Source organism: Bos indicus, chromosome 9 (assembly GCF_029378745.1).
Source record: "Bos indicus isolate NIAB-ARS_2022 breed Sahiwal x Tharparkar chromosome 9, NIAB-ARS_B.indTharparkar_mat_pri_1.0, whole genome shotgun sequence".
Lineage (NCBI taxonomy): Eukaryota > Metazoa > Chordata > Mammalia > Artiodactyla > Bovidae > Bos > Bos indicus.
The window spans coordinates 99,217,308-99,285,497 of NC_091768.1; the positions used below are offsets into that span (position 1 = coordinate 99,217,308).

The window sequence follows — 68,190 nt, forward strand, 5'->3', positions numbered from 1 at the left end:
GGCCGCAGTCACGGCCCTGCAGCGTCCCAGACCAGGAGGAAGGGCTGAAGCTCCGAAGTCAAAAGCGCAAACGCAGGGCCCGGGTGGCGGGGGGCCGCCAGCCCGCTCCGTGCCAGGAGCTTCTATTTCAAGGGCACCAGGTTCCATCTTATAAACAGCTTTCCTGGCGAGAACGTTCTTCCCCGCACTGCGCGACCCGCCGGGCTAGCCCGCCCGCGGGGCTCGTGAGTCAGGCTCCTCGTGAGTCACTTCTGCTCCGGAGCCGCGCAGGGCGGGGGACTGCGCTCCGGGGGCGGGGGGCTCGAAGCCGGGGGACCTGGGCCTCCCCCTCCCCCATTCCAGCTCCCCTCCTCCCTCCCCTCGCCCTCCCCCCGCTTTCCTCCCCCTCCCCCCACTTCTCTCCTCCCGCTCCCCCCACTTCTCTCCTCCCGCTCCCCCCTGGCCTCTCCCTCACCTCTGGCCCCCGCCCCCCCTCCCCGCTCCCCTTTCCCTCCCCGCTCCCATTTCTCTCCCCCTCCCCCCGTCCCCCGCACCCCACTTCTCTCCCCTCCCTCTCCGCCCTCTCCCCCCGCACCCCTCCCCCGTTTCTCTCTCCTCCCCCCTCCCCCTTGCCTCCCCTCAAACCCCTTCCCCTTCCTTCTCTCCCCTCCCCCATCCCCGCCCCCTTCCCCCCCGCCTCCCCCTTCTCTCCCCTCCCTTCCCCTCCCCCTTCTACCCTCCCCGTCTCCCCCTCCTTCTCCCGCTACCCGCCGCGGAGGCACCGAGAGGGGTGCTGAGCCAGCGGGTCCCGCGCCCTGGGAGGGCCGCCCACCGGCTGAGCGCGGCGTGTATTACTATAATGAGCCGCCTCCCCCCGACCCCGCTCCCTCTCCCTCGTCCCCTCCCCCTCCCCCTCTCGTCTCCCACCCCCGACCCCCTCCAGCACCGCCCCGGAGGCACCGGGAGGGGTGCTGAGCCAGCCGGTCCCGCCCCTGGAGGCCGCCCGCGGGCAGAGCGGGGTCTATTACTATAATGAGCCGCCTCGCCCTCCGTCACGCGGCCCGGAGGCCGGGCCCGAAACCCGAGCCGCGGGCGCGGCGGCTCCAAAACGCTCCGGGAATAACCAGGCCACGCTCCCCGCGCCCCGCGGAGGCCCTGGCCGCCGCTTCCGCCCAGGCTCCCCGGGATCGGGGCTTGGGGGGCTCACACGCTGAAATGCAATAAACGGGAACAATCGCAGGAAGTGTGGCGCTCTCTCCGCCTCGCGGGCGACACGGGACCCTGCTTATCACGGTGACAAGATTTATTCAGTTGCTGCAAACTTCCAAAGACTTCCTTTCCCAAAAGAAAGGCCGGGAGGAAGGTCATGTCCTTCGGCCACCTCCCCTGAGCCAGGCGTGCAGCTGCTTCAGTTCAAGCGGGTCCGTCAGGCGCCCCGCACCCCCAGCTCCCCCGTCCGGGCGCTGGAGACACCGATCCATCACTCGACGGGGCGGGCGAGGGAGGCGCAGGTCCCCGCGCCCGGGGACGCGCGTCCTGGTCACCTACCCCGCCCCACCCCCTGGGGAGGGAAGAGAGGGGTTGGGGGTCCCCCCAGCGCCCTCGGTGGGGACCCAAGCCTAACACCCTCCAATGGCACCCCCCGACCCTCCGCCCCCGGGCCCCTCTTTGCTCCCTCTTGCCCCCGCGACCACACAGGTCACCAATCTCACTTCCGTCCAGTCCCTTCCATGCTGGAAGGCCATCCTTGACACCCTCCGCCCCAGAGAAGAGCACACCCTGAGCTGCTCGTTGAGGCTCCTGGGCCCACGTCCTGTCCAGCTCCTTGTCTATGCCACCCCGCCAGGAGCCCCTGCCCTGTCCTTCCCTGGGTGACCAGGGGGAGCCCCTCAGAGCCTGCACCGCGCCCCCTGCGCGTGGACGGGGCTAACCTGGCACCGCTTACATTTCGATGGCGCCCGGGCGAGCAGAGGGCACGCCCTCAGCGCGCTGGGACTGAGGGAGACATGGCCAAACCAGAGTTGGGACTGAACATAGGCGCAGGCATCCCTTGGTCCTCCATCGGGCGACCCTGCCCTGGAGACTCACCAGACAGACGGGCCCTGGAGACGCACCAGGAGCCCCGGACAGCGGAGCGGCCGCGGGGAGAGCCCCGCACCAGTCCCAGCAAAGGCAGCTGGACGGGGCTTCCCCAGGCCGAGCGAGGGCTCTGAAGGGACCCAGCGGAGTCTGAGCACCGTGGTCTGAGTAGGGGGCTGTTACAGGAACTGACACCAGGGCTGGTGTATTGGTTTGGGCCTGAAAACAGCACCTCCGCCTGCGATCTGCAGGACAAGGGGTGGCTCAGAGTGGGATGGTTTGTGAAGAAAAACGTATATCTGAGGGATGAGGGCCTTCCCTGTTGGCTCAGCTGGTAAAGAATCTGCCTGCAGTGCAGGAGGCCCAGGTTCAACTCCTGGGTTGGGAAGATCCCCTGGAGAAAGGAAAGGCTACCCACTACAGTATTCCCGCCTGGAGAATTCCATGGACTGTATAGTCCATGGGTCACAAAGAGTCAGATACGACTGAGCAACTTGCACTTTTGAAAGGGATGAGGGCCTTCCTCGAGAGCTATGTGAACCCACTCTGGAGAGCCCTGCTTCCGGGGGGGCTCCCCAAATTTCCTGACCCCAAAGCAAGAACCAGACCCCGACAGATCAGATCAGATCAGTCACTCAGTCGTGTCCGACTCTTTGCGACCCCATGAATCACGGCACGCCAGGCCTCCCTGTCCATCACCAACTCCTGGAGTTCACTCAGACTCACGTCCATCGAGTCAGTGATGCCATCCAGCCATCTCATCCTCTGTCGTCCCCTTTTCCTCCTGCCCCCAATCCCTCCCAGCATCAGAGTCTTTTCCAATGAGTCACCTCTTCGCATGAGGTGGCCAAAGTACTGGAGTTTCAGCTTTAGCACCATTCCTTCCAAAGAAATCCCAGGGCTGATCTCCTTTAGAATGGACTGGTTGGATCTCCTTGCAGTCCAAGGGAATCTCAAGAGTCTTCTCCAACACCACAGTTCAAAAGCATCAATTCTTCGGGGCTCAGCCTTCTTCACAGTCCAACTCTCACATCCATACATGACCACAGGAAAAACCATAGCCTTGACTAGACGGACCTTTGTTGGCAAAGTAATGTCTCTGCTTTTGAATATGCTATCTAGGTTGGTCATAACTTTTCTTCCAAGGAGTAAGCGTCTTTTAATTTCATGGATGCAGTGACCAACTGTAGTGATTTTGGAGCCCAGAAAAATAAAGTCTGACACTGTTTCCACTGTTTCCCCATCTATTTCCCATGAAGCGATGGGACCGGATGCCATGATCTTCATTTTCTGAATGTTGAGCTTTAAGCCCACTCTTTCACTTTCCACTTTCACTTTCATGAAGAGGCTTTTTAGTTCCTCTTCACTTTCTGCCATAAGGGTAGTGTCATCTGCATATCTGAGGTTATTGATATTTCTCCCGGCAATCTTGATTCCAGCTTGTGTTTCTTCCAGTCCAGCGTTTCTCATGATGTACTCTGCATATAAGTTAAATAAACAGGGTGACAATATACAGCCTTGACGAACTCCTTTTCCTATTTGGAACCAGTCTGTTGTTCCATGTCCAGTTCTAACTGTTGCTTCCTGACCTGCATACAAATTTCTCAAGAGGCAGGTGGTCTGGTATTCCCATCTCTTGAAGAATTTTCCCACAGTTTATTGTGATCCACACAGTCTAAGGCTTTGGCATAGTCAATAAAGCAGAAATAGATGTTTTTCTGGAACTCTCTTGATTTTTCCATGATCCAGCAGATGTTGGCAATTTGATCTCTGGTTCCTCTGCCTTTTCTAAAACCAGCTTGAACATCAGGAAGTTCACGGTTCATGTATTGCTTAAGCCTGGCTTGGAGAATTTTGAGCATTACTTTACTAGCGTGTGAGATGAGTGCAATTGTGTGGTAGTTTGAGCATTCTTTGGCATTGCCTTTCTTTGGGATTGGAATGAAAACTGACCTTTTCCAGTCCTGTGGCCACTGCTGAGTTTTCCAAAATTGCTGGCGTATTGAGTGCAGCACTTTCACAGCATCATCTTTCAGGATTTGGAATAGCTCAACTGGAATTCCATCACCTCCACTAGCTCTGTTCACAGTGATGCTTTCTAAGGCCCACTCGACTTCACATTCCAGGATGTCTGGCTCTAGGTCAGTGATCACACCATCGTGATTATCTGGGTCATGAAGATCTTTTTTGTACAGTTCTTCTGTGTATTCTTGCCATCTCTTCTTAATACCTTCTGCTTCTGTTAGGTGCATACCATTTCTGTCCTTTTTCGAGCTCATCATTGCATGAAATGTTCCTTTGGTATCTCTGATTTTCTTGAAGAGATCCCTAGTCTTTCCCATTCTGTTGTTTTCCTCTATTTCTTTGCATTGATCGCTGAAGAAGGCTTTCTTATCTCTTCTTGCTATTCTTTGGAACTCTGCATTCAGATGTTTATATCTTTCCCTTTCTCCTTTGCTTTTCGCTTCTCTTCTCCAGACAGCCATTTTGGTTTTTTGCATTTCTTTTCTATGGGAATGGTCTTGATCCCTGTCTCCTGTACAATGTCACAAACCTCATTCCATCGTTCATCAGGCATTCTATCAATCAGATCTAGGCCCTTAAATCTATTTCTCACTTCCACTGTATAATCATAAGGGATTTGATTTAGGTCATACCTGAATGGTCTAGTGGTTTTCCCTACTTTCTTCAATTTAAGTCTGAATTTGGCAATAAGGAGTTCATGGTCTGAGCCACAGTCAGCTCCTGGTCTTGTTTTTGCTGACTGTATAGAGCTTCTCCATCTTTGGCTGCAAAGAATATAATCAATCTGATTTCAGTGTTGACCATCTGGTGATGTCCATGTGTAGAGTCTTCTCTGTTTGTTATGACCAGTGCATTTTCTTGGCAAAACTCTATCAGTCTTTGCCCTGCTTCATTCCGTATTTCAAGGCCAAATTTGCCTGTTACTCCAGGTGTTTCTTGACTTCCTACTTTTGCATTCCAGTCCCCTATAATGAAAAGAACATCTTTTTTGGGTGTTAGTTCTAAAAGGTCTTGTAGGTCTTCATAGAACCGTTCAACTTCAGCTTCTTCAGCATTACTGGTTGGGGCATAGACTTGGATTACTGTGATATTGAATGGTTTGTGTCACACGAGTGTATGTTCCTCGATTCTTTGTCTAGTCACAACAAAGATTTGGAGCAACGGACATTAAAGCCCTCGGCGCGTCACAGCTCTCAGGTCTTAGACAAATCGTGCTACAGCTCTTAGGCAAATCAGTGTTACAGCTCTATTTTATTTAGAAGATAGCAGGAGAGAGAGAGAGAGAGAGAGAGAAAGAAAGAAAAGAGCGCACGCACGCGGGAGAGAGAGTCCGAGAGAAAGCGCTTTGGCTCCTCCTTTTATATGTTTTTTTCCTCCACCTGGGCCTGCCCTATGCAAATTGGACTTAGCCAGGAGTGCTGTTTGTTCTGCCTGAAGTCTTCACTCTGGTCCTTGGACCTTCTTTGACCTTCCTTGTCTTCTAGTCACCGCCATTTTGGACTCCTTTTCCCTATTCTACCTACCTAACAGTTTGCCTTGGAAACGAACAGAGATCATTCTGTCGTTTTTGAGATTGCATTCAAGTACTGCATTTCGGACTTTTTTGTTGACCATGATGGCCACTCCATTTCTTCTGAGGGATTCCTGCCTGCAGTAGTAGATATAATGGTCATCTGAGTTAAATTCACCCATTCCAGTCCATTTCAGTTCGCTGATTCCTAGAATGTCAACATTCACTCTTGCCATCTCTTGTTTGACCACTTCCAATTTGCCTTGATTCATGGACCTGACATTCCAGGTTCCTATGCAATATTGCTCTTTACAGCATCCTACCTTGCTTCTATCACGCGAGTTTGTGTCACATCCACAGCTGGGTATTGTTTTTGCTTTGGCTCCATCCCTTCATTCTTTCTGGAGTTATTTCTCCACTGATCTCCAGTAGCATATTGGGCACCTACTGACCTGGGGAGTTTCTCTTTCAGTATCCTATCATTTTGCCTTTTCATACTGTTCATAGGGTTCTCAAGGCAAGAATAATGAAGTGGTTTGCCATTCCCTTCTCCAGGGGACCACATTCTGTCAAATCTCTCCACCATGACCTACCCGTCTTGGGTTGCCCCACGGGCATGGCTTAGTTTCATTGAGTTAGACAAGGCTGTGGTCCTAGTGTGATTAGATTGACTAGTTTTCTGTGAGTATGGTTTCAGTGTGTTTGCCCTCTGATGCCCTCTTGCAACACCTACTGTCTTACTTGGATTTCTCTTACCTTGGGCGTGGGGTATCTCTTCACGGCTGCTCCAGCAAAGTGCAGCCATTGCGCCTTACCTTGGACGAGGGGTATCTCCTCACTGCCGCCCTTCCTGACCTTCCTTGGACGTGGGGTTGGTCCTCCCGGCAACCGCCCCTGGCCTCGGGCGTGGGGTTGCTCCTCCTGGCCGCTGCCCCTGGCCTCAGGCATGGGGGCGTGGGGTATCTCCTCCCGGCCGCCGCCCCTGACCTTGGACGCGGGGTAACTCCTCTCATCACTGCCCCTGACCTCGGACGCTGGGTATCTCCTCTCGGCCGCCCCCCCTGACCTCGGATGCAGGGTCGCTCCTCTTGGCTGTTCCTGTGCCCGAGGACATAACTGCAGGACAGCACTGAACTGACTGCCTCTCTTCAGGTCCCTGGGAGACTTAAGGGATAGTGGAGGCTGAATTTGGACACAGCTTCAGAATCCTTCTCAACATCGCAGTTCAGCCAGGGGAGCCCAAGTTCAACCCAGTTTGTTCCACATGATCTCGGCAAGGGGCACCCAATGGTGTCCGGCCAGCAGCCCGCTGGGTCCTCCCTCTGGCACCCCTCAGGGCTACACCCCGACCCGTGGGCCTTCCACATTCTCTCTCCCACCACCGGGCAGTATGAGTGGCGGGCTTGTCCCTGGGAACTGCAAACAGGCCATCAGTACAGCCTCCTCCAAACTGGCCCCGGTGAATTTCCATGGCACCTGGGCTACTCAGAGGCATTTGAGTCTGTCCATCAATGAATCAGTCAACATCTGTGAGCACCTTCTACAGAGACCCTGAACCTCGGGAGAGGAAGGGAGAAATTCTTATCTTCATCTGATGAGAACTGCTGCATCCTGGCAGGGGTATCCGCTATAAAAAATTCAATTAAAAGCGCCTCAAGAAGTAGTCAGGCTTCCCTGGTGGCTCAGATGGTGCAGAGTCTGCCTGCAATGCAGGAGACCTGGGTTTGATCCCTGGGTGGGGAAGATCCCCTGGAGAAGAGAAGGGAAAACCACTCCAGTATCCTTGCCTGGGGATTTCCATGGACAGAGGAGCCCGGCAGGCTACAGTCCATGGGGTCGCAAAGAGTCGGACACGACTGAATGACTAACTCTTGCACTTTTAAGAATCAGACTTTTGGACTCTGTGGGAGAAGGCGAAGGTGGGATGATTTGAGAGAAGAGCATTGAAACATGTATATTACCATATGTGAAACAGATCACCAGTCTAAGTTCGATGCATGAAGCAGGGCACTCAAAGCTGGTGCTCTGGGACAACTCAGAGGGATGGGATGGGGAGGGAGGTGGGAGGGGAGTTCAGGATGGGGGACACATGTGCACCCATGGCTGATTCATGTCAATGTATGGCAAAAACCACTACAATACTGTAAAGTAATTAGCCTCCAACTAAAATAAATCAATTTTTTAAAAAAAGAGAACGCATATTGTCTCACGTCGCAAGTGCAGAGTCAACTCTTCAGGGCCAGTGAAAGCCGTGCTCAGTCACAGCTGCAGGCCCCAGGTGCCCCCAACTCCCTGAACTGCCTCCATCACATAAGCTGCATGGGGTCCCCAGAGGGCGGGGTCCGCTGCAGGCACGTGTGGATCCTGGGACGGCCCCCTCTCACCTCCTCACTAGTGAGGAAGCCCTTTTCCAGGGAGGCCCGGCCAGCTTCCCTGTGCGCCCCTCAGGCCGAGAGATTACCTGCTGGAGACTACTAACCCACCGCCTTTGAGGGGCGAGGGGCCTCTAGGACTGGCTGGAACCACGGGGGCCTTCAAGGGACAGAAGCAAGGGATCCATTTCGAGGCCTCCACCTGTCCGCCCTCCGATGTGCACTCCCACTGCCCATGATTTCGGGGACCTCCTAGACTCCACAAGTCTCCCCATAGACCTCACGTTAAGGTTCCCTAAGGGCCTGTGGGCCAGACACTCAGCCACCGTGAGATGGACACAGTTCAGTTAGGAGAGGACACACAGGCCCTGGCCACACGAAGATCACCAGAGTAAGTGTGTAAACCGCTGCCCCAAGCCCACGGGGAGGGGGGTGGTCTGACCATGAGGGACAGAAAGAGGATGGTGAAAACAGACGGGATTCCAGGGGCAGGACAGGCGGGCGGAAGGCGTGGCCCGCAGGCGCTCCAGACCCAGAAAAAGCCTGGAGTTCTCACATGACGAGGGGTTTGCAGCTGTGGTTACAGCTCAGCCACTGCAGACCTACTGCTGTATTTGTGTTGAGTCCTTTTGATGACAGCGTGAGTTCTGAGAACAAAGCTTCCAGCCTGTGTAATGAGAGCTCAGAGCCTGAAATAGCTGCTCTTCGCATGCAAACACAGGGCCTGAGCCGAAGCTTTGACAGCGTGTTTTTGTCATTTGTAAAACTCAGAGGGTTCCTCCAAGACCACAGAACAGGTGAATGACCGAACATTTCTATTTGGCTAGTTCCGGCATGTATAATATTCTTGTAGTTATTTGCTGCTTTTCCCAAGTGACTTTCCTAGTGATTATTGAAGCTGTTTTGAGGAGTAAGCGTAATAGAGAATGATTTAGCTGATTGAAGGGTCGGCGTTCTGGGACTTCCCCAGTGGTTTTGTTCAATGGTTAAGAACCCGCCTTCCAGGGCAGGTAATGTGGGTTCAATCTCTGGTTTTTTAACTAAGATCCCACATCCCTCGGGGCAATTAAACCCTTGTGCTTGCAACTAAATAAAGCCCAAATGTCACAACAAAGACCCAAGGCAGCCAACATAAGATAATAATGATAAATAAATAAATAAAAGTTTGGAGGTCTTATAGGAAAGAGAGTGTCGGGGAACCAAGTGTCACTCTTGAGGAGTAAAGTTTTCTTTAGAGAGACATGTACACATGCTCAGTCAATATTTCTCGACTGAGTCAGGAAATGCCCCAAAAGGACACAGCTTCTCTTAACTGAATCCCTGAATTGGGTTTTTATATCCTGATTATTGGTCAATACAAAATGAATCATGAGGAGTTATTGATTCATAACATGTAATGTGGAAAAATGAGGATAGTTATATATATTTCAATGCATTTACTAATAAAACAATATACAGAAAATTATATCCAAACACCTTTATCAATATAAAATGAATTGCATTTCTTATAGCTTCCTTTCATCTGCATCCATGTATATTTATATGCTATTTTCTAAATATTTGCAATTACCTCAATATATTGTCTCCTACTTTTGACTGCAGCCATGAAATTAAAAGATGCTTACTCCTTGGAAGGAAAGTTATGACCAACCTAGATAGCATATTCAAAAGCAGAGACATTACTTTGCCAACGAAGGTCCGTCTAGTGAAGGCTATGGTTTTTCCTGTGGTCATGTATGGATGTGAGAGTTGGACTGTGAAGAAGGCTGAGTGCCGAAGAATTGATGCTTTTGAACTGTGGTGTTGGAGAAGACTCTTGAGAGTCCCTTGGACTGCAAGGAGATCCAACCAGTCCATTCTGAAGGAGATCAGCCCTGGGATTTCTTTGGAAGGAATGATGCTAAAGCTGAAACTCCAGTACTCTGGCCACCTCATGCGAAGAGGTGACTCATTGGAAAAGACTCTGATGCTGGGAGGGATTGGGGGCAGGAGGAGAAGGGGACGACAGAGGATGAGATGACTGGATGGCATCACTGACTCGATGGACGTGAGTCTGAGTGAACTCCGGGAGTTGGTGATGGACAGGGAGGCCTGGTGTGCTGCGATTCATGGGGTCGCAAAGAGTCGGACATGACTGAGTGACTGAACTGAACTGAACAGAACATTATTTCACATGCACCTTATTTTGCAAATTCTCTAATTTTTGTTGTTGTTCAGTTACTCAATCATGTCCAACTCTTTGCAACCCCATGGACCACAGCGTGCCAGGCTTCCCTGTCCTTCACTATCCCCTGGAGTCTGCTCAAACCCATGTCCATTGAGTTGATAATGCCATCCAACCATCTCATCCTCTGTTGCACCCTTCTCCTCTTGCTCTCAGGGTCTTTTCCAATGAGTCGTCTCTTCACATCAGGTGGCCAGAGTATTGGAGTTTCAGCTTCAGCATCAGTCCTTCCAATTAATATTCAGGGTTGATTTCCTTTAGGCTTAACTGGTTTGATCTCTTTGCTGTCCAAGGGACTCCCAAGAGTCTTCTTCAACATCACAGTTCAAAAGCATCAGTTCTTCAGCATTTCGCCTTCTTTATGGTCCAGCTCTCACATCCAGTACATCACTACTGGAAAAACTATAGCTTTGATTATATGGACCTTTGTCAGTAAGGTAATGTCTCTGCTTTTAAATATGCTATCTAGGTTGATCATAGCCTTTCTTCCAAGTTCAAGTGTCTTTTAATTTCATGGCTGCAGTCACTGACCTCAGTGATTTTGGAGTCCAAGAAAATAAAGTCTGTTACTGTTTCCATATTTCCCCCATCATTTGCCATGAAGTGATGGGACCAGATGCCATGATCCTTCTTTTTCGAATGTTGAGTTTTAAGTCAACATTTCATTCTCCTCTTTCACCTTCACCAAATGGTTCTTTAGTTCTTCATTTTATGCCATAAGGGTGGTGTCATCTGCGTATCTGAGGTTATTGATATTTTTCCTGGCAATCTTGATTCCAGCTTGTGCTTCGTCCAGCCTGGCATTTTGCATGATGTACTCTGCATATAAATTAAATAAGCAGGGTGACAATATACAGTCTTGATGTACTCTTTTCCCAATTTTGAACCAATCTGTCACTCCATGTCCAGTTCTAACTGTTGCTTCTGGACCATAATACAGTCATTTTTAATTACCACATAGTATGTTACAGAGTTATTAGTCTATGACAAAGTAACTCTGTGGCTGAATTTTTGGATTTTTAAAATTCTTATAATCTTACCTGCATCAGTTCAGTCATTCAGTAGTGTCCGGCTCTTTGTGACCCCATGAACCGCAGCACACCAAACCTCCCTGTCCATCACCAACACCCAGAGTCCACCCAAACTCATGTCCATTGAGTTGATGTTGTCATCCAACCATCTCATCCTCTGTCGCCCCCTTCTCCTCCTTCTCTCAATCTTTCCCAGCATCAGGGTCTTTTCCAATGAGTCAGCTCTTCGCATCAGGTAGCCTAAGTATTGGAGTTTCAGCTTCAACATTAGTCCTTCCAATGAACACCCAGGACTGATCTCCTTTAGGATGGACTGCTTGAATCTCCTTGCAGTCCAAGGGACTCTCAAGAGTCGTCTCCAATATTATAAATCTAGCTTTCTCTTAACTTGAATAATCTCATTCTCAGGAACAGAATTACGACACCAAACTGTAGAATATCATGGCTCTTGTCAACGATTACTGAATTCTCTTCCAAAATATCAAATTTGCATCTTTATTCGTTGGCAGAAGGATGTCAATAAATGTCCATTGGCTCTGGACAGAGCAGGGTCCTTGCCCACACTTGATTACAGGCTCCTGATGACTAGAATGACGGGAGAACAGATTTCTGTTGTTTTCAGACCCCCCCCAGGTTATGGTACTTTGTAACAGTGCCTTGGGAAGTGAACACAGCCTGTTTTCACCCATTCCTAAAAACTGATCCACATCACCGTGATCATATATGGGAGGTACGGGTATGTTCGGAGAAGACAATGGCACCCCACTCCAGTACTCTTGCCTGGAAAATCCCATGGGCGGCTCCTGGTAGGCTGCAGTCCATGGGGTCGCTAAGAGGCGGACACGGCTGAGCGACTTCACTTTCACTTTTCACTTTCATGCATTGGAGAAGGAAATGGCAAGCCACTCCAGTGTTCTTGCCTGGAGAATCCCAGGGACAGGGAAGCCTGGTTGGCTTCCATCTATGGGATCGCACAGAGTTGGACACGACTGAAGCGACTTAGCAGCAGCAGCAACGGGTATGTTAACTGCAGAATAAACTACGGACCAGGACAAAGTGAACTTGGCTCTGTGCTCTGTCGGCAGCAGGGGCTGGCTGAGCGTGCAGGACCTGCTGGGTGCGGTGGCGACAGAGCTGAGCTGCCTGGAGGTCAGCACCGACGAGAGACGACCGGCCTGGACAGACAGGTGCGGGAGGCCTATAAGTCGGCAGAGGCAACAGCGGAGGTAAAAGGCCAGCCCCAGCTCATGGTCCCAGCAGTGCAGGCAGGACATCAAAGCTTGACCGCACATAGCAGAGGCTGTGCGGGAAGTGTCAGGGTCCTCCATACGGGGGGAAGATCAACCACCCATCAGGAGCTCAGGGTCCAGCTTTAGGACCCTTGTGTGAACAGGACCCAGTTCTCTGAGCAGCGCCTCCACTGATAGAACCTCTCCCAGCGGCCTCAGCTGCGGTGACAGGAGATGTGGACGCCGGAGGGTCTGTATCCCTGAGCGACGGCACCAGGGGCTCAGGAATCCCTCTGTCACCTCGGAGACGGGCCGAGGAGCCATGGTTCTCAGACCTTGGGGCTGGCAGGGCCCACCGGCTCCGGGGCTGTGGAGCAGAGCTGGGCCGGCCGCCAGCATTGGGCAGCACCCAGGGCGGTTCATGGGGCCGCAGGGGAGCCAGCGCCCCAGGGCCCAGACAGCCTGCTCCAGAGTCTCGGGGTTTGTGTCAGACCTTGCCGAGAGGACCCTGAACTCGCCCTCTGAACAGCAGTGACTGAGGCTTGGCCTGGAGCAGGGGCTCGAGGGCGGGGCTCTTTTTTTTTTTTTTTTTTTAATTGGAGGCTAATTACTTTACAATATTGTAGTGGTTCTGCCATATATTGACATGAATCAGCCACGGTTGCACGTGTCCCCCATCCTGAACCCCGCTCCTGCCTCCCTCCCCACCCTACCCCGCAGGGTCATCCCAGTGCACCGGCCCTGCGCTCAGGGCCTGGCTTCTCACAGCTGGCTTTGGCAATGGCCTCAGCAGGACACAGAGTGAGAATCACCCCTGAGTCTTCAGATTTCTCTCACTTGTGCTCTTGGGCCAAAGCACAACTGTTTGATGCTCTTGTTTAGTGGCTAAGTGGTGTCTGACTCTTTGCGACCCCATGGACCGCAGCCCACCAGGCTCCTCTGTCCATGGGATTCTCCAGGCAAGAAGACTGGGGTGGGTTGCCATGCCCTCCTCCAGGGGATCTTCCTGACCTGGGGATCGAACCCACATCCCCTGTGTCTCCTGCATTGGCAGGTGGATTCTTTACCACTGAGCCACAGGGGAAGCCGGTACAACTATCAAGGCTTCTTTTTTCTTCTCTCATCTGGAAAATGATATTATTACCTGCAAATTTAAAATGAAGATGGATAGATGTGAGTTATGGAAAAAATGCCTCTACATCAAAACATTCTATGTAACAAAAAGATCTGCTTCAAGTGACGGGTGGGATGTCAAAATCCCTCTATAAAATAAGGATGGGCACTTGTCACTGGGGCTCACTAAATCCTCGTATCAAGTAAAGTCAACATGTGTACTCAGTGCAATTATGATTACAGGCAAACAAAACATTTAAGACAATATGGACATACTTGATTATATGGAATTAAAAACTGTGATGGTGTTTTAAAAATCAAATAACTGGAAGACACTAAGATAGGTAGAAGTTGTACCAAGAATATCATGAGGATTGCAGGGCTGTAGCGATTGCCTGGGGTCAGGGCTGGCATTTCCTCGCTCTGTGAGGTTGCCTAAACTATGTAAGTGTCAGAGACACTTATTTTCCCAACTATAAAATGGGGGTAATACTTCCTTAAAAGGTTGTGATAATGAAGTCACTCAGCACATAGTAACAACAAATGATGGTAACAAACAGCAAATAATAATAATGTGGTCACAGTAATTATTTTGGTGACAAATGACAGAGATTCAAAAGGAAAAATACATAAAGGGCCCTTAAATCTTCAGTCATATAGCTCAGTTCAGTTCAGTCGCTCAGATGTGTCCAACTCTTTGCGACCCCATGGACTGCAGCATGCCAGGCTTCCCTGTCCTCCACTATCTCCCAGAGTGTGCTCAAATGCATGTCCATTGAGTCCGTGATGCCATCCCACCATCTCATCCTCTGTTGTCCCCTTCTCTTCCTGCCTTCAGTCTTTTTCAGGATCAGGGTCTTTTCCAATGAGTCAGTTCTTCGCATCAAGTAGCCAAAGTATTGGAGTTTCAGCTTCAGCATCAGTCCTTCTAGTGAATATTCAGGACTGATTTCCTTTAGGATGGACTGGTTGGATCTCCTTGTTGCCCAAGGGATAGAAGGATCCTTAGAAAATGGTCAGAAGAGTTCACAGTTTACAGAAATGGAAATAAAAGTTAATCGGTGAGCTCCATGAATGCTAGATATTAAAAAATTAAAAAAAAAAAAACTTTTACACACTAAACTCACTAGTAAAGAAGTAGAAAGTGGGACTTCCCTGGTAGTCCAGTGGTTAAGAATCTGCCTTCCAATGAAAGGGAAGAACGCTGGTCAGGAAACTGAGATCCCATATTTCACGGAGCAAACTAAGCCCAAATGCCACAACTAGAGAGTCCAGGCATTGTAATGAAAGATCCTACATGCAGTAACTAAGGCCTGACACAGCCAAATAATGAATAAAAGTAGCAAGTAATGCAAACATCAAGTATGATTATAATAATGGAGATGCTGGTAAAACTACTATCAACTAGGAACATACAGAATTTTCTAAGTACAAATTTATTATTTTTGAAGAGAATTTAGTAATTGTCATCAAGAGCCATAATAGTCTATAGTTTAGTGCCGTAATTCTGTTCCTGAGGATGCGATTATTCTCATTATTATTCAGAGATATCTTCCTGACCCGGGGTTCGAACCCTCCTCGTCTCTTGCATCTCCTGCATCAGCAGATGGATTCTTCACCATTCACGCCACCTGGGAAGACCTGGACCAGTTTAGTGCCACCCTAATGGACTCGACTCGATGACACCTCCGAAGATCCTATTCTGATAAAGCGGCCCTCACAGCACTGTTGGTTAGGGCTTCCATCTGACTTCTGGGGAGACCTCTGAACTGTAACAAGCAGAGTCTGCCTTTGGCCCCTCCCACAACACGCTGCTCTGGGTTCCCATCCCCACCCTCACCGGAAGTCCTCCTTTCCCTGGGTCCCCTCCCCGCTCCCCTGCCCTCTTCAGACCGGACCCCAGCATGAAGCAGGAGGCAGGATCAGTGCGTGATGGGATAGGATCAGAGTTAGGTCTTACACCAAAAACTGACACACTGGTGATGGAGCTTTCTGCATCCATGAAGCAAGATTGTGCGTATGTGGGAATAGGGGGGACGGATGTTAGGGGGTCTCGAAACCATTTCAGGTTTGCTGACACGGAGGCCACACTGATGCTGGGACGAGGATGTCCCCGGGCTCTGAGCGGCCCTCCTGGCTCTGCTCTGCACTTCAGACTGGAGGACTCATCCTCTGGGGTTGCAGGTCTGGGAACATGAGAGACGGGCTGGTGGCGACTCTCAGCAGCCGTGAGTCTGGAGCTCGAGGCAGCTCAGACGTCCTTGCTGTGCCTTTCTTGGGACCTAACACTGCATACGTGGCCCCCAGCATGCCGGGCGCCTCCATGGCCAAAGCATGGCCTCCAGGAGGACCAGAGAGGACAGGCCTCTGCAGGCGGGAGGAGGGAGGGGGGGTGGGGAGGCCTTGAGTCAGGGTCACCCCCACCCCTCGCCCCCTCCCCGTCCTCCTGGAGGCTGGCGACCCCACCCAGGGCTCCCTGAGAGTCGGCGCCCCTCAGCCACGCCGTGGCCAACGCCCGGGTCTCAGCAGCATGTTGAACATGTCACATCCAAAGCTTCCTAAAAATAAGAGCTGACGTCATGCAGCTGACGGATGGAAAGCTCGAGGTGGAAGGGCAAAAAGAACGCAAATCCCCTGGAGCGGTTTCACTCCACAGTCTCTGGGGACAGGGAAGACCCCCCCCCCACCCCCACCCCCGCCCCGCCCCAGTGCCCACAATGGTGTCCTTTGACCTCGGAGAGACCCAGGGGGCTGTCATCGTCTACACGGTTCTCAGGGACACAGCCCAGGGAGCTCACGGAGGAAAGGGTCCCCAGCATCGTTCTCCCTGCCCCTCGACGTGGGAACAGGCGTGGGGTCAGCGCCCAGGAGAAGTTCTGGTGGGCAAAGGCCTGGCATACCGCCTCTTGGAATATTTTTATTTTCTGAACCTTAGCACACTGGAAGCTCGTAACATGACCAAGCGGTTATGAGCTCAAAAGCTTTACGAGAGCTTTCCTCCGAGTACTCCTTGAACGCAACCTCGGAATCAGAGTCCCCAGCTGGAGCTCTAAACAGGCCTGCTGAGCCCTTGACGGTGGAGCAGCTCCAGCTGAAGGGCCACCTTGTCCCGGGCTTCTGCCCGCAAAGCCCGTCGAGGGGAGGGCGCAGGGGAGGAGGGGGACACAGACAGCTTTGGAAAATGTGTTTCCTGGCTTTAAAATCTCAGGGGCTCAGGGCAGGAGTGGGCCATACCCAGAGGGAGCACCGTGGAGCGGTCCAGTCACATTCTAATTAACAAGCACTGCAGAGCCACCTCCCAGCCCTTAGCTGGCATAAATCCCATCAGTTAACCCATCCATGGAGAGGAAGGGCTCCCCAGGTGGCACTTGTGGTAAAGAACCCACCTGCCAGTGCAGGAGGTGTAAGAGACAAGGGTTCAAACCCTGGGTGGGGGAGATCCCCTGGAGGAGGTCATGGCAACCCACTCCAGTATTCTTGCCTGGAGAACCCCACGGACAGAGGAGCCTGGCGGGCTGCAGTCCATGGGGTCACACAGGGTCGGACACGACCGAACTGACTTAGTGTGCACATAGCACGTGTGCAGAGAAGCCCGCCCGCCCCACCCCCCCAAACCCGAGACCCGAGGCTCTTTCTCTGGCAGCCTCACCTGGTGACTCACAGTGGGCTGTGCCTTCCTGCCTAGAGCCCGCCTTTGGGCGACCTTCCGGAAATGTATCTAGTTGAGGGTGGCTTGGAGGGATATTCTGGGGAGACAGCTGTTGATGATCCGAGCCCAGAGGGCTGGCCCGCAGGCAGAGCTGGCGAGTGTGGGCAGGGGAGGGGGGACAGCAGGGGTCCCCAGCAGAAGGCTGCCCATATCCCCTGCTGAGTGAAGGGTGAGCGAAGGCTGGCCTCTCCACTGCTGCAGAGGGTGGAGGCGAGGTCAGGCGGGTCCTACTCGGCTATTTCCCAAGATGAAATTTCAGATCCTAAATGAGGCGTTCCTCCTCCCAGGGCTCTGTCGCTCACTCAGCAGCAAGTGGTGGCTGCGGACACAGAGCTCAGGGCAGGAGCCCCTACCGTCTATTGTGGTGACACCCGAACCTTCTCTTGCAGGGCCTTCTTCCCTGCTTGACTAAAGCGTGTTTCCTGAGACTTTTTTCCCACTTTATCCCGAAATGTTGGGGGAGGGGAGGATGAGTAGAATCTTTGGTCAAATAAGATCAGGAAATACTACATATTAAATTTCTCTTTGGGGTTCTATAATGTACATTAGTACATTTTAAAAAATCCAAAAATTTGTATAATAAAGGAACCTATTTAACTTTTACTTAAACCCAATATTTCTGAATTTATTTATTAAGAAAGGATATTTTTCGGGAAATTGGTAGACAGAACAACATCCCCTCAAGGACGTCCATGCCCTGATTCTCAGAACCTATGACGTTGTGACCACATGTGGCAGAAAGGATTTTGCTAATATAATAAAGGTAAGGGTCTTGAGATGGGAAGATTTCCCCAGATTATCCTGGTGGGCCTGAAACTGAAAAGTGAAAGCTGCTCAGTGTGTCAGACTCTTTGCGACCCCACGGACTATACCATCCATAGAATTCTCCAGGCCAGAATACTAGAGTGGGTAACCTTTCCCTTGTCCAGGGGATCTTCCAAACCCCCAGATCGAACCCAGGTCTCCCACATTGCATGAGGATTCTTTACCAGCTGAGCTACCTGATGGACCTAGTCCTGTGAATGAGTCGGAGCATCTGGTCCAGACCCCTGACCAAGGTCCAGGTGGCTTGCCAGCTGTCTTTGTGACCTGGGCTCATAGCATCGTCACTGTGATCTCTGCCTCCATATTCACTTGACTTTTGTTTCCAAATGTTCTTTTTTATAAGGACCCTGGCCACGTCAGATTAAGGACCACCCAAGGACCTCATGCTGGGAAAGATCGAAGGCAAAAGGAGAAGAGGGTGAGATGGTTAGATGGTTAGATGGCATCATCAATTCAATGAATTTGAACTCGGGCAAACTTGGAGATGGCTGCCCCGATAGCTCAGCTGGTAAAGAATCCAATGTGGTCTTGCAATGCGGGAGACCTGGGTTCGATCCCTGGGTTGTGAAGATCCCTTAGAGACAGGAAAGGCTACATACTTCAGTATTCTGGTCTGGAGAATTCCATGGACGGTATAGTCCATGGGGTCACAAAGAGGTGGACACGACTGAGCGACTTTCACTTTCTTTTTCAAACTTGGAGATAGTGAGGGACAGGGAGGCCTGGTGTGCTGTAGTCCATGGGGTCGCAAAGAATCAACACAACTTGGCAGCTGAACACCAACGCACCTGCGATGGGTCTGTTTTCAATCAGTTTTACATGAAAAAAGAAAAGGATGAGTTGACTCTTTGGTCAAGTGAGGCCTTAGTGCTCAGGGCTTAACTTAGCGAAGGGGGCCTCGGGGTACTCAACTCAACCCCTCACGCTTAGTGACAGAACCCTTGCTTCTGACGGAAGTGGCAACATGGCCAGTGAGAATTACTTCTCTCTCCACAAGTCCCTTGATCTGGAAGTGGCTGTGACATCCAGCAAAGGAAGTGCAAGTACAGTTCCTTGGGGAGGGCTGTCGAAAGGACCAGGGCAGCTCTTCACTGGTCACCTCTTTCCTTCCTGAGCCCAGGGTAACATGGCCGTCCTGCTGCGGTCGGGATAAAAGCCGCGGGTGGAAATGGTGGGTGAGGCTCAAGAGGAGCCGGGGGCCCTGGGGGCTTCCGTGAGCCTCTGTGCTCTCTTCGGATGGACCCCTTGTCACGTGAGGTGATAACTTCTCCTTTGTAGGTCAGGGGTTGTCAACCAGGAGCAGTTTCCCTCCACCCCAGAGAGATCGATGGAGGCATTTGTGGCTCTCACAGCTGGCGAGGGTCCTGCTAGTACCAGGCATGCTGTGGACCCAGAAGCCCTCCACCCCATTCAACAGAGCAATATCCGCCCCCGAAGTCACAAGGCCGAGGTTTGAGAAAGACAGTTTCAAGTCACCTGGCAGCTTTTTTGTTAGCCCTCATTTAGGAAGTAGTAGGAGACACAGGAAGAAGTTTCCTTTACAACAACAACAAAAAAATGGATCCTCTGATTGGGAAGACTCATTGGGTGTCCCCTCAGAGGATAATTTGGCATCGCAGCACAGCCCTCGTGTACAGAAAGAAGATGCTCGAAGGTCGGATAAGGAGTGGTCCCCATGATGCGGACACAGCACGTGCTCTGAGCCTGAGGGCCTCCATCACTGCACAGTGTATTTAGGGGTCTCAGGGCACTGCTGAGGGGTTAGGAAGAAACCCTTTCCCATGATACCCTAGAGATTAAAAGTAAGTGCCCTCCCTTCACACAACCCCAGCAATAGTTACCAAGCTGTTTTTCCGCAAGTTTCCAGAGTCCTTTGACACAGATAGTATATACGTTGGACTTTTTCCAGGTTAACACGTGGACCCATCACTTTAAATTTAAAGGTTCTTCACCTGGAGAAACATCAGAGTTTGAGTAACAGTATACTGAGCATATCTTGCTCCTTGGAAGAAAAGTTATGACCAAACAAGATAGCATATTAAAAAGCAGAGACATTACTTTGCCAACAAAGGTCCGTCTAGTCAAGGCTATGGTTTTTCCAATAGTCATGTATGGATGAGAGAGCTGGACTATAAAGAAAGCTGAGTGCCGAAGAATTGATGCTTTTGAACTGTGGTGTTGGAGAAGACTCTTGAGAGTCCCTTGGACTACAAGGAGATCCAACCAGTCCATCCTAAAGGAAATCAGTCCTGGGTGTTCATTGGAAGGACTGATGCTGAAGCTGAAACTCCAATACTTAGGCCACCTCATGCAAAGAGTTGATTCATTTGAAAAGACTCTGATGCTGAGAAAGATTGAAGGCAGGAGGAAAAGGGGACGACAGGGGATGGGATGGTTGGATGGCATCCCCAACTCAATGGACATGAGTTTGAGTAAACTCTGGGAGTTGGTAATGGACAGGGAGGCCTAGCGTGCTGCAGTCCATGGGATCACAGAGAGTCGGACAAGACTGAGTGACTGAACTGAACTGAACTGAGTGTATCAGTTGAAAGCAACTATTTACTATTTAAAAATAAATGCATCCTGAGTCTCACAACATTGAAATCTTGGTAATTTACTCCTTAAGCCCCTCCCCCACTGGGCCCTCCCCCAGCCACCATCTTCCAATTCCAGCTCCCTTCTGGGCCCCCTATACCCTAAGCCATCGGCCAGCCGGTCAGCCCTCCGGCGTCAGGATTCTTCCCTCGTCCCCTAATGCCATTCTCACTCCACCCCTCCAAATCCATCTGCCATTTTTCCAACTGTCAGAGCCCTGCTCATTAACCGACTGGTTAACCTGATAATCTCAGTTCAAACAAAGGTGTTTCCAGCTGGGAGTGGGTTTCTTTCCCAGTGCCTTCTCTCCAGCACCTGGAGTATGGTTTGTGTTTAAACAGGAGCCTTCAAAGGACACAACCTCTCTACCAAGTGGTGGCTGGAGTTTCATTCATCGATGTAGGTCAGTGGGGACAATAACTTTGATTGAGGAGCTTCTTCAGGACCCACCACACCTTAATGACAGACCCGTGTGTTGAGTGGACTTCCAGGTGGTTCAGTGATATAGAACCTGCCTGCCAATGTGCATTTGATCTCCGGGTCAGGAAAATCCCCTGGAGGAGGAAATGGCAACCCACTGCAGTATTCTTGCCTGGAGAATCCTGTGGACAGAGAAGCCTGGCACGCTACAGTCCATGGGGTCACAAAGAGGCACTCACATGCAATGTCACATCCTCACAGTGACCAAGAAGGGAGGACATAAGTGTCTACATTTTGCAAATTCGGAGAAAGCAGGTCACAGAGATTGACCAGTTTTCTTTCCCAACAAACCCAGGTGTGTCTTTCATCCAGGCAAGCCCTCCACCCGGCCTTGCGTCCAGTTGGCCTCTTGTCGGATCCCCTTTAGAAGTCAACCAGTTGTCCGGCCGTCCAGCCCAGGTGGGCTCACAACATCTGCTTCCACGTTGCAGAAGAGGCCTTGGTCCGTGGTGAGCCTTCGATGGTGCCTCCCTTTTTGCTCCCCTCTGAGATGACCTCCTCAGCCGTCCTTCCCAGCTCTCTGCCTACTGAGACCTGCTAAGATGTTCAGGTGAGACAGAAGCTGATTGACCAGTGCCCTGTCTCTTCTCCTAGGCTATCCTCATGTTCATGTATGAACCTGCTTCTGAACTCTGCAGCCCAGAGAAGACTCGGCAAAGCTGGGGGGCCACTGTGCCTGCAGGCTCCCCTGCTGGGGGGCCACCCCTCAGCCCACCTAAGGAATTCCACACAGGGCATGGTCCAGTCTTTGTGTCAGCCAGCCTTCACCAGTACCCCTCATCCCTCCCACCATGCGGATCATCAGAATCAAAGCCCAGGGTCGGGCTGGAATCCTGTACTTCCCTTTTCCCCCAAAACATCTACCTTGAAAGAATTTTTGCAAATCAAATCATAAGCGCATTAGAGTTAATTATATACTATTAAATTCACTGCTGTGGCAAAGCCTTGGAAAATGAAGAATCTTTTTCTAATTAAAATAAACAAATTTCAGTTCACCTCTTTGCTGTCCTTCTCTGTAACACCCTCTGAGTGAAAATTAGACACAATCCTATACCCAAATATGTTGCAAAACAAAGGTAAGACATCTAAGAAACATCTCATGAACCAGAACTCTTGACCCTTTTTAAGCATCTTCAAGAATGTATTTCAGCCTGTACTTTTCTTCCAGAAGATTTCAAGGGTTTGGGGAGCTGGAGGAAGTGGAGGTTTGGAGGGCGGGGGGTTGGACACAAAACAGCTAACCATACACTCTCCATCCTGGGATTGGAAACATGGCCATAGTCAGAATCTCTGAAGCAAGAATGAACCAGAGTCTTCCCTGAGTCCAGGGGAGACAAGCGTGATAATAAAGCCTGCATATTCAATTCTGTAACTGCACTTGGGCTCCGTTTATGTAATTTGCATAGGAATTTCAGGAATGTGAGGGTGTGAACTATTAGCAACTCCCTATATAATTATTAAGGGACTTTTTTTTTTTTTTGCAGAGTCAAAAATTGTTACGGAGCTTAAATTCAGGCTCAGAGGAATATTTCATCAGGTTTTCTTTAAGTTTCAGACCAGTGGAAATCAACTAATAATGGAGCTCACTTTGGTAAAAAGTTATAAGGCTGAGGTTTCTGATTAGAACTCCAAATGCCTTAAATAGCTCCCGTAATTAATTATTAAGAGAAGTAGCTTTCTTTTCCATGGAGAAGACTAGAGCTGTGAGAAAGGGGGAAATAGAAGATGTCAGTACAGGAACTTTGGGGGCAGCGAGAGCTTTAAATGGGATTCACGTGGGTCAGCATTTCAGGACTGGAGATCCTCCTTGTGAGGAAGTGCCTCCAGGAGACATTTTCACCCTCAAAATGTCATGAGAAAGAAAGTGCCGTTCTTCCTTTCAGCTGAAACCGTTCAGTGCTGGGGGCCAGGAGGGAAATCAGACCCTCGTTCGTGTGTTTCCTGGCTGTGGTTCCCAGACACCGGTCTGCCTCACGGAAAACACGTGCCAGACACAGGACGACTGGTCTCGCAGCCGCACGGGAGGGTCTAGACGGTGCCCGGGGGCAGCACCCAGGCTGTGAAGGGGTGAAGAACCCACGCAGCCAGCTAGATTCATTTCCTATTTTTTGATTCTTGGAGGCCAACTTTCATTTCCCCAAAGTACATGCCGCGTTGGCATGAAGCTCCCAGCCCGGCCACCCCTGGCAGGAGCTGTGCACAGAACCTCGAGATGTGGTACAGACTTAGAGAATGGACTTAGGGTTTGCCAAGAGGGAAGGAACAGGGGGAAGGGATAGTTCAGGAGTTTGGGATGGACATGTACACACTGCTGTATTCAAGATGGATGACCAACAAGGACCTGCTGGGCAGCACAGGGAACTCTGCTCAGTGTTATGTGGCAGCCTGGAAGGGAGCGGGGTTTAGGGAAGACTGGATAGATGTATATGTACGGTTGAGTCGCTTTCTGTCTGCCTGAAACTATGACAACCTTGTTAATTGGCCATGCCTGCTCAGTCGCTGCAGTCCTGTCTGACTCTCTGCGACCCTATGGACTGTAGCCCATGAGGCTGCTCAGTGCATTGAATTCCCCAGGCCAGAATACCAAAGTGAGTTGCCATGCCCTCCTGCAGACTTTACTTGGTTCTACTCTAATATAAAATAAAAAGTTATAAAAAAAAAACAAAAACAAACCCTTGAGATTTGGGACTAAAGGCTTTAGAAGCACAAAATTCCACCAGCTCCTGGACCTGAGACTCGGAGGCATTGTCTCCTCGTGGCCATACTTCCGGGAACCTGGCTGGACAGCAGATTCCGGGTGGACAGAGCTAGGACAGCAGGTGTCCTGTGGCTGGTGTGTGCATCTGTGTCGCTCTGCACATCTGTGAGGCACGTGCGCTCTGGGCTTTGTTAGCAAGAACAAAAATCATGATGGCCTTCCGACACCCTCGGGCTTAACGTGTAGCTCTTTTCTTTTTTTCCTGCTTGGCTGCAAATGTACAGAGGAAGTGAATCTCCACTGCTGATGACCTCATTTCCACTGTTTCTCAATGAGGTGCTGGCCTGCCAGAAGGGCGCTTACTCAGCCGGTCACTGGGCCGAGGGGCGTGGAAGGAGCTGCAGGCAGGGAGGGTGGCCACATCGCCCTGGGCTCCGCTGACCCCAGCCCCGCAGGCCTCTGCCCTCAGGAGAGTGGTTGGTTGGGGGCCCTTCCTGAGATGAAGCGATGAGAAGTAGCTACTCCCAAACATGAAGAGCGCGGGTGGACGGGATCCGCTGGACGGGGCGGGGGCTCTGGTTCTGTGCACAGATACCGGTGCCGTGACATTGACAGAGGTTTCCTGTGTTTATGCCATGGAAATGAATCACCCAACAGAATCAGCAAAACATCTATTATTGATGACGTTGGCCAAACCGGAGCTAAACTGACTCTTTATCCAGATCCAGTGACCATGAAAAATGACTTTTATTAAATCAATAGATCAATTCAAAGCCAATAAGTCAAGGCATCCAGAGGTCGATCAAAACAGTGTTTTAGCACAGGGAGCACAGAGGTCAGGTCTGCACAAGGCTGAACATTTCCAACACACCAGGACCACCTACGAGCGAGCGGAAAGTTAAAAACGATATGCTTTTAAATGAACTGTACTTCAGTAAAAATTTTTTAAACATCAATTATATCTCAATAAAATATCATTTCTTCAATTTTGAAGAAAAATAGAGACAGGCACTGATTTGCAGTTACAGACATTGTATACGTGATGCAAAGAGGTGATACACACCGAGAGCTCTGTAGAGAGCAGCTCTCGCTGATGGTAAAGTGCTTCTCCCCAGCAAAGCCCCGTGCCAGGCATTTTCCGTCTCATCCAGTCCTGTGGCTTGTGTCCAATCTGCAGTTGGTAGAAGCCCCATTTCACACGTGAGAAAGTCGGGGCTCCAGGCAGGGTTGGAGGGTGGCGAAGAGCAGAATGTGGACACATGGAGACCAGATTCCTGACCACTGGAGGGGGGGTCTGTGTGCAGCGGTTCCCCGCTGCGGCCGCGGGGCAGGGGGAGGAAGTCTGCGCCTCAGGACGCTCCGGGGCCCTCCTCACCCCCCACACCCCCACACCCCCTCACCTCCCCACCCCCCCACCTCCCTACCTGCCCCCAGCCCCCCACCTCCCCACCCCCCCACCCCCCCACCTCCCTACCTGCCCCCAGCCCCCCAACCAGCCTGCTCACCACAGGCCTCTTGAGACCTCTGGTCCCAGCCGACTGGACCCGGCCTCCCCAAAGCTGGTGTCTGATCCTCTCCACACACACGCTCACGTTGTCTCACATACACACACGTACACGGACAGGCACACAGACAGACACACACACAAACACATAGGCTGACACACACACTGTCTCATACACATACGTATGTGAACAGACACACACTGCCTCATACACAAGCATAGGCCTGCACACACACTGTGTCTTACACACACACTCACACTGTCACACACATACTCACACATACATGGACAGACACATATACTGCTTTACACACATACACATGCATAGGCCAATATGCACACTCTCACTCTGTCTTACACACTCACACTGCCTCACACACAGAGACACACATACACACACACTCCATCTCACACACATACACACACAGTCACACACACACACAGAGGCCAACACACACCCTGTTTTACACACACACACACACACACACACACACACACACACTGAGACTGTTTCACACACACATACATACATGGACTGGCACACAGGCACACACATCCACTCACACTGCCTTACACACATACACACTCACAAATGTAGGCACACACACGAGCACATGCACACCATCAACACGCACTGTCACACCCTAGCCACACACCCACAGGGGTTCGCTCTCACAGCAGCCAGGACCCCAGGCCGTCCAGTGAGACCCGGGTGCTTTCCTCCTTACATCCCTCCCCCATCCCTGCCCCATCGCGGGCTCGGATCGCAGGCGGAGGATTGAGAAACACCATGACTCTCTCATGTGAACGCTCGGAAAGGAAAGCACCAACGGGGGCGATGTTGAAATAAGAAAGGGGAGAGGGTTCTGAAGATGGCCCTGGGTAAATCAGAGAGAGACCGATGCGTGCTGAGGGCCGGGGGAGCTGGGTGAGCGTGATCAAGAAAGAAACGGAAATGCTATGACAATTTCTTTCAAAGCTGACATCTGAGAAGAGCAGGGTTTTGAAGCGGGGGTTGGGCTTTCTGAGGACAATCTCTGCTCGGGAACTTAAAAAACTTCTCTGAGAGCATTAGGGAGCTCACAGGCCAGGCAGCGGTGTAGACGCTGTGTCTTACGCTCTTCAGCAAGGCCTCTCGTGAGGGGCTTTATGGATTTCTGTTTGCACAGTGGATTCAAACCCACTTAGGTAAACCTCAGGTTGGCGGATGAGACCTTGGATGAGACAGTGAGACAGAAGCCACACGGTGGAGGATAAGCTTCAACGAAGATGCAAACAACACGGGTTCCTGTTGTAGGGAAGGGGCGGGTTGGAGGGGGTGCTTGAAACTGTCACCCATACAAAGACAAACTGAAGAAACGAACATTGCTCCTTATTAGACACTCACATGTCAATCAATACTTCACCAAGCAACACAGAGGGGAAAATTTGCCCAAATAACGCTTTCAGATCAGATCAGATCAGTCGCTCAGTCGTGTCTGACTCTTTGCAACCCCATGAATCACAGCACGCCAGGCCTCCCTGTCCATCACCAACTCCCGGAGTTCACTCAGACTCACGTCCATCGAGTCAGTGATGCCATCCAGCCATCTCATCCTCTGTCGTCCCCTTTTCCTCCTGCCCCCAATCCCTCCCAGCATCAGAGTCTTTTCCAATGAGTCAACTCTTTGCATGAGGTGGCCAAAGTACTGGAGTTTCAGCTTTAGCATTATTCCTTCCAAAGAAATCCCAGGGCTGATCTCCTTCAGAATGGACTGGTTGGATTCCTTGCAGTCCAAGGGACTCTCAAGAGTCTTCTCCAACACCACAGTTCAAAAGCATCAATTCTTCGGCGCTCAGCCTTCTTCACAGTCCAACTCTCACATCCATACATGACCACAGGAAAAACCATAGCCTTCACTAGACGGACCTTTGTTGGCAAAGTAATGTCTCTGCTTTTGAATATGCTGTCTAGGTTGGTCATAACTTTCCTTCCAAGGAGTAAGCATCTTTTAATTTCATGGCTGCAGTCACCATCTGCAGTGATCCTGGAGCCCAGAAAAATAAAATCTAACACTGTTTCCACTGTTTCCCCATCTATTTCCATTAAGTGATGGGACCGGATGCCATGATCTTCGTTTTCTGAATGTTGAGCTTTAAGCCAATTTTTTCACTCTCCACTTTCACTTTCATCAAGAGGCTTTTGAGTTCCTCTTCACTTTCTGCCATAAGGGTGGTGTCATCTGCATATCTGAGGTTACTGATATTTCTCCCGGCCAAACCCATATATATATAAATAAAACATGATGTCCTTAAAAAGACCCGGAACCCAAAGAGCTTACGTTCCAATCAAGTCCCAAAAACAAGAATGGCAGAAACAGAGGAACACATATGTTCTTTATCGCTGTTCATAAATGTCAAGGAGTTGCTGAAATAGCTGGAATGTCTTGGAGCCCCGAGTCCCTGAAGTTTCCAAAGCTTCTTCAGGGAGTGTAATGAGGTGTGGGAGGAACGTGGGTCAGTGTCTGGGAGGGAGGCGGGCAGGCACACCCGGGAGCACACACAGCCTCAGACAAGCAGGGAAGAGGGGGCGGTGACCGCATCTCGGGGTGGGCGGAGCCAAGGAGGATGTAGCGCAGTTGGGTGGAGCCCCCACTGTGCCTTAGGTAGGAGGGAACATCTGTGAGGATGGTAATTAAGGGCAAAATCAGGGCTGGTCTTCGTCTGAATAAGCACAGTGGAAAGCCACAGCCTTGGAAGTGTAGAGTTCTGGAGCTTGCCACACCCACATACCACGGGGTAAAGTCCCAGCTTCGTTGACTGGGTAAAGTCCAGTCGGGGGTGGGGGCCATCATGCCCACAAGAAGGGAGCTCTGTGATCAGCCGGATGCCAGTAGATGATGTTGGATCAACACCATCCAGCAAGCGGTCACTAACAGAATATCAGATCTCTTGTGCTTGCCTGTTGAACATCATTTTAAAGTTATGTATGTGCCTTTCCTTTATTTTTATTTTTAATCATTTGGAGGAGAAGGCATTTTAGATACAGAAAACTTGCATAGGTACTAAATTTGGTTGTCATCTTTCCCCAGCCTCCTATGCTCCATGACAGTCCCCAGTCTTTCCATATTTCTGATGGCTTGACAGTTTTGAGCATCGCTGGTCAGCTATTCTGCAGAGTCCCTCCATTTGCTTTTTCTGATGTTTCTTCATGAATAGACCACAGTTAATGGATTTGGGGAGGGGGGAGAGACCACAGAGGTGAAGGGCCGTTCTCAGCACAGCGTATCCAGAGCGCGCACTGCCTCCCTGATGTGTAAATGATGACAGGAACGCAATCACCTAACCCCGGGAATGCTTGTCATCGCCCCCTCCTCCAGAACTCCTTCTTTGTAAACAAGTCACCAAGTCCAGAGGGCTGGGCTGGGGGCGTCTGTGTAAATTATTTGGAGCTGGTCTGTAAGGATGCTCATCCCTTGCCTCCCGTCTCTGTATTTATTCAGTGGTTTCTTTATGTCCACATGGACTCAGGCAGGTGCATTTTGGACTTTGCGTTATAACGCAGTACTGTGCTATTCGCTTTTGCTCCCATCGGGACAACTCTGGCTATTCCAGAGCTTTGGGGTGGCCTTGGGTTGACGCGTGTGTCCCTTTGACGTGCTCCTGACTTCTGGTGAAGGAAGCACTTCCTCACTTTCTGCTGCTACAACGTGGCTCAGGCTTGTCTTCCGTTTTCCCTGACCTAGTCCTGGAACGAGCCCTTTCTCCCAAGAGCCCGGGTGCCTTTTATCAGAGAACTGCATTTCGAAACCAAGTTGTGGACCCAGCGTGGGCTTCCCGCTCCTGGAATGTCCCTGCGTCTGGGCCCCCCTCAACTAACAGAACTGGGAAATGTGTGTATGGATGCTAGCTCGTGTGTGCACACAAGTCTATCAGTGCTTCCGAATCCATCCCTTAGCATCTGTGCTAGGCTGCACCTGAGTTCACCCCGAGGTCTCTGGCCCTAATCTAGCCCCCCCTCCACTCCATGTATCCACAACCTCCCATCCCCGCCCGGGAAACCTGGCTCCTGCCACCCACCACTTCTCTGCTTGATCCCAGTGCACATGCGAAGCTGCTTCAGAGCTCTGAGCCCACACCCCGACCGCACACTTTCATCTATGCTTTTGAAGCACAGAATCTTCACGTATTAAACTCCGTGCATAGCGAAAGCTTGGAAATGTAAAGGTCCATGAAAGAGTCAAGATTCAAAAAGACATCAGGCGCCAGAATAAGGAATCCAAGCAAAATAGGAATGAACAGAATGCACGAGGGTTTGGAAACAGGTGACTCAAGAATAGCAGGGACCAGGCTAAACAGCCGTTCATAGGACAGGGGACGGCGTGGACGTGTTCGGTTGACCGCAAGCCCGGGGTGTGGATGTACAGCTGAACAAAGCCCATGGCTAGAGCCGGCACCGCTGAAATAGCCTGTTCCAGCTAAGGCAGGGAAGTGGCTCAGGGCCCCGCACAGGCCTCTACACATGCAGGCACTTCTATCCACCCTCTGCAAGAGTGCCCGGGAGAGCGAACAAGAGGCATGGGGTCATGTTCCTAAAATACTACCAGGGATTAGATGTACCCAGGGCCACTCCAGGGGACAGAACTGAGACCTGCGCATCTGAGGATCGCTCCCAAACGGCTGAGACTGAGCGAGGGTTGGGGCGGGCCGTCCACCCCACACGCTGTGACCTGGGGGACAGCACACTCAGCACCCTGGAGCTCCAGGATGCCAGGGTTCCACGCTGGAGGTCATGTCCTGGAGGATGGGTCTAGAAGAAGCTGGAAGGCCCGCCCCACTGGGTCGCTCATGACAAAGCTTCAGTGCAGAACTGAAAGTGGAGTCGGAGCAAGGGAGGTAGGAGGGCAGGAGAGCCAGAGCTAGGGCCAGGAGGAAGAGGGGCCAGGAAAGACTGCCCAGGTCAAAGTCTGCCTGTGGCTCAGCCCCGGCGCACTGTGTGCTCACAGGTCACAGAGCAAAATGGACCCCGGTGAGCACAGCAGAGGAACGCAGAGTTTTGTGCGATTAGCAGGAAAACTTTCTAACAATGAGAGCTGTCTAAAAATAAAACATAATCCCCATCAAGAGAGACATTCAAACAGACTCAGGCAACATTAGCGGGCCTGGCTGCCAGTGACAAACCACAGCAGACCCACTGTGATCACGAGAGATTAGCATGCTGGGAAGAGAGACCTGGGTTCTGTCGGGCTCGGAGGACAGCTGAACCAGGGTGAGCTGGCGGGATCCCTGGGAATTGAGGCTTGCTCCTCAGAGGTTCAAGGTGTCTGGGAAGAATCGCACATTTAGGGGCCACAGGGTGCTGGAAACGTGCTTGATCGGCGTGGTCTTCGGTTTACCTTCTGTTCTTTATTTTACATCTATTTTTATTGGAGTATAATTGCTTTACAGTGTTGTGTTAATTTTTGCTGTACAAGGACATGAATCAGCTATATGTGTCCATATGTCCCTTCCTTCTCAAACCTCCTTCCCACCCTCCTGCATATATATTTTTGATTAAAAAAAAAAACAGATAATATTTAAAGGAACCTCCCCCCTGCCCCACTGAATTGAGTCCAGAGGCCCAGATTCTAAACCTGACTCAACACACACTCCCCACCGGAGCTTAGACTGAGTGAGAGTTCTCAGATCTCATTCAGCTCTAAATTTTTTCAAAGGAAGAGTTTGTCATTTAAAACAAGACTATCTAAGTGGTCACTTTATTAGAATGTCATTGAGCCTCTTTTCCAAGCGCAGCTAACCTTTCCTTAGCATTTTTGTTAGCAGAAGGAAAAGGGATTGAAAAGCAAGCATCTGACTTCCCACCAGGGACGCAATTCAAATCGTGGGGAGGAGAAACACGTGAATGGATCCAAAGCTCACAAATAAAGCGGCCAAAAAAAGTCAACTTAGATGTATGACAGCACCTCACAACGTGTGCCAGAAAGTGGCAAAAATGTGTGAGAGGTGAGACCAGGCGTTGTGTCGGGACGAGTTTAGAAAGGGATACAGCCGCACAAAGTCCAGGGCCACTTTGGTTACACATGGAAAGACATCTGTCATGGGATATTATATGTTGTGCGGGCACCTAGGAGCACAGTGGTAAGAAGGACTTCTGAGGGTTGAAAAGGAAGACAGAAAGCAGAGAATTAGCACACGAGCTAAGAGCCCGACGCCTTGGAGGAGCTCAGCAAATGCTAGTTGGATGAATAACTCAAAGCTGGTGATAGAATGGAGGGGTCCACATGGGAGGAGATGTTTAGTTTGCAAAACATGAGTAAATAAGTACATGTCCACGGGGAGACTAACTCAGTCTGATACTGATATTTATAACCACATGTGTTTGCAAGTCATTTGGGCAAAGGTGTAAGGTCAGCACCTGAACCAAGATTCTGAGCAAAACATGTGGATAAAAGTAAATATGTGCAGAATCATGAACAGAAAGTACACAGTGGTTACCGGGGAAGAGAGAAGTTATCTCCCAAAAGGATTGGGGGCAGCCCAGAGCACAGTGGGACACCATCCCGGGGAAACCAGCAAGTCTGGATGGTGAGCATCCAGCCACGAGTCAGGCAGTACTGCGGTACTGCTTCCTGGGCAGTTTCTGCATCTCCATTGGTTAGCATGTTTCTCTAGCCCTGGTCATCCCTCTGGCCCACCCAGATCTTGGAGGTCTCACCTGACCCTGCAGTTCTGGGGTTTGGGGAAGACAGTGTGAGTTATTTAAAATGAAAGAGAAAACTTGGGTTTGGGACATTTTGATCATTCTGTTAGTCTGTCAACAAGCTTCCTGGGCTTCTAAGGTAGAAACATGGCATTGATTAGAGAGTTTGCAAAAGAAACACTCATCCCTTGGAAACTCAAATCACAACACAAGACACACAGAAAGTTCATTATGAAAAGAGGCAGCTTTAAAAAATGCTGAAATAAAGACAATACAATAAAATGTTGAAACAATAAAACAATAAAGAGATACATGAGCTGAGTTTTCAATAAGATAAACGACTATTGGGCATTTGGGGATGACCGAAGTGAGTTCAGACACGACTTGGGAAGAAGTCTGGAAGGCCTTGGGTGAACGCCTCCCAGGACCCAGTGCTCTGTGCGTGATCTCCTCTAACCTTGAGCTCCTGGGAGCCGGGGTGGGCAGGATCACCTCCGGTTTGCAGACGGGACGCTGAGCCTCTCAGAAATGAGGTCACCTTCCCGAGTTCCCACGGCTCTGACGTGGAGGAGACAGAGTCAGTTGCCCGTGACCCTCACAGTGCGTGTTCCTCTCGCACATCTCCGGGGTCACGTGATGGGCGAAACGACGGCGTAGAACAAAAGTCAGGTTTAAAATGCGTCAGCTTTGGTAACAACAAGCCTGAGTGTGGGGGAGCCAGCCTTGAAGAGCTTTCCTGAGCAGGTTGCAAAGGCAGCACTTCCTCTGGGGCTCTGCCCATGGAGCATGCCTCCCTGTCAGTTCAGGGCCAGGCTTTACTTATCTATTTGTTTGTTTTTGAAGGAGTTGATTTGCAGTGTTGTGTTAGTTTCTGGTGCACAGCAAAGTGACTCAGGTGTGTGTGTGTGTGTGTATGAAAAAATGAAAGTGTTAATTACTCAGTCGTGTCTGACTCTTTGCGATCCCATGAACTATAGCCCACCAGGCTCCTCTGTCCATGGGATTCTCCAGACCAGAATACTGGAGTGGGTTGCCATTATCCTCTCCAGGGGAATCTTCTCGACCCTGGGATTGAAGCCAGGTCTCCCACATTGCAGGCAGATTCTTTACATCTGAGCCACCAGGGAAGCCCACATATATGAAAACCCTGAGAGAGAGATATATATATATATATATATATATATCAGAGAAGGCAATGGCACCCCACTCCACTCCTCTTGCTTGGAAAATCCCATGGACGGAGGAGCCTGTTAGGCTGCAATTCATGGGGTCGCTAAGAGTCGGACACGACTGAGTGACTTCACTTTCACTTTTCACTTTCATGCACTGGAGAAGGAAATGGCAGCCCACTCCAGTGTTCTTGCCTGGAGAATCCCAGGGACAGGGGAGCCTGGTGAGCTGCCGTCTATGGGGTCGCACAGAGTCGGACACGACTGAAGTGACTTAGCATATGTATATATATACTTTTTCATATTTGTTTCCATCATGGTTTATTGCAAGATGTTGAATAAGTTCCTTTTCATTTACTGTAGGTCCTAGTTTTGTTTTTTAATCTGTTTTATATATAGTGGTGTGTATCTGTTAATCCCAAACTCCTAATTTATCACTCTCCACACCTTTCATCTTTGGTAAACATTTTTTTTTCTATGTGTGTGGGTCTATTTCTGTTTTGTAAATAAGTTCATTTGTATTATTGTTTTAGATTCCACATATAAGTGATATTGTATGGTATTCGTCTTCTCTTTCTGGCTTACATCACTTAGTATGACAGTCTCTAGGTTCTTCCATGTTGCTACAAATGGCCTTATCCCATTCTTTTTATGGCTGAGTAATATTCCATTGTATATATGTATCACATCTTCTCTATCCATTTATCTGTTGATGGACACTTAAGTTGCTCCCATGTCTTGCTATTGTAAATAGTGCTGCAATCTTTGAGTGTATCTTTTTGAATTAGAGTTTTCTCCAGATAGATGTCAAGGCTCTATTTTTCACACACTTCCCTTTCACTACAACGTCCTTAAGCAAGGTCAGCCTTAGGATTCAGGGAAAACCCCGTGTGAAATAGCATAGATGTTTCCATCAGACCATGAATCAGTTCCTGGTGGAGAGATGCCTGTCACCCTGGATTCTACTTGCTCTGCTTTCCAAAGATTTGGCCTATAAATCAGAGACCAGGAGCCCACGAGCAAAAATTTAAGAAAGAGTTGTTTTTGTTAATTGTTTGTAAATTGCTTTCTTTATGGGACAAGCAGCATAACCAGACCCCGTGGACTACACGAGTAGTATTCCCGCTCACCAAGAGAGAGAAGGAGCAAGGCTCTGGGAGAGGCTGTCCCCTCTCCCCAGCTCCGTCGTCTTTTCTCTGTTTCCCACAGAGATCTGGGCCACAGGGATGATTGATCCTGAAGAAAGAAATTCTATCTTCTCCAAGAGGGAACTTGCTGCACGCCCAGGGTTGAGCTGAAGTCACTAGTGAATGGGAATATCGTGTTGAAGAGTCATTTTGACTCTGATCATTCTACATACGATTTCTCCATTGAAATACCAAGTTCTGGAAGTCAGAAGTGAGTCAAAATGCAGCTCTTGTCGTCATGGTTCCCCAGATGATTCCGCACTTTGGACCCCAAGCTTTGCAGACTCATTGGTCAGAGGCCTGGCCTAGGGGTCACATCCTACTTCCAGTCTTGACCACAGGACAAGATGTCCCCTGGAACAAGTGACTTTGCTTCTCCAAACCTCTATTCAAGCTCTAAAATCTAGAAATTCTGTTACTCGACCTTCAGAGGCCTGACTGTGTGCTAAGTTGCTTCTGTCCGACTTCATGTCTGACTCTGTGCTACCCTATGGACTGTAGCCAACCAGGCTCTTCTGTCCACGGGGAGTCTCCAGGCAAGAATACTGGAGTGGGTTGCCACTTCCTCCTCCAGGGGAGAGCACTGACTACAGTGCTCCAAAGGTGGCCCTTCTGCAGGAAACATAGACACCAACAATTAAAGATCTCCTTAAACGTCTGTCAAATGCATGAATGATTGGACCGTCGAGTGCTACTCAGGGCTCAGAAACCATTTTCCTGAAAACTTTGAAGGAACCATCAAAGGCAAAGTTCAGCAACCAAAAACTGGAGACTTTGATTTATTGTCACCGAACAAGTTGAAAAATCTTAGTAAGAGATACTCGAACCTTTTAAGTATCATCTCGTGGTAATAATGACCTCTCATGCATATTTATGCACTTAGCTCTGTAATAACCACTTGAAAGACTAGGTTTTTTTTCCCCCCTGGGGAATGAAGCTATGTGAAAACGTGACAAAATATTCCAAGTTCAAATGTCCAAATATGGAAACCTACGAAATGTTGGAATTTCCCCCCCAAGTAGAAAGCACCTGAGTGTTTATTGACTCAGGGACCATTCAGACACTCAGGTCGGCCTTGAGAATCCTAAAAACTTACCTGCCCCTGCTGCTCAGCATTCTTCCTGGGGAACATAGGCTTGACTCATTAAAGTGTAGGTGGGTTAGTCTGGGTTGAGACAGGTAATGTTTGGAGACAGGGAAAACTGGCCAGCTGTTGGGTATTTAACAAAGAATTCCAAAAGGGCTCAGTAGTCAGAGTTGCTCTTCAAAACCTCATTACTGTTGTTCAATGTCATTCATTACCCTTGGAAAGTAAAATCATATGACCCCATTTCCTCAGTAAGTTAATTATTTTATTTCTTTGTAGAGGCAAAAACACTACTTTTATTGTTAATTAATATGCTAAAATTAGGTTATACCATTCTGGAGATGCAAGATTGAATTTAGTACTTTCCAATATGTTTTTTAAAAGCTGGTCAAAAATAAATGCCTTCAACATCTTTTCTTTTTCCAACTGAGCATAAATTTCCTTCCTATGAAATTTCATTCCTTCTTGCTGCTCTAAGTGACATAATGCCACTTATTTTCCAAAGGGAGGAAAGAATAAAAATAATGAGACATTCAGTTAGCATTTTGAAATTCAGTTATTTAATAGGCAAGCCCCCCCCCCACTCCAAAAAAAAAGAAAGGAAGGAAGGAAGAAAAGCAAAAATACAACAAAAAAGGTGCAATCACCCACAAGTTCCAGGACCAAAAGAATTAAATGGAACAATAAGGAGAATTCTTTATTTGGGGACTAATTTCAGGCACTTCAGATTTTTCTCTTCCCTGTTGATTAAAGTGAAGATGGGAAATTCTGAAATTTCTTCTCTCGCAGAGACGGAGCATGAGAGCCCCGTCAGACGCGAAGGCGCACAGTGACTTCCTGGTTCCCTCTGTTGTTCTGCTGTAATGAAATCCCCTCTGATATATCTGCCATCGCCCACTGTTAATTACTTTTCTATTTATTTAGTAGACCTACAAGTGGAAGGCAATCTATTGCCAGGGAATTGTTTGACTTCTATGCTAAGTAGACGGCATTCCGATCCAGTGAGGTTGACAGCAGCCTGAGTGGACTTTTATCTCATTGCCACATTAAATTAGCACCCAGCAGGTCCTAGATACAAGAAGGGTATTTTTTTTTTTTCCCTTCTCCAGAAGGTTAATAGTCCTTGGAAGTCAATAAACTGGTCCTGGGCATTCTCTGTGGTCAGGCCCTGCTTCTGTTTCCCTGGAAATGATAAGAAGGAAGAATTAACTGGAGGGTTCACATGCCTGGAGGGTAAGAGTGGGGTGGGACTTCATGTGAAGGGTCTAACTCAGTATGGACGGAGCCCTTTACATCCATCAGGTAAAGTGTCTCCTGGAGAGAAACAGAAGAGGGTTCAAGTCTAAAGAACAAGAATGGTTACAAGTCCATGACGTGGCTTTGTTCCTTGGCACCAGCTTTTACCGGGCAGATGTGTGAATTCAGTTCAGTCCCTCAGTCGTGTCCGACTCCTTGTGACGCCATGGACTGCAGCGTGCCAGGCCTCCCTGTCCATCACCATCTCCCACAGCTTGCTCAAACTCATGTCCATGGAGTCAGTGATGCCATCTAACCATCTCATCCTCTGTCATCTCCTTCTCCTCCCGCCTTCAATTGTCTCCTCCTCCCACCTTCAATCTTTCCCAGCATCAGGGTTTTTTCCCATGAGTCAGTTCTTCCCATCAGGTGGCCAAAGTATTGTTGTTTCAGCTTCAGCATCAGTCTTTCCAATGAATATTCAGGACTGATTTCCTTTAGGACGGACTGGTTGGATCTCCTTGTTGTCCAAGGGACTCTCAAGAGTCTTCTCCAACACAATTCAAAATCATCAGTTCTTCGATGCTCAACTTTCTTTATAGTCCAACTCTCACATCCATACATCACTACTGGAAAAACCATAGTTTTTACTATACAGACCTTTGTCAGCAAAGTATTGTCTCTACTTTTTAATACTCTGTCTAGGTTTGTCATAGCTTTTCTTCCAAGGACTGAATTATGTGTGAAATACAGCCACATTAATATGGGTCTGAGTTTCCTTCAGGTTTCCCTGGTCGTTCAGACCATAAAGAATCTGCCTGCAGTGCAGGAGACCTGGGTTTGATCCCTGGGTCGGGAAGATCCCCTGGAGAAGAGAATGGCTACCTACTCCAGTATTCTTGCCTGGAGAATCCCATGGATAGAGGATTCTGGTGGACTACAGTCCATGGAGTCACAAACAGTCAGACATGACTGAACCACTAACACTTGACCTTCCTTCTCCACACCAGGGTCATCTGGTGGTCAGCTAAGAGGAAACAGAGGCTGGGGGAAGGCTGATCTCCGCAATCTGCTTTGGGTGTTTTGGGGGAGCTGAGGGAGAAGCAGATGCCATGGATGTCCAGTTAAAGGCAGTTATTTAAAGCAGAGAGGAGCACAAGCCCCACGAATGAACGGTCAGTCCAGACACCTCTCCGTTAGCCATGGTGGGTCCTCCCATCCAGGAGCAGGAGGGAAAGCCCACCTCTATTTCACCCACCTCTCACTGTGCGCCCTGCTTGTTTCAGTGAGACTGCAAGGGACCCAATCTCCTTCTGCGACATTACAGGAGCCGAGAGGAGAGGCCCCATTAGGGCAGCTGCAGAGGACAGGCTCTCGATTAGAATTCCATTTCCTGTTTCCACAGGGAGACTTCCGTCCGTCAGGTCCCACCTCAGTGGCAGGCCGCACTCTGTTCCCACGACCACCGGCGCTGGAGGGACTGCGCCCCGTGGAGTGTGGACCCCGGAGGGCACGACCTAAGGAGGGGACCCTCTCCTGGCACCCACCCCGGCCCAGGCGCGCCTCCAGCCCCGGAGCCTGCCTCTGGCCTTCCTCCGTCACAGCAGCTTCCTCTCTGGTCCGCTCATCATGGCCGTCATTTCCTGAGACCGTCAACTCCGAGAAGCATTTCCTGACCCTCCAGGGCTCACCCCGGTGACCCTCTGGCTCTGAGACTTGGGAAGGCTCGCCCTGCCCTCCTCACCAGCCTGGAAAGCAGGCTCTCATGTCCTACAGGAGGGGTCGTTCTGTAGGTACTGGTGTAAAATCCTGAGACTGGGAGCTGCAGGCATCTCTCTCCTCCAGGCTCCACTGACATCGAACTGGAAGCTTTGTCCATCCACCAACTTACTTGCTGGGACCCCACTGTCCTTGGGCGTACCTCATAGCCCAGGCTGAAACCTCCCCGCCCCGATTCAGCTCTGGCTCCATCCCACGGGCTCGGCAATTGTCTATTTTGCACGAGTTCCAGTCAAGACATTGCGAAAGGAGAGTACCCCAGACCACCCTCCCCAGGGTGACCCCACTCCCCAGCACCTCTCTGCACCTTGGTGTCAGGGATACAGACACCGTCTCCTGATGGCAGGGTCGCTTTTGCGAGGGTAGGATTGGATCTCTCTCTTTTCTTCTCCAGTGGGAGAGTCAGTTATGCCTTGGAGTCTGTTAATCTTACAAACAGTTATGGAGTCGAAGAGACTGAATCGAACAGTTGAGGGTTTAAAGAAGTTGGAGCATCGTAGCCATTATTATAATGAAGTTCACTGATATATAATCATGGGTCTGGGTGACCAGGCACGATTCTTTTAAGTCTGAGAAATTGTAAATGATGCAGAGGAGTTTTTTATGGTTACCAACTAGCCTCCCCAAAACTTGTGGTCATGACCAACCATCCTCAGGTCTCCGATCTGGGCGGGGGTTGGGGGGGCACACCTACTCTCAACTTCATCACTGGGTCTCCAACACCTCTGTCCTGAAGCTTTCAAACCCGGCAGATGAGAAGGGACCTTCTCCTCCCCCCGCCCTGTGGGCGCAAGGTCCCGGAGAGGCCGAGGATGGCAGGACAGTAAGAGGAACGCGCTGCTGGCCCCTCCTCCCAAGGCCTGTTCATTTGTCTATCTCTTAAGTTTGGTTCCGTGGCATAAAAAACAGGATTTATCTTTCTCCACAGATGCCACAAACAGATGCTGAGAACCAGAGACCTTGCAGAGTCAATAAAAGATAAGTTATAAAATCTATAAAACTGCTGAAAGAAATCAGAATTTCAGCAACTTCCAGGGTGCTATTTTTTTTTTTCCCCAGACTGCTCCTTTGATCAACTATAGGGAGAGGGGGGAAGCCAGCCGTGCATTAATTCCATCTGCTGTTTCTCATGGCATGCGTGGGGTCGGAAGAGGGGCCGAGGTCACAGTGATGCTGGAGCTGAGATGGTGACAGAGTAGAAATGGAGAATGGTGCCCGTGATGGAGACAAAGCTGTCATAATCAGTTAGCATTTCACTTTTGTAAAGATTTCGGAGGTGATGGATTCCTTAGATTTTAATGTACGTCTTCAAAGTAATTTTGTAAGCTATTTAAGCGATGCTCCCTTTTTACAACTCTACATAATTTGATTATACGAACCATCCTGCAGTCCTTGGATATGCAAATACAGCGTCAAAATGATTTTTCCCATATTTTGATAGAATTGGAGGTTCATTGCAGTGATAGGAAGTGACAAAGATTGCGACGGGGCGTGGGTAGCCTGCTCAGCTGGCACCCTGAGGCCATTCAGATTTTAAACAACCACTTCTTGAGAATCATCCATAAGGATAAACTTTGGAAAACCAAAGACAGGGCAATGATTAGGGTCTGGAGACAAACTGCTTTGGATCTAATCCTAGAGCCGCCCGGATGCTGAATTTGTGAATTAATCTCTCAGAGCCTCAGTTTTCCCACCTGTAACTTGGGAATAATAAGACGTAAGCTTGTAGAAATATTAGGAGGATTAGCAATTAGAATGAAAACATCTGGCAGAACTTGGCAAAGACACTCATGACCCAGCCACTGTCATTACTCTATTGTTACTACTATTACTATGACCAAGTGATGAAATCTGGGTTTGTTGGCAGAGTTATTTTTCAAGCAGCCATCAAGTGACGTGGTGGTGCTGAGGTGATGTCAGTGGCTAAGCTGCACAGTGATCTTAGGTGAGAGGATAATTGTCTTGCTTCTCGGAGGGCTCATCACCATCCTCGGCACTAGCCTAGACTGGCAGATCGCTCATTCACTCAGCACTTCTGTCCCTTCTGTGGATCAGATATTGCACTGTGTTGAGGTTTGAAGAATATAGATTTGGAGCCATAACCCTTGACCTCTAGGGGTTTACAGTCATCATGGAGTTTAAGAGGAGATAAACAAAATTATACTGCTAGGAAATCAGCACTCAATGTGGGTGCCAATCGCTAAGGCTCAGAAATCAGCAGAAGGATGTCTGGTCCTGCTCCTCTGGCAGGTGGAGGCCAGCGTTGCATGCTGCTGCCATGCAAAGAATCATGCTGCAACAAACTGTCACCCAGCCCCAAACACCCAGAGTGACCTGCCTAGACCCCCCTCCAGGTGCAGCGATAAAGAATCCATCTGCCAAGGCAGGGGACACAGGTTCCATCCCTGGCCTGGGAAGATTCCACATGCCACAAAGCAACTAAGCCTTTGAGGCACAATTCTGAGCCCGCACCCTAGAACCTGTGTGCCCAGCTACTAAAGCCCATGCACCTAGAGCCTGTGGTTTGCAAAAGGTGAAGCCACCACAAGGAGTAGCCAGGGCACCATAGCTAGAGAGCAGCTCCTGTTTGCTGCAACTAGAGAAAGTCTACAAGCGGGAATGAAGGCCCGGTGCAGTTCAGTTCAGTTCAGTTCAGTCACTCAGTAGTGTCCGACTCTTTGCAACCCTGTGGACTGCAGCATGCCAGCCTTCCCTGTCCATGACCAACTCCCCGAGTTTATTCAAACTCATGTCCATTGAGTTGGTGATGCCATCGCATCCAAAAATTAATTAATTAGTTAATTTTCAAAAAGAGTGCCCAGCTTGAGATGCCCTGAGCTCAGGGCCCCGCGTGAGCAAGCACTTGGGGGACAAGAGACACAGGGCGTCTGGGGAGGCCCAGGTGATTCGGTATAACCGCACCGTTGGGCCCCAGGAGGCCAGTCCCACATGCAGGCAGGGGTCCAATCAGCAAGGACCTCACCGCCAGCATGGGCTAGGGTCGACTCTGCCTCTGTGTGCCTCGAACTTCTCCAGAAGAGCCCCAGAATCAGAGGAAAGTCAACTCAGTCCACCATGTTGAAAGCAACAGCCCAAAAGAGCCAGAATTCTTGTATTATCCTGGAAAGTCAAGGAAGTTTGGCTTCTTTTCACAATGAACATAAAAGCGAATGACATGGTCTTTTCCCCTTGCAAGTTTAAAATCAGTGCTTCAGGACACACAGCACCGATGCGGAATCCAGGATGAGAAGCTTGAGAGGACAGGGCCGGCCCTGGAGAATTTTTGAACCAGTGGGTGGTGACCTGAGCAGACGTGGGGGCTTGGGTCCTTCCCTCATAGCGGGGCTGCCCTAGAATAGGGCTGATGACGCTCACCTGCCCGGAGGACCGATTCGTGAGCTGACGACATTGAGACCCAAGGTCATGGCTCGTCTGGAGCTGTCTGCCAGCAGCAGGGGTGTCAGAGGAGCAGGGTCCATTAGCGGAAAGAACACTGGGCTGAGCCGCTGGGAGCTCCTACAGACTGCCTCTGCCACTCATGAGCTGTGTGACCTAAAGGAAACCACTTGCCCTCTCTGGTCGCAGGTGAAGGGAGGAACGTGGGTGAGAGCGCTTGTGGGCTCCAGCGCTCACGTTCCCTGCCTCTTGGCTGCAGGGCACACCTTCCTGCCAGCCGCCCCACAATGGGCCACCTGGTGAGTCGGCCAAGACCTGCTGACCTTACTCGCCAAGCAGCACGGTGACGGGCTGGGGTAAGGCCCTGTGGAATCTAGCAGCAGTGGATTTAATTTTCCACTTTCATAACTTCATTCCTTTGAGTCTTGAGAACTCATGGGCCTTCAAGAGTCCCTTATTATTATACAAATCTCTGGGATCCCTTATCAGCTGACGTCTTAGGCCTCAGAGAACCTTTTGGCGAGTATTAACAGGAACAAAACTTAGGAGAATGAGAGGGAGAAGCCAGCTTATGTCACAAGAGTATAAATACTGTCCACGTTTTTTCCAAACGTTTCCTTCCCTGTTCATTTAGGTAAGGCTTTTTCTCTCTGGTGGGGAAGGGAATGGCACCCCACTCCAGTATTCGTGCCTGGAGATTCCCATGGACAGAGGAGCCTGGCGGGCCACAGTCCACAGGGGTTGCCAAGAGCCGAACATGACTGAACACAACACAGCTTTCTCCTTGGAGTCACAAAGCATTTCACAAACCAGAGGTGGATACTTTCTACCTGCCCGGCGGGCCACAGCTGGACCAGAGGCATGTGGGGAGGGAGAGGAGAGTCTTGGAACTTGGGACCTTTGTCCCCACGTCCAGGCAGGTGGTCATGGGCTTGGAAATGCCTTCCTTGTTATCTGCACATTCTCGAGTAAATCCTTAACTGCTCCAGTCCGTCTCCTCATCTGTAAACTCGGTGGAAAGAGATGGTCTCTGCAGCTCTGTCAACTCTACCCTCTTATGACCGTAGGCGGGGCACCCAGGGCTCCACAGGGAAAACTGGAAATGTAACCCTGCTGACAAAGAGCAGGCTGGGGAGGCAGGGCAGGGAAGTGAAACCGGGGGTGCTCTGTGGGCATCTCGGGGTTGAAGTCACTGCTTCTGCTCAGTAAACATTGATGAGGAGGAAGAATGGCCCCAAACTGAAAGTCTCCCTGTTGCCAGGAGGGAACCAGAGGTCATGGGTGGGAGAAGGCATGTTAGGGGTGAGGGAGCCAAAGCAAGGCTGGGGGTGTCGCTGGATCCTCAGGTGGCAGATCCCGTGTGGTCTGCGGCCAATGATGGATGGATTGTCCTAGGCTCGCAAGCGCGAGGGAAACGCGTTCTTCCCTTTTCTTCTCATGTCACAGCAGTTATTCTAAAAGTAAGGATGGCACAGTCACAGAGCCAGGCAGCGTCCAAGGTCCATCCAGGAGCTCGAGCAGGGCACCTTCCTGCCCCTTGCACGTGCATGTCCCCCCAGCATCACCTCCCAGCCCTCTTCTTCCCTCGGATCCGTCCCCTGGCCTGGTCTGTATCCCCCTCTAAAGCTACCCTGAGGGATGATCTGGGCTCCAGGTTCTCACTGGAAGGAAGCTGGAGGTGCCAGCCGGGGTGGGCAGGTCTGGGGGAGAGCAGGTCCGGGGAGGGGACACAGATGATACAGGCACAGCCCGGGGCAGACACGGCCTCCAGGGCTGGGCTCTGATTGAGCTGAGGGGCCGAGAAGCACTCCGGAGGCAGGAGGCGCACTGCAGAACTTCTGTCATTTTGAGCGTTGAAAGCCTGTATTCATTACATATAATATAGTCAAAAATTGGTCCAATTTCATGTTTTATTGATTGACATAGAGAAGGATGTGTCTGATCAACACAAGACTCAGGAACCATAAGAAAGATACTTTTTGAGAATTGTCTTTGCTGGGATATCCGACCTCATCTCAGCTCCATGGGCTGTTGACCTCACCAGCTCCTGAGGATAAGGACCACTGAAACCCCAGGGCACACCCAGCCGGGGGCACCGAGACCTCTCCCAGGGGTTGAGGGGGTCGGGGGGAGTCTGGCGCCAGAACTGCTCACGGAGCAGACTTCCCGAGGCCAGTCCTCAGACTGGGGCTGGCTGGCCCATCAGAGCCGCAAAGTTTAACCCCGTGTGCTGGGCGGGGGTGAGGTGCTGTGCTTCCCATCTTCAGAACAGGACATGGAGCCCCAAGGGGTGGGAAACTTGTCAAATCAGCCTAGGCAGAGCAAGATCCAAACTCAGGCTGCCCAGCTCTGGAACCACATTCTGAATCACTACAAGAGCTGCTCCCCCGGCATGGACCCGGGCTGAGGATACTCCAGGCTTTTTCGGAACATCCCTGAGGTCAGGGCTAATTTCATAGGAACACCGGGATGTCTTTCCATACTGTTCATGTTTGTGGGGTTCTCTCAGCAAGAGGGAATGCAGGGGGTTTGCCATTCCCTTCTCCAGTGGACCACCATTTTTCAGAACTCTCCACTGTGACCCGTCCGTCTTGGGTGACCCTGCACAACATGGCCTGTGGCTTCAATGAGCTATGCAAGCCCCTTTGCCACGACAAGGCTGTGATCCATGAAGGGGAAAGACATCACTTTGCTGACTAAGGTCCGTATAATCAAAGCTATGGTTTTCCAATACTCATGTATGGATGTGAGTGTTGGACCATGAAGAAGGCTGAGTGCCAGCAAATTTATGCTTTTGAACTGTGGTGCTGGAGAAGATTCTTGAGAGTCCTGTGGACTGCAAGAAGATCAAATCAGTCAATCCTAAAGGAAATGAATGCTGAATATGCATTAGAAGGACTGATTCTGAAGCTGAAGCTCCAATACTGGCCACCTGATGCGAAGAGACAACTCATTTGAAAAGACCCTGATGCTGGGAAAGACTGAAGGCAGGAGGAGAAGGGGACAACAGAGGATGAGATGGTTGGATGGCATCACCAACTCAATGGACATGAGTTTGAGCAAACTCTGGGGCATGGTGATGGATAGGGAAGCCTGGCGTGCTGCAGTCCATGGGGTCGCAAAGGGTCGGACACGAGTTGGTGATTGAACGACAACTAGCATGTCATGAGCTTCTTCCTTCTTACTCTCAGGAGCAGACAGCTGAGGCTTCCGGAGGCTGCCTGAGGCATGGCAGCATCTTCACTCTCACGGCCCAGATGCTTGTGCCCTTGTGTCTGAAAAGCGTCCGGGGTTTAATTTCTAACAAGGTCAATGTTGCTAGATACTGTAACCCACCTGTGTCTCTCTGGGATTCTCAACAATTTTTTTGAGTGTGAAGAGGTCTTGAGACAAAGAGATTTGAGATCTGCCGCTCCATACTGGACACCGCCAAGGCTTCTTTGCTCCTGCTCCCAGGCCCCACCCAACCCACCCAAGCCCTGCACACTTTGGCCAACTGCTGCCCACCTGTCCCAGACCCCAGCTTATGCTCACACTGTGGCTGGTTGCTCTCACACTTCACTGGAGGCAGATTCTCCTTGGGGAACCTGAAACTTGACAGTGGAGCAAGCCTGGATGTCACTGGAGCAGGAACAGCAATGACAAATGACAGAAAACTGCAGTTCAATGACACCACCCGCACTGGCCTCTGTGTGGGCAACTGGAGTGGGTTGTTGGGCTGCTGTGTTAATTCTCTGGCCTTCCCAGGTGGCTCAGGGGTAAAGAATCTGCCTGCCAATGCAGGAGACATGGAGTTGATCCCTGGGTTGGGAAGATCCCCTGGAGGAGGAAATGGCAACCCACTCCACTATTCTTGCCTGGAGAATTCCATGGACAGAAGACCCTGGCGAGCTACAGTCTATGAGGGCGCCAAGAGTCGGACACGACTGAGAGACTGAGCACGCACAAATGTTAATTCTCTGAGCTACCCCAGGAACTGTCAAATATCTGCTTCTCACTTAAGGTTGCTCGGAGAAAACCTGAAGCTTAACTAATAGGAAACATTGACTACACCTTTCCTGGATTCCCCAGTCCAGCTGCTTCTTATAATCTACTGGCTTACCTCTGGACCCCTGCAGATGGCAAATCACCCAGCTCCTGCCTGGAACAGCCGTGGGTCCTGCTCATCACAGACCCTCCCAGCCAGCCTCAGCATCACCTTCCTCGTCTCCCCCACGCCCCTTGAAGGAAGTGCCATGCCACTGGCTTCAGTGTTAAGATGAGACAAATGAGACTTGTGGTCTGACTGGCCTATCCATCCTTTGGAATGTCTTATTCTTTGGGCTCAAACCCCCTTCAAGAAGCTGGGGTGCCTTCCCCCCCTGAGAAGCCCAACTGACAAGCATAAAATCCTGCCCTGGAAATAAACTAGGCCCTAGGCCCTAGGTGGCAAGGGAAACTGTAATTAAAAGAAAATTAACAGGCACTAAGAATGATTGAACAGGGAAACCCCGGTGATGGAGTGGATCAAAATTCTCCTGCCAATCCAGGGGACACGGGTTCAATCCCTGGTCTGGGAAGATTCCACACTGTTTTTGTTCAGTCACTCAGTCATGTCCGGCTCTTTGCAACACCATGCACTGCAGCACACCAGGCTTCCTGTCCTTCACTGTCTCCTAGAGCTTGCTCAAACTCATGTCCATTGAGTTGGTGATGCCACCCAACCATCTCATCCTCTGTCCTACCTTCTTCTCCCACCCTCAATCTTTCTCAGCATCAGCGTCCTTTCCAATGAATTAGCTCTTCACATCAGGTGGCCAAAGTATTGGAGCTTCAGCTTCAGCATCAGTCCTTCCAATGAATATTCAGTATTGATGTCCTTGGATGGACTGGATGGATGTCTTTGCAGTCCAAGGGACACTCAAGAGTCTTCTCCAACACTACAGTTCAAAAGCATCAATTCTTTGATTCTAGGAGGTGCCCCCAAGTGCTCCTGGAAGCCCTGACTGGTCCTTCCAGTGAACACCCAGGATTAAGGATAAATTATTATGTATTAACCCAGTGGGAGGACATGCGGGAAGAAAGGCAGACAGCCGCATGCAGTCTTCTGTGCGTGCCAGGGGTCTGGACGAGGAGACGCACCTTGTTGCAAGGGCTGCGCCTTCTGCAGAGGAGCAGGCATCGCGGGCCAGTCCTTCTTGGGCTACTTTGTCAGGTCCAACAAACCCGTGGACCCCTTCTCTGAGAAGCCCTCACTCCCCCTCGGGGTCCCCAGCAGCCAGGCTTACACCGCGTGATTCTGCCCATTGGTCCCAGCCACGGGTCTCTCCCACTCAACTTCTCTCCCTGGAATTTGAAACCGTCACTAGTGGTGCCAACTTTCTGCTGCTTACAAGGACTGAAGAGAGGCAAGTCAAGAAGCTGGAATGGATGCTATTCAGTTGGGGGGTCACCGCTGGCTGACCTGGGGCAGGGAGAGCTGGTTTATAGGCAGAGAAATGAAGAGAACTGGAAACTGTAAGTGATCAAGTGACTGCCTGGGATCTGAAGGTTTATCAGCATTTGCTCTTGGTCTTTGCAAGACCTAGCTATTCTTCTGGCCCATGATGTTGTTGTCCAGTTGCTAAGTTGTGTCCGACTCTTTGCGACCCCATGGACTGCAGCATGCCAGGCTTCCCTGTCCTTCACAATCTCCTGGAGTTTGCTCAAACTCATGTCCATTGAGTCATGATGCTATCCAATCATTTCATTCTCCATCTCTGTCTTCTCCTCCTGCCCTCAATTTTTCCCAGCATCAGGGTCTTTCTGACCCTCCCTTGGGCACTGTTTATCTAAAGAAGAAACTCCTCCTTATTTTATGCTGAAACACACGTGGGTCAAGATCTGTCCACCAATAAAACACATTTACTAGTCCCAGTGATAGAGGAGAGATGTGGACCTCACTGGAAAAGAAAAAGTGAAAGTCGCTCAGTCGTGTCCAACTCTTTGCAATCCCAGGGACTAACTATACAGTCCATGGAATTCTGCAGGCCAGAATACTGGAGTGGGTAGCCTTTCCCTTCTTCAGGGGATCTTCCCAACCCAGGGATCAAACCCAGGACTCCCGCATTGGAGGCAGATTCATTACCAGCTGAGCCACCAGGGAAGCCCACTGGCAATTCCCAAATGTTGGAAACAGCAGAGCAACCCAAGAGCAACTCCTACCATTACCGACTCGACAGACATGAGTTTGAGTAAGCTCTGGGAGTTGGTGATGGACAGGGAGGCCTGGCATGCTGCAGTCCATAGGATTGCAAAGAGTCAGACACGACTGAGTGACTGAACTGAACTGAATTTACCCTTAAGGGAACAACCTTGACTTACTTGGCTCCATCCACTCCTGTGTGCTTCCGGCAGCCCCAGCTGGGTGGAGCATCTTTTAGGAAGAGCCAGCATACCCTTGTAGATCTTCCCTTGTAGTTTAGTGGGTAAAGAGTCTGCCTGCAGTGTAGGAGACCCGGGTTCGATCCCTGAGTTGGGAAGATCCCCTGGAGAAGGACATGGCAACCCACTCCAGTATTCTTGCCTGGAGAATCCCATGGACAGAGGAGCCTGGTGGGCTACAGTCCATGTCGTCACAGAGAGTTGGACACGACTGACTAGACCACCACCAGCACACCCTGCCTCAGCTCCACCCCACCTCCTGCCCTGCCTCGGTCCCATCAGATGCAGGGCCCAGTGGGGACAATGCAGGGGGCCCTGAGCCTACCACACTCTCCCCTCGTGGAGGTGCGGGCAGGAGCAGTCCCTCTAGGGTGAGTCCTAGGTGTCCATGCCTGGACATTCACCTTCATGTTTCTGCCATATGCCACCAAGGAGGTCAGGAATTGGCGGGGTGCCATGGGGGACCATCCGTGAGGCTTGGGGACCCTTAAGAGAAACCACATCCGGTTTGCATGTGTGTGAACGTGTGCAGCTGAACACGCAGCCTGAACATTGAATTCGATTCCCAAGGAAGCGAGAGAAGCTAAGGCAGCGCACGGGAAAGCGGGAAAGCCTGTGCCCGTGGCCACTCAGGTGGGCCTCTGCCTTCCTCTCTGCTGCCCTGGCTGGCTTTATGGTCGGCTGCCCCCGGAAAATGGAATCTGAAACTGCCTCCCAAGCAAAGGGTGCTGCACCCTGCTAGGTTTGAAAATGAATAATGATGAACCCCAGGGCTTAGTCCTGGTTGGATAAGGATAAATACAATTTAAAATTGGAAATTCGTTTTAAATGGGCTGTTAATTGCTGTTGAGCTTTAAATATTTGAGTTTATTAATTTCTCCCTCACCCCCTGAATTATATTTCAGCAACATTCCCCTGTTATTAGGCTATTAAATCAGACATATCAAAAAGGAAGCATTTATTTATATCTTCAGAGACATGTACATCTAATTAAGATAGTGTTACTGTGCATATTTTATATTAGGCAAATGCCGCCTGTGCTTTGTCTCATCAGCTCTGAAGGGCCTTAATAAGTGTTTGGAAGATTTGGCTTGAGCCGGAGGAAGAAGACGCCCTATGTCTGTCTGAGCAGTGAATTCTTAAGAACCTTCACCCTGAAAGAACAAAGAACGAGCTGTTCCTAGACACTGTAATCCCCCTTTTAAAGAATCCAAAATGGATAAACTAGGAGTCTGGAATTAACGGATAAATGTGTGTGTGTGTTAGTCGCTCAGTCGTGTTTGACCTTTTGTGACCTCATGGACTGTAGCCTGCCAGGCTCCTCTGCCCATGGAATTCTCCAGGCAAGAATACTGAAGTGGCCTGTCATTTCCTTCTCCAGGGTACCTTCTTGACCCAAGGATCAAAGCCGAGTTTCCTGCATCGCAGGTGGATTCTTTACCATCTGAGCCAGCAGAGAAGCCCTAACGTATATATATATACTACTGTATATAAAATAGGTGAACAAAAGGACCTACTGTATAGCATAGGGAGCTATATCTAATGTCTTATAATAACATATAGTTGAAAAGAATCTGAAAACTAATATATATATATATAATACACACACACATGGGCTTCCCTTGTGGCTCAGCTGGTAAATAATCCACCTGCAATGTGGGAGACCTGGGTTCGATCCCTGGGTTGGGAAGATCCCCTGGAGAAGAGAAAGGCTACCCACTCTAGTATTCTGGCCTGGAGAATTCCATGGACTGTATAGTCCATGGGGTCCAAAGAGTCGGACACGACCGACCAACTTGCACTTACCTTCACACCCCCACACACATATATGTATAACTGAATCACTTGGCTATACACCTGAAGCTAACACAATGCTGTAAATTAACTATATTAATTTTTAAATGGCTATTGGGGAAAAAAGAGACTCAAAAATAGCAACCTCTAGAAATAAGAGGTTGGAAAATCAGCTGTAATGCCAGAATGAATGTGATGAAACCAGCCAACATCTGGAGAGCACCTAGTGCGTGCCACAAGCTCTTAATGAAATGAATCCTCATCACCTCATGAAATAGTTTTATCCCCATTTTACATATGAGCAAGACAGAAGCTTAGAGACGAAGCTTCCCAGGTGGTGCTAGTGGTAAGGAACCCACCCAGCCAATGCAGGAGATTCGGGTTTGATCCCTGGGTTGGGATGTTCCCCTGGAGGAGGAAATGGCAGCCCACTCCAGTATTCTTGCTTAGAGTATCCCATGGACAGAGGAGCCAGACGGGTTACAGTCCGTGGGGTGGCAAAGGGTCAGACGTGACTGAAGCGACTCAGTACGCAATTTGTCCAAGAGGCAGAGCCAGGACTAAAACTAAAACCTGACTGGAGCCGGTGCATGCCTTTTTGACTTCACCTCTCTTTGTTGCCAAGAAGAGTTAGTCCATTCTAGAACATTCTCAACCAAGGTGATATTACCCCTTCCCCCTACAAGGTGATGAAAATTGGTTCTTGGGAAGCAAGAAATTACACTGGTTTTACATAAAAGCACAGATATGCATAGAGCACGTGGTCAGGTAAACAGTGCATCTGTGGTACTAAAATTTCATAACGGTGTGTCCAACTCTTTGCAACACCATCAACTTAGCCCACCAGGCTCCTCCATCCATGGGATTTTCCAGGCAAGAATACTGGAGTGGGTTGCCACATCTTTCTCCCTGGGATCTTCCCGACCCAGGGATTGAACAAGGGGCTCCGGTGTCTCCTGCACTGGTAAGCGAGTTCTCTACCGCTAGCACCATCTGGGAAGCCCTTCAGCTACACTGGCCACATTTCGAGGGCTCAGGAGCCACAGGTGGTCGCCACCAGGACAATACAGATAAAGAATATTTCTACCCAACAGAAAGTTCTATGCCACAGAGCTGTCCTAGAGGCAGGAAACAGGTACTCTTCCTGTAACAAATTTTCATTGAGAACCAGCTTCGTGTAGACCCTCTTATAAGCACGAGAGACGATCAACCCCAAGGCCCCGTGCCCAAAGGAGTGCTGCTATTACTCTTCCTACAGGTTTCTGTGGCTTCCTCAGTTCTGGGCCCTGAGATGGGTGTCCATTCAACACCACACGGCCTTTGAACCACGCTGAGAGCGCTGGGGTGTCCATGGCGATGGTGGCCCCACAGCCCTGCAAGCCAGGGTGGCCGGCGGCCAAGGGACCGTTGGCCTCCCCTGCATTGGGTGCTGTGGTGTTGTTACCTCTCCATCACTCAGAATCTCTCCCCCAGGCGACAAGCCTGGGAGGGGAGTGGCTTTTCCCTCATCGTGGTTATTTTGTCCACAGAGTGCCAGTTATCATCTAAAAGAAGGCATGTGTCAGAGTGACTCCTCTTACAGCCACTGGATAGAAAAGAATCCTGTGCTTTCGAGAATGTTTTGTGACACACTCAAATTTTAATAGAAAGGTAATTAACATCATGAGAAATCGCACATGGAAATCCCTGGACACAAAGAAAGGGCTATAACCCTCAGCCAGGTTTGAACTTCCCTGCCAGAAAATGAAATGTTTTACACAAGTGATCAATTTCACTCCATGGGCAGTGAGGTTGTGAATAAAGAAGTCTTTTTTTTTTTTTTTTTTAATAAAAAGGGCTTTTTCTTGTTTTCTTGTCCTCCAGAGTCCAGAACTTTGTTATATTCCCATCAGGAAACCCCGAGAATGAAAGTTACAGTCGACTCGGGATTATTCATGGGTCACCTGGATCTGTTCCATTTCCTGCCGCCAAGTGGGTCTCCGTCCAATTACTCAGTTCAGGCGGCGAGGGAGGTGGGCTCCCCCCTCCTTCCTTCCCCTCTGGCAGTGAGAGGAAAGGAGGGAGAAACAGCAGAGAGAGAGAGAGAGAGAGAGAGAGAGAGAGAAGGGAAGGCATCAGCATTTCAAAGCAGAATAACAGACCAGGAATAATTCAATCACCAAACGACCGGAATTGCTAATGCCTGCGAACCTCTGGATGGCTCTATTGTTGGTTTTTTTGTTTTGTTTTGTTTGGTCAGAAATGTTTCTGAAAAAATTAAGCAATTTTATTTTTTCTAAACTTTTAATTTATGATGTTATTTTATTTGCGATAGCTCCAGGTGAACTGCAAAGGGACCCTGCCATCCATATCCTTGTATCCAAACTCCCCTCCCATCCAGGCTGTCACATAACATTGAGCAGAGTTCCCTGTGCTGTACAATAGGTCCTTGTTGCTTACCTATTTTAAATATAGTAGTATGTACATGACCTTCCCAAACTCCCTAACTGTCCCATGGCCCCAAGGAACTAAGCAATTTAATGTCTAAGTAACAGGGACCAGCATAGATTTGCCTTTGCATGAGAAGGGTATGTAGTTATAACTCAGTGCAACGTAGAAGCAATTAGGTTATTCTTGGGGGTTGAGAAGCTTTCTTTTTTTAAGGCCTGCGGTTGTTTTTTAGGATGTGATTGAATGTGTAACAGAAAGCCTGGCCCTGCTGCTTGGACTCTGATTTACACCGTCATAATGTGCTTCTACTTCCTTTAGGATCGTGGGGCAGTTGGGCATGTATGGAAACGTCGCACGGGAAGCGGAGGGAAGCAGAGGAAGCGTATGGATGGTGAGATAAAGCGTGGAAACTGTCACAAAGCAGCATCTCCCCTCCCCTCTGCACGGGCATGGAGGGCATGAGTGAGCGGGCAATCGCAGCCTCATCCATAAGGCACAGTGTGGGCTTCCTTGCTGCCGGCTCGCCTCTGCACAAAGGCACTCTGGAGGGGACTTCACGACGATGGGGGCTGATTCCTATTTGGATAAAGGTAACAGCTGGTGCAGTGGGAAAGAACCTGCCTGCCGAAGCAGGAGACGCGGGTTCGATCCCTGGGTCGAGAAGATCCCCTGGAGGAGGAAACGCAACCCATTCCGGGTATGCTTGCCTGGAGAATCCCCAAGGACAGAGGGGCCTGGTGGGCTACGGTTCACGGGGTCGCAGAGAGTAGGACATGACTTAATGACTAAACAACAACATGAATAAACCTGAAATTGACTCTGCGTGTGTCACGGCTCGTTTGGGATTAGAAAAACAATGGGAGAGGGGAATTTCCGGCTCACCTGTGAAGAGCTGCACATCAGAGGCCAGAATTAACTTGGGGGTCCCTGGGGACACATGGAGCCCCCACCCCCCCCACCCCCAGTAACTGAGCAAGCAGACCCTGACTTACCACATCTGGGGGGCCCATTGCCTCCCTCCCTCCCTCTCCTCCTGGTGGCTCTGTGGCTCTGCACTGCTCATTCTGGCTCCATTAATGCAGCCCTGGATTTCTAACACCTACTTTAATTTATGGCATGGTTTGGACACACTTGCCGGCCGTGACCTTGGCCCTCACCCTGGAATATTATTTTCAGCGCTGCCCTCTGGCTCTCCCACTGCGACCATGGGCAGGAGGTGCTCCATCTAGTCTCGGCTGAGAAGGACAAAGGCCCACGCAGAGCAGCGCACTTCCCACCCCCAGTTCCTGCGCGGGCGAGGGGCCCAGTGGGATGGAGCAGAGGGATGAAGTCGGCCACGCTGAAATCCTACTTTGAGGATGATAACGCCAAAAAAATGCTTTTTTTTTTTTGTTGTTGTTCAGGTTGCACTTCTGTGAACCTGACACTCACTCAAGTCTCATCTTTGCGGAGACAAAACCTGCACACGCAGTGACTTGAGAAGATGCATAAAGCTCTGCCTGAGAAGTGCCTACAGATAAACTCAAGTCACACTTCAGCCAAAATAGGGCCACACGCCTAAAGAGAGGGGATTCCCAGGGGGTAAAGTCTCCGCCTGCCAATGCGGGAGATGTAAGCGATGTGGGTTCAACTCCCCGGGGTTGGGAAGATCCCCTGGAGGAGGAAATGGCAACCTGCTCCAGTATCCTTGCCTGGAGAATCCCATGGACTGACGAGCCTGGTGGGCTACAGTCATTGGGGTTGCAAAGAGTCGGACACGACGAGGCATGCATGCCATCAACATCATCCTGATGCCTAAAGAGAGAGGGTCAAGGGAACAGCGGTCCACCCTGGAGCGTGACGTTTGCTCCAATCTTCAAGGACATGGTGGACACAGCCCAGGACAGGCAGTGGGTAATAAACAGACGTCCCGCCCAGGTGGACAGTACCCACGGCACCAACACAGAGAAGCTGGGTCCAGCTGACACACCAAGTAACTGAATATGGAATGGAAGTTCCCCATCACGGGGCCAGAAATAAACCCCATGCAACGGGCGACTGCCAGTCAGAACAGTTCCCACGGCAGACAAGAGTCACCAGAGAAAACCCGCTCAGGAACGGACAAGCTCTACCAATAGACCCAAAAGGAACAGGAGGATCATTTAAACCAGCGTGATGTTAAAGAACCTATCTTTGTGTGGTTTTATCCTGCTGCTGTTTTCTCAGGTGATTCTCAAAAACACAGTTGACTACATATGCGTTGTAAATAATGTATCTGTAATTTACATTTTTCTAATTGAAAAAATTTCAGTCATAGCCCCAAGTAAATCATATGCATGATTTAACAGCAGATGAATAAAACTTTGTGGGGAAACAAAACAAAACAAAACTCTGAAATAGTGCCGTTTCCTAACAAAATGCTGTCCGGTTTTGATCCTTGGTCCTGTAGTACTTTCGTTAAGACTGTAAACTGGAATGGTTTAGGTTACAGGCGCCAGAATAACTTGGTTTACCTTTTATTGCTGAGCACTTTCAACTCGGAGGCGCCTTTCAACCTGTTCTGGACTGTGTTCCCCATGTCGGCCACATGTGGGTTTGACCACGAGCTTCCCCCTTAGCCTAGGGTCCCGCTCGCCAGGGAGTGAAGCAGGAAGAACAATGACCCCCTTTGCTTCGGTGTGAGCATGTATCGCTCTGACTGCCTTTGACCCCTCCTCATTTCTGGGGACCCCCCCTCTCTTCTTGGGGGAGACTGCTTCTCTCTCACTGCAGCCTGCTGCTTCCAGCGGAGACTGGATGACAGAGGGCGCGCCCGCACCCGGGGCCCCTCACCCCACCTGAGTCCAGGGGAGGCTTTCCCTGGGACTTTCCAACTGGCGTCAGGCTGGGGGCGAGGAGGTGGGCAATTTTAGTCAAGTGGCTTTTTTATCTTCTTCTTTTCTTCTCGGAGCAAAATTGTGAGATAGAGGATGCAGGAGTTGCCGGTAGCAGTGTGTCCAACCGCATGCAGGAAGTCTGTCTGAGGAAAGAAAGACAGTATTCAGTGAGAAAAGAAGAGAGGAAGTCTTGTTAGCATTCTGATTCTGGCTCCAGGGGTCTGTGAGGCTCGACTGCTTCTTTTCATCTGGGATTTCCCCGATGGCTCAGCAAGTAAAAAAAAAAACCCAAAAAACCCACCTTCAATGCAGGAGACACTGGAGACGCGTGTTCAATCCCTGGGCACGAAGATGCCCTGGAGGAGGAAATGGCAACCCACTTGTGTATTCTTGCCTAGATAATTCCATTGAGACTGTCAGTAAAATTTTTTTATCCTTAAACTATTTCCAGTTGAGTTTATGTTTCTTAAAAAACCAAAGGAGTCATAACTAACCTATCTGTCTGCAGTGTTACACAGCACACATTTGTTATAATTCACTCTCATATCTGAAGGAACAAGACTCAGTGACGTTATCCCAAATCTTACACTGAGGTGTTGGTGTAATTATGTCATTCCCCAGTATATGTTATTAGGAGCCTATATATGTAATTAATAAAGTTTCACGCATACCATCTCCTTTGATTTCTATAACAAGCCCTTGAAATAGGTTGGACTTGGACAAGCATTAGTATGTTAGTCGCTCAGTCGTGTCTGACTCTTTGTGATCCCCATGGACTGTAGCCCACCAGGCTCCTCTGTCCATGGGATTCTCCAGGCAAGAATATTGGAGTGGGTAGCCATTCCCCTCTCCAGAGGACCTTCCTGATCCAGGGATCGAAGCCGGGTCTCCTGCATTGCAGGCAGATTCTTTACCCCTGAGCCACCTGGGAAGCCCAGGTTACACAAGCCTTGTTAGCCTTAATTTTAGGTGAGAAAACTGAGATTCAGAGACAACAGGCAATTTCTCTCCTGTCGGACAATCAGCAAGTGATGGGACAGGGCTTGGACCCGTGCCTTCTGATCTAACATCCAGTGGTCTCTCCAAGCACACCTCACTGCACGTCCACACATTCATCGAGACACACATAGATGTGAATGCACACCGAGGTTCCAGTCAATCAAAAATGAAAACTGACTTCAGCCAAATAACTGTTCTAAGAATATTTTTTAAAATATTAAAAAATATCTTAATATTTTAAAATATTGCTGTTTATAATTATTTGTACTTTTATTTTCTGCCAAAACATTAGTTTAGAAACCATCTAACTTCTGCAGATCTAACTGTGATAAAATATTTTCCATTATCTTGAGAATTGATAGCATATAAACAGCTTCTACTGTGTCTCTTTCGGTTTTGATACCTAATGAAATGTGAAAAAGCAAGATGACACATAAGAGAAAAGCAAAAGATAACTAATTCAGGGATTAACTTTAGAAAAGTTCCAAAATTAGATCATGTAATTAGTTCACAGTTTAGAAGACTTTGGTGGAATTAGATTTATGCAAACAAATTCAATTCACATAGTTTAGGAAGACTGAATGATTTTGTAGGTGAATTCTGCTTAAAGTTGAGGATTACATAAGTCTTATTCCTCATATTCTCTACATATCAACTGGTTTAACAATCAAGAAGACCCAAGAACAGACATTAAGTTATTCACTGGAAAACCTGGTGGTGGACATGAAAATGGTAGAAGACAGGCCGTAACGAGGCCAAATCACAGCCACTCCTAAAGACGTAAACAATCCTGGAAGGCAAAGAAGCCAAGGTAGGGAACCTCCAAACTTGATTGCTTTGGTTTTCACATCTTTGTGCGTCACCGTACAGGGGTGAGACAAGTAAAAGGCTCGAGGGCATCACTGGTTTTTAAGTTCTATTTTTTTCTATTGTTTCAGGAAATCTAACACAAAAAATAGTCAGCGGTAGGATCGCTGTCCTTGCAGGGGTCAGGGAAGGGAACACGGAAGCCCAGGGCGCCGTCAGCCCCTGTACGTGACAAACACTATGGGCCTGTCTCACCTGGAGCGTTTACTACTCAATATGGCGCTGGTGGTCAACACCCGCCTGCCAGTGCAGGCACTGTAAGAGGCGGGGGTGTGATCCCCAGGTCAGGAAGATCCCCTGGAGGAGGGCATGGCCACCCACTCCAGTATTCTTGCCTGCAGTATCTCATGGACAGAGGGGCCTGGGGGGCTAGGGTCCATAGGGTCACAAAGAGTCGGACACAACTGAAGTGACTTAGCACACAGCACATTAGCTGCATTTAACCATATGTTCAAATCTGGAATATGGTAATTTGATCATAACTTCAGACATTAATCCACCAAAATTCCTCCTTAGGTTATGAACATTCAGATCTAAGATGCAACTATGTAGATGACTAAGCAGTATAAACAAACCACCCAACGGAGTAAGTCAACTCATCAAATGTTAAAAAGAAAATGTTTACTTTTTTTTTTTAACCGAATTGACTGGTTGTCTGTCTATATGACAAAATAAAATGATTATTTCACTGTGCAAATATTTTTTGGACGGTTTCCCCCCGTTTACGCAACCAGCTATTTTCAGACGAGTTGGTACATGTACACACTGTCAGAGTGTGGAGGAAGAGACAGGTCAGGGAAGTTTTGAATTTGGCATTTAGCCAGAACACTTTGAATTCAGTCTGGATTCAGGCTCAGCTGTGAAGCGTGTGCCTCCGTGTAGGGCAGTAACAGTTTTAGGTTGAAAAAAACATCGTGATATGTAGCAGCTGACACTCCCAGCGCTTCCATGAAAACAGTGGGCCGGGCTGCCAGTTCACATCATGTGTGCAAACTGTGTGTAAACATTCTGAGACAGGCTGTGTTTTTAAACTTTGAGTCGGGTGAAGGTTTCGAGGATCAAATATTTGTGAAACAAAAACCACAAACCTGGTGAAATGTGAGACTGGATGCAAGACTATCGCTTCTAATATTTCAGTTCTGAGTTAAGACTTCATAGAGATGTTTTCATTTATTCCTGCTGTTTTAATACAGATTCAGATCAGTTCTGGTTTGAGAAAAGATGATGTTCTGCAATGCTTGTCTATTTGCATGAAACTCCGTGGTAATGAAGCTCAACTGGAGAGAAACAGACGTTTGATGAAGGAGGCGGGCTCCAGGGTTTTGCGTGGATGAAATGCCAAGAGCTGCCTGTATTTAATGTGTTATTTAGTTGTGTTTTTAAAAAAAAATAAAAAATTATAAACTGTTTTCCAAACATATACGCATATATATTTGAATTAATCAAAAACTTCAAATTTTGCCTATATTTCTCCACACATGACCACTTTCTCTGACCTTTTGCGTGCTTTGCTCTGATGCCAGGAGAGGTTTTGTCTCAGGATGATTTGCACACAGGTTTTCCACCCATCCTTGGACCCGAGCATTTCTGTGACCCTGGAGTAGTTTCCATGACGTTCTTGGAAGGGATCCTTAATTGATAGACACCAAAGAAGCTACCTAACCAGGGACAAACTATTTTTCTTATCAGATTTTTTTGCTGATTTCTTATTCCATAATTAATAAATATTTTCTAATTATAGAAATATAGCTCGGCAAGAATAAAATAACAACAAAATAAAAATTCTTTCTTCTAAATCAGCGGTCCTCAACCTTTTTGTCCTCAGGGACTGGTTTTGTGGAAGACAATTTTTCCATGCACTGGAGCAGGAAGGATGGTTCTGAGATGATTCAAGTGCATCACATCTATTATGCATTTTATTTATTTTATTATTACATCAGCTCCATCTCAGATCATCAAGCATTAGATCCCAGAGGTTGGGGACCCCTGTTCTAAATCTTCCACGTTAGAGATAATATTGCTGTATCTTTGCGCATGTATGATTATTTACACAAAATAAATTCCCAGAAATTATGGCCCAAAGGCAAGCAAAATTCCATATCTGGTCTCATCACTTCATGGGAAATAGATGGGGAAACAGTGGAAATAGTGTCAGACTTTATTTTTTTGGGCTCCAAAATCACTGCAGATGGTGACTGCAGCCATGAAATTAAAAGACGCTTACTCCTTGGAAGGAAAGTTATGACCAACCTAGATAGCATATTCAAAAGCAGAGACATTACTTTGCCAACAAAGGTCTGTCTAGTCAAGGCTATGGTTTTTCCAGTAGTCATGTATGGATGCGAGAGCTGGACTGTGAAGAAAGCTGAGTGCTGAAGAATTGATGAATTTGAACTGTGGTGTTGGAGAAGACTCTTGAGAGTCCCTTGGACTGCAAGGAGATCCAACCAGTCCATTCTGAAGGAGATCAGCCCTGGGATTTCTTTGGAAGGATGATGCTAAAGCTGAAACTCCAGTACTTTGGCCACCTCATGAGAAGAGTTGACTCATTGGAAAAGACTCTGATGCTGGGAGGGATTGGGGGCAGGAGGAGAAGGGGACGACAGAGGATGAGATGACTGGATGGTATCACTGACTCGATGGACGTGAGTCTGAGTGAACTCCGGGAGTTGGTGATGGACAGGGAGGCCTGGCGTGCTGGGATTCATGGGGTCGCAAAGAGTCGGACACGACTGAACTGAACTAATTATCTATTATTATTGAAAGACATAATAGAAATCTTCTATCAATTAATAGTATTATCGTTAGCATTTGAGAAAGCCTTTTTCCTTGCTTTGTTAACAGTGGCTTATATCATTAAGACGTATTTTTCAATTTTATGGGCAAAAAATACTTTTCCTTTTCTTGGACACTCTTCCATACTGTACAGGGTTTGTCTTTTAAAGGTTATAACCAACCGGCTATAAAAAAAAAAAGCAAGAGAGTTCCAGAAAACCATCTACTTCCGCTCGTCCTCTATGCTGTTAGATGTTTCCTTTACGTGTTAGTCTCTCTGCCACCACCAGATACAAAAAAAAATGTATTTCATTTCACATGAAACCCTGTTTTAGAACATTCTAGTATATTCTTGTGCATTCTTCTACAGGACACTGTTGCAAGGGCCTGAATTTCCTCCCTTAGTGTATTCTGTGTTTTAAAATACAGCTTTTTTTCCCCTCTGCACTGATGTGAATCCAATACAATAATTTCAGTCAGGTCTTACTTAACAACTGATGGCATTCTCCCAGGATACATATATGTTTTTTAAAGGCTATAACCAATAGGCTATTAAAAAAAAAGAAGAAGACGAAAGAAAGAGATTTCCAGAAAACCATCTACTTCTGCTTTATTGACTATGCCAAAGCCTTTGACTGTGTGGATCACAACAAACTGTGGAAAATTCTTCGAGAGATGGGAATACCAGACCACCTGACCTGCATCCTGAGAAATCTGTATGCAGGTCAAGAAGCAACAGTTAGAACTGGACATGGAACAATAGACTGGTTCCAAATCGGGAAAGGAGTACATCAAGGCTGTATATTGTCACCCTCCTTATTTAACTTATACGCAAGGTACATCATGAGAAATGCTGGGCTGGATGAAGCACAAGCTGGAATCAAGATTGCCAGGAGAAATATCAATAACCTCAGATACGCAGATGACACCACCCTTATGACAGAAAGTGAAGAAGAATTAAAGAGCCTCTTGATGAAAGTGAAAGAGGAGAGTGAAAAAGCTGGCTTAAAACTCAACATTCAGAAAACTAAGATCATGGTATCCAGTCTCATCACTTCATGGCAAATAGATGGGGAAACAGTGGAAACAGTGACAGACCTCATTTCTTTGGGCTCCAAAATCACAGCAGATGGTGACTGCAGCCATGAAATTCAAAGAAGATTCCTCCTTAGAAGAAAAGCTATGACCAACCTAGACAGTATATTAAAAACCAGAGACATTACTTTGCCAACCAAAGGTCTGTCTCGTCAAGGCTATGGTTTTTCCAGTAGTCATGTATGGATGTGAGAGTTGGACTATAAAGCAAGCTGAACGCCAAAGAATTGATGCTTTTGAACTGTGGTGTTGGAGAAGAATCTGGAGGGTCCCTTGGACTGCAAGGAGATCAAACCAGTCAATCTTAAAGGAAATCAGTCCTGAATATTCATTGGAAGGACTGATGTTGAAGCTGAAGCTCCAATACTTTGGCCACCTGCTGGGAGGAACTGACTGATTGGAAAAGCCCCTGATGCTTGGAAAGACTGAAGGCAGGAGGAGAAGGGGACGACAGAGGATGAGATGGCTGGATGGCATCACTGACTCAATGGATATGAGTTTGAAGAAGCTCCGGGAGTTGGTGATGGACAGGGAGGCCTGGTGTGCTGTAGTCCATGGGGTCGCAAAGAGTCAGACCGGACTGAGCCACTGAACTGAACTGATAACAGATAGGAATTTTAAGAAATAAAGTAGACTTGTGAGGAGTGTATTTTTAGTCAAGGGAGCTCTGACTTGGAGACCCTGAACTGACTGCAGGCAGACCATGGCCTTCTGTGGTGGTTGCACAGACAGTCGGCTCGTTTTTGGTCAAGGTGTGACTCAGATGCTAATCTGAGTCTCAACCGGGTGGTGACTGTGGGTGGCTCATTACATGAGGCCTCCTTGCCAGGTCTCCTCAGAGCTTCCAGCAGCTTGAAGGATGGACCTTACTGGGCTTGAGCCACATACCACCAAGAGGGGTAATGATTCTGTATCTATTTATGCATAAATTAATGAAATTTCTGTGTGTTTAATTTTTTTGATCAAAGCCATGCAACAATCATTTTGAAACATTTCCTGAATATTCACACTGCTTTCCTGAGTTTTATACAAAATGCCCTTCTGAAATACTTTCTAAGCAATGCATTCCCCCCTCCCCTCAGGGGCAATTTGAAACACTTCTGTGACACTTTCACTAAATTTTTCTTTAAAACCTAGATACAGTTCCTTTAAACTTAGATATAGTCAGGTGCCTATGCCTTCAGACAAGAAATAAGTGACTATGAAATAATGCTAAGCTGATACAATTCCCTGTCTTTGCATGAGATGAAAGATTGTTAACAATTTCTCTGAACAGTTTTTGTCTTCATTTTTAATGATGGAACTGATTTTAAAAACACCCTGGTTGTAAGCTAAGCTGAGCATATGTAATGCTTAGATCATAACAATAGTTACACAAATAGACCATGGTCAATTATTATTCGGACTTCCAATAACTAAGAATCAAGTAATCTGTTACTGTCTGATACTGTAATCAGATACTATCACTCCTGTGTGTAGGGGAGTCTTCTCTGTGTGAAAAGGGAAGTTGGAGACTCACACTGGGCTCTCTGTCCCCTCCCCTGGAGCTGCAGCGAGGCTGTGAAGGCCCGAGACAAGATTTCTCAGCCTTCTTTACACCCTCTGAAGATAACTGATGAGAGCCAGGTCCGTACGTCTCAAATTCATCAAGAAGTTTCAAAGATAACAAACATGACCTTACTCTTTTTATATATTATGACTTACAAATAAATACCAGATGAGGGCTAATGTTTTTTACAAAAGAAAAAAAAAAAGTACACTTTTAAACCTAACACCTGAGGCAAACACTCAAGATGGTTACAGAGCCAGCAGTTGGTGCGAGCAGGGCTTTGACCCTCTGCCCTGGCATTCTGTGTTCACAGGAGGACAGAACAGAAGGTGATTAAAGGTTGGAAAGATGACTGTTCCTGGCAGTGTGGTATTAAGGCCATTAATACATCTGCGTTTCAGCTCCAGTGTGCCCATACATTATTCTATCTATTAAAATATCGTAAGGATTCCCTATAATTAAAGATGACTTAGAGTCTAAGCCATAACTAGATGTAATTTCATGCAAACACATTTAGGGTGAATTCACTTTAAAGTAGAATTTAGCTAGTCTAATGAAAACATTATCTACTGGGCACTGGAAAAAAAAAAAAAAGACATTCTATATGGTCAATGCAATATAAACCCCGACAACCTTCTTATGCATTCATACTCAAATCGTCTGTACTGAAGGAACATATACAGAGCACTGCCTAAAAGAAAATGTTGGCCAGTTCTTTGTTTTCCAATAAAAGATTTATTTCCAATATGGAAACGTTGTCCTTAATTTTCTTCATCAGTGGGAATAGCTGGGCAGCCCGCCCTCATTTTTCAGTCATGTTTTATTTCACATTTGTACCGACTTGACACCACAGTTACATTTGCAACTCCTGAAAGCAAAGATGAAACTTTGTTCCTGCTTTCGTGTTGAGCTGTACAATCTATTTCTCTCCTGGCAACAGATTTTAAATCTCTCTTCCTCCCGCCCCCACCCCTTTTCTTCCTTTTCATGGGAACTGTTTGGTGAGCGCCGACAAAGCGCTGTGTGTGTGTTTTTTTTCCCCCTTTGCCTGGTTTCTGTGTCGGTGTGTGCAGGCACGCATTCATTAACGTAATTCCTCAACGTCCAACAAGAGCGCATCATAAACCCGGGAGAAAAAAAGCCTCATAAATATTTAGATGCTCCTTCTACCTTCCAAACGAGAGTGAAAAAGCGTCTTTAGCGAGGAGTTGGTCTGGGTTAATCTGCATGTGAATCAAGAAGAGGGACAAAAGGATGAAAAGGTGATGGAAACTCGAATACAAACCCTCTGGTCTCCAGGGGGTCATTCATCTTGTTCTTGTCGATACCCTGGCGAGGCTTGGCTTTTTTTCTGCGCATGCGCAAACAGAGCAGTTTCCAAAGACAGCTGGCGCAGGGTGTGTGCTTTGTTCTGTCCTGTAGTTTTCTAAGCCACGAAATTGCTGGACACTTCATACTTGATTTCTTCATTCTTCGTCGTCGCTGCCATACATGGAACGATGCCTCTCTATTTAGTGATGTATGCAAATATACGAGGCGAGAAGTATGGACAAGATTTTTCTGCGTGGCAAAATATACGTGAAGCTTACCATCGTAACCTTTTTTTTTTTTTTAATGTGTACAATCCAATGGCATTGACCACAGTCACAGCCTTGTGTAACCGCCACCGCTGTCTATTTCTGGAACTTTTCATCACCCCAAACAGAAGTTCTGTACACATTAAACAACTCCAGACTCTCCCCTCCCCCAACACGAACAGCATTTTTTTTTTTTTTCCCTTAAACTCCGTCCCTAAAGTCCCCATATAGAGTTAGAACTGGCACTCGATTTGGAAGGGACTTGGGTGTGCAAAGCCGGAAGAATGGAAGATAAAGAAGTGACATAAAGCTGGAAAAGTCTTTTCCCTTAAGTGTGATTTCCCTGAGCCAATGAACTCAAAGCCTGGGAAGGAATATGAGGAAAGAAAAGCTGGATGCCAAATGGCCTGTCTAGTTTTCACCAGAATGAAAGAAAATGATAGTGAAAAGTTAGCAGCTTCTGAAAACGCTCCATTTATTTTTCTAAGAAATTGGTGTAAGTAAAAATTTCAAAATAAAATTCAAAGGCAAAACCTTGTACTACCCGATATTATTTGAGACAAAAAACTGGATTTTATATTTTATAGAATTATTCCACCAAATATTGGGGGCATACTATACTTGACTGAAAACTGAAGTGAAGGCCAGGAAGATAACCAGCTGTAAAAAATTCAATTAATTTATGTTGTTATTTCCCATTTTGCAAATCTCTGGGGTTGCAAATATGTTTCTTTAAATGAAAAACATATTTAGGTGTTATTGGTCAAATTCCATTACAAGGTAACATATTATGCAGGAAATTTGCAATCCCAACCTCCAAATTCACCACTTATTTTACGAAATTTTTAATATAAGTTCAGTGCAATTAAAAAAATACATCTTGTAATAACCTATAATGCAAAAGAACTGAAAAAAAAAAGACACATACGTAGTCTTTGTGTGTGCATATATGTACATATAAACTGAATCACTTTTCTGTACACCTGAAACTAACAGAAAATTGTCAACCAACTAAACTTAATTTTTTTAAAAAAAATGTGGGCAGTCCAATTGAGTTTGTTTTAATGGCATCTTGTTTCTGTAGAACATAGAGACAGTCTCCCTAAGAATGAGTATGATCAGTTGAGACCACATGAAAGTGACTAATATTCTTCTTTCCTTAGTGGAAGTCATGCTTGTTACTATCACTAATTATTTAAGGAATTTTAATGTTTTATATAATGTGAAGATAGGATTATCATGAGGATTTTCAAGGCCAATGTGGGTGGGGGTGGTTGGAGAGAACCTGCAGAGTCAGAGGACCCAGGGAACCAGGGGAAGGGGTAACGCTGGTAAATTGGGAACTTGCAGTCATTACTATTATTTAATGGGGGGAAAGAAAAACAGTTTCTAATTAGCTTAACCAAAAAGGCTCACTGATCAAGGTGATTGGGAAACACGAGTCAGACAATAACAAAGGCGGGAGCTCAAAGAGTGTAAGGAAGCGTTCTGCCATATTGGCGCACTCTCCGTGTGGGCATTTTTTTTGATGAGCTCTCCCCATGTAGCAGTTACCACTGCGGCCACTACTCCCCTAGACTATCCTCACCCACAACCACCAGGAGGTCCTGTTTTCCTGACGTTTCGGTGGGCATGGTGGTGATGATTGATTAGCCTGCCTTGGGTCCGGTGGTTCTGTGGGAAGGATGGGGAGTCCCGTGTGCCCTGCTGAGGGTGGCAGAAGTTTTAAATCATACCAAAATCACATACATTTCCCACTCTAGGAGGGGATCTTCACGGAAAGGTGGAGATGGGGAGAGGAAATATGCTGAGTAGACAGCTACCGCTCCAATAGTTCACTACAAAATCGATCCTTCATTGAGCTCAGTGTTCGTGAGCTGTATTGGTAAGGACGAGCTGGGATGCTAGCCAAATGGACATTAATTTAACTACAATAAAAATGTCTCCTTTCTAGGTAACAGAATTGTGCAGGTGAAGAGGTCTGTTGAAATGGCCCTTCTCCAGGCAGTGCTTTTAGGACGCATACCTTCAAGTGTCCATCCACAGGCCCCAGAGGGACAGACGATGGTGGAGGACACCCCTCAGCTCATATTCTAGAGACGAGAACTCAGTCATATGGCCACATGTAGCTTCAAGAGCGGTGGGAAGTGTAGATGAGCTGTGTGCCCAGGAAGAAGAGGAAGTCATTTTGATGAACTGCTACTGATGTCTGCCTCATCAGTCACCACTGTCCTACACATTAGCTGCAGACCACAGACACGTGTAGTGACCTAAACCAGGCAGTTACTTCGTTCTTACTCTGTGCCAGGGGTCCTTTCAGGGGCTTTGCATGTATCAACTCACACCTTCTCCCTCATCAGCCTGAGACGAAGAAGCAGAGGCACAAGGGAGGCTACCGACTTGCCCAAGGTCGCAAAACAAGAAACTGTTGGAACCAGGATTTGATACAAACAGGTTAACGACACAGGTGATGTTTGTAAAAGTTGTGCAGGGAAACAGTGCAAGTCATGAGGCTCCAGAAGGCTCTTTCCTACTGAGTCCACAGGACCGCTGTGGGGGCCTGGATCCCTTCGTTAAATCAGAGCACTTGTTGAGCCAGCCAAGTTCACACCAGGGCGGGATGAACCGTCAAGGCTGCCTGCACAGGTCACCTTCCCAAGGGACCGCCTTTCCACCGGGATCTGCGTACCCTTCCCGTCCCGGGCCTCAGGCTGAGTTCGTCGCTCCCTGCTCCACGTCCTGAAGGACTTCAGTCGTGATCCCACCAAGAGCCCGTTGCTTTGTAGCTGTTGACTCCTCCCTTTTGCCACCGTGTAAATGTCTTGAATGCAGAGACAATGACTCACTTTGTCTCAGCGACAATGCGTTGTATCTATGCATGAAACAGAGAAACGTGCCCTAACAGTGGTAACTGGATGTTGACAATAATTCTAATAGCCAAGGTATATTGAGAGATGCTTTCTTCCCAGCATGGCTGAGGGCTCCATCATCATTGTCTCCCTTTATCTGCGCGGTAATACTCTGAAAAGTGAAAGTGAAGTCACTCAGTCCTGTCCAACTCTTTGTGACCCCATGGACTATAGCCTACCACACTCCTCCGTCCATGGGATTTTCCAGGCAAGAGTACTGGAGTGGGTTGCCATTTCCTTCTCCAGAGGATCTTCCCGACCCAGGGATCGAACCGGGGTCTCCCGCGTTGTAAGCAGACACTTTACTGTCTGGGCCACCAGGGAAGTCCTAACACTCTGAAGGGGGTATTGTCAGGGTCCTCCTTTTGCAGCCGAGGAGACTGAGCATCACTGAGCTCATGGGGTCTGCCCGACATCACAGCAGAGCTGGAGGTTGTCATCACAGCATCACCCTGCTGGGCTAGCTTGGGTCATGGAGATGCCCCAGAGAAGCAGGGAAGCAAGTGCAAGGCCAGTGAAGAGGGTCCAGCGGGTAGTCTGGGGTTTGTGTGTGTGTGTGGGGTGGTGCGGTAAGGCTAGATCCCCACGGCTTCCACCAAGAGGGGCTCCATTAGGGACCCCGGTGGCAGACTGAAAGTCAGAACTGGCAGCTTCAAGCCCAAGGGAGAAGCCTTGGAGGGGAAGGAAAACAGGAGACGGCGGGGGTCAGAGAGTGGGCCTGGACTCCCCAGGCGCTAGGGCAGCACCCCCAAAATGAGAAGGTGTCCCGGGGACTGCCCCTCTGGGAGAGATTAACAAGCACGTTCTGGAAGTCTCAGAAATGGTTGACCCAGGTCTTCGTTGAAATGTAAATGAGGTCAGGCTCTGAACTCCTGGTGGACTTTCCTGAGAGTCTCTCCCAACCTTGTAATTTTCCCGTTTGTAAGTTTTACGATGACCTTTCTGTAATGAAGACTCCTTCGTGCTTTTCCTAATTGGTGTTTGTTTTGGAGGCCGCGAGCCCAAGGGGAGGTTGAGAGCTGTGCTGTGCTC

General features: G+C 48.8%; 2 long non-coding RNA genes across 2 annotated transcripts; both read right to left on the reverse strand.

Moving 5' to 3' along the window:
- Positions 1 to 24,597: 24,597 nt before the first annotated feature.
- On the reverse strand, positions 24,598 to 25,196 carry LOC139184984 (uncharacterized). Its single transcript, XR_011568562.1, has 2 exons — positions 24,933 to 25,196; positions 24,598 to 24,749 (listed from the first exon to the last, which is right to left on the reverse strand). It is a non-coding gene; the product is annotated as an uncharacterized lncRNA (long non-coding RNA).
- A 24,055-nt stretch (positions 25,197 to 49,251) lies between these two features.
- LOC139184985 (uncharacterized) lies at positions 49,252 to 55,676 on the reverse strand. Its single transcript, XR_011568564.1, has 2 exons — positions 53,525 to 55,676; positions 49,252 to 52,141 (listed from the first exon to the last, which is right to left on the reverse strand). It is a non-coding gene; the product is annotated as an uncharacterized lncRNA (long non-coding RNA).
- Between the last annotated feature and the right edge of the window lie 12,514 nt (positions 55,677 to 68,190).